The sequence below is a fragment of the Myotis yumanensis genome, unplaced genomic scaffold, assembly GCF_028538775.1.
Source record: "Myotis yumanensis isolate MYYU_CA2020_CCGP unplaced genomic scaffold, mMyoYum1.0.hap1 SCAF_7, whole genome shotgun sequence".
Lineage (NCBI taxonomy): Eukaryota > Metazoa > Chordata > Mammalia > Chiroptera > Vespertilionidae > Myotis > Myotis yumanensis.
The window spans coordinates 5,148,163-5,219,578 of NW_027223758.1; the positions used below are offsets into that span (position 1 = coordinate 5,148,163).

Here is a 71,416-nt window from a genome sequence, read left to right on the forward strand (position 1 = left end):
ACCAGTGGTTAAGACCCTTACCTGAAGGTACAATAAAATTAATAGCACTTGGGAGAGTAGGGGCCCTGATCTTTAAAGTATGGTTGGCCCTGTTCTGAAATAGATTCATTTTTCCCTTAACTAGTACAGAGCACACATTTGCAGGGTATAAAACTGTAGAAATGACAAATTGAGAATATTGAAATTTTATTTTCAGTAACCCAAACTGGGTTATAGATTATTCATGTTATCCTTAAAGGTATATCCCTAGAATTGAATTCTGCTTTTTAAAAAAAACCATAGGAAACTAAGATTTATAAAAATCAGACACTGTTGGTTGCTTTATAAAAGGACCCTTCACTAACAACAACAACAAAAATCCTTACCTTAGGATGATTTTCAATAGCTAAGTCCTCTAGGGTCATTCAAAATACATTTTTAAGACATTGAAATATAGCTTTGTACAAATTCATGTTGATAAAAGTAAGGTACACTTTACTTTATATCAGCCACCAGCTAAATGACCAGCTGTGACAAGGGGTTTGTCAACCTGCTCACCTTTTTCAGAGAGACACGGGGAGTTAGAGGTGAGCTCCACGTGCTGCCTTATTTAGTCTAGGTTGGGATGCGGCAGCCAAAAGTGGTGGCTTGTAGAGGACAGAGCTCCCGCCACCATGAGTTGCTGACTTGGGTCTGGTCAACTAGCTGACAGCTTGGCAGCCCCCAGGAGCAAAGGATCTGGAAGGTCCTTTTCTCGCCCTGACCAGGCCTCCGGAGACAAGGTAGCCAGTTCAGCCTGCAGACACGCAGTCCCCACTCACACAGTAGGGTTATGGTTTTGCTTTTCATTTCTGAATGATGAACCAATACTGACCAACTAGATGACTGCACCCCCAAATCTGGAACTCTGGGGCAGGGGGAATAGGTGGGGGATCTCTGAGCTCACATTCTTCATGGAAAAAAATGGCGGAAGGTGTTTTGGCTTTGGGTCCTCTCCCAAATAAATATCTTAGGTGCAAGACCCCTCGGCAGGGGGACCCCACCCAACCCACCAAGACCTCCTACGTGAAGATGAGGCAGCCCATGCATCCTCACAGGATCGGAACTTGGAGACACATCAGTTCACCTTGTCCAACTCTCTCACACTCGTTTGGAGAAACTTAGGCACAGGGAGGGTATGTGCCTTCACCAAGATTTCCCAGGTGGTTAAGGGCAAAGTCAGGCCTTTGTTCTTCCTCCCTCAGCACTCAGGCCACTTTTCCAGACAGCCTCGCCCATCAAGGTAGTGCAGATAGCTCAAAGGGTAGGTAATCACCACATCACTTTTGTTTGGTTCAGAAAGCACAGAAGGAAAATACCTAACCTCCTTTTCACCTCCCTCCTCATGTTTTTCTTGGATGGGCTTGACATCACTTGAGTATTTATGAGCTCATATGAGATGACCTCGGACACGTGCTAAGTCACCAGAGGGAGGTGGCCCCCCATTAATGTTTTCTAGCAATCACCCTGAAATTGGAAAATTCACATGAAGTTCCTTGCAATGTGACCATCCTTAGTAACAGGCAAGGCCATGTTAAAGTGTACCGTAGGTGTGTGATGTGCATCACACCATCTGCAGTAGGAGAGGGCATAGGAACATTCTTACATCAAAGTTAAGCCAAAAGAGCTGAGCTATAAATTTCAGATTGTACAAAATCATAAAGTATAAAATGTTACTGAAATGCAGCAGTGTAAGTCTTTTTAAGTTTTTCCTCTCCCATTCAAGGAGGAGAGGAAGGCAGGACTTCCCAGGCTGTGCGCTGAGTCAGCCGAAACAGCCCAGCTATCTTGTTCTGCACTGGGGAGCATTGGCTTGGAATATTAGGCGATTTTTTCTGTGCTGTTCTGACTTGCACAATATAGAGGCTGATTTAATTTGACAGCAAAGTAACACTAAGCCCCCAAAATAAAATTACTGAGATGTACAACAGCGTCAAAACTCCAATTAGTTTTGTATCCTTGAAGCCTCGAGAGGAAACGGAAAGGCTCCGTCACGATGAGCAGGCAGCGGTGAAGCGCAGAGATCACTAAATGTAACCCTCTAATTGAAAGTGCTCAGCGCACAGTATGACACAAATCAGAGGGAAATAGGTGGGTTTTCCCCCTCAGAATAATGACTCATTAGAGAGACGGTTCTATTCACTTTCAATACAACGTTCCTTTACAAGAGTTGGAGAAACCAAGAGTTTCAGAGGTCTCGACAGAAAAGGCACCAGGCACCAGGCAGTACATGCTTGTGTCGCTGACTCATACATAAACATTAGCCACTGAGTGACACGGAGAAATAATCAGCATTTCACCAGATCACGCATTTTGAAGTATATTTACAACTTCCGAGGAGGAGGAGAATTATTCTGACCAAACTTCAGTTTTTTAGTGAATCTGAATTTTGTCTCCAGAATGAACAGAAGTAATTTGGTGCCCAATTCACCCCCTAGTCCACCCCCCCCCCCGCCCTGCTTACCCCCAGTTGCTAATGAGGACATCGTTGGCTTGACTCTGTGGGGTGTACTTGTTGGTAAACGTGGCTTCCGTGGCTAGTGCCATTTCACGGAGGAGGCAGTGAGGACTGAGGCAGAGCGTACCTGGGAGTCCAGCCACAGTCGCGTGTGCCAAGCGGTCACGGCCACCTTTGCCCTTCCTGGCACCTGTGGACACCGGTGGGGTGTGCCCAGGGGGTCTGGAAAGGGTGAGGCTGAGTCAGGGGTTTGGAGTTGGTTGGGGATGACTTGGAAAGAACCCCCAATGGCTTTCCCCATCGTGAGGTGCTTCGTGACAAGGGCCCGGGCGTCCGCCAGCAGATGGCATTCACGGCAGCGTGGCCAGTGTCCGACCACAGATGCCCTCTGCCCGGGAGCGTCAGATCTCTATCACCAGCCGGTCTTCGTCGTCGCTGCTGGTGTCGCTGAACTCCACTCGAGTCTGCTTCCTCATTCCTCCCAAACTCCTCTTCTTGATGGTTTTCGAAGAGGCTTCCCGGGCACCCTCAGGCTGCCCTGGTGCTGAGGGAACCACACCATCCTTCAGAGCCACTAGTCCGGATTCCGGAGTTTCCTCAGTGTCCTTTCCTGCAGGAGGGCCGGGGGCCAGCACTTCCCTGCACTCTAAAGCACACCCCGGTAGGTGAGCTCCTTCTTCCTGCCCCCCGGGGAGGCAGCTCATCTCGGGCCTCCCTTCCTTTTGCTGTGAACTAGCTGATCCTAGCCCTGAGGTTGGCGGGTCAGGATGAGCTTTCCCAGGTGACCTCGATGGGACCGAACCTGAAAGTCTTCGCCCTGGTGAAGGCTTCCCTGGCCAGAGTGACGGAGACAGGCCCTGGGCCAGAGCTTTGCTGTCCGGGGAGCCCTGTGTCTGAGTCTCCCCTGCAGCCCGGCCATGGCCTTGTGGCTCTGCACTGGGAGCTCCCAGGGTGGTGTGACCTCCTCCTGTCCCCAGAGAAGTACCAATGGCAGCCACAGAGGTAGCAGCGTCATGGCGGGGAGAGCTTCCTTTGGACTCAAAGGCTAAAGGCTCCTGAGCATCCGAGAAAGCACGTGGTTTGGGACTTGCCAAGACTGGCTCCTGGGAAGGCGGCCGCTGAGTCTCAGGCAACCCCGGGTCGAGACCTTTGCCACGGGAGGGAAGGCTGTGGTCACCCATGTGCATGCGGGAGTCGGGTGGCAGGGCCAGTCCTGACCCCACTTCGGCGTTCTGAGGACAACGGTCACCACACTCACCGGCAGAGAGAATATCCTGTAACGAAGTGCAAAGGGAAGCAGATGGAGGGGAAAAGGTTAATTGGTACAAGAAACTTGTGGTCAGAAACATGGTCCTCAATGAAACATGGGCTTGAGTCCTTAATGATTCTTTACTGAGCGTGAACTTCAATATCATGTTCTCAATCGGTTTCCATTAATAACTAATTGGGGCATTAAGTTGACACAAAATCGCCTGACGAGACTGCCCTGTGTTTTTGTCTGGCTTCGTGAAAACGCAAACCCTTCCATGACCCCACCAGTCCCGAGCCCACTGAGCACCAACAAGGACAGGAGAGCCATAACCCCAGACAATGGACAGACAGACACGGCCCAAAGTCAGAATTCCCACCTGCGTGGTCCAGGTGTCTCTGTCCCTCACAGCCCTTGGCTTTGTGCTGGGAGAGCTGCCTCCTGAGGTTGGTCTCCAGGCCTTCTCCTCCTTCTCTCTGTTCCCACAACCAAGAGGTGATGCTGAGGCAGCACGAGATGACTCCCCTTGCAGACTTAGCCCTAAAGTGGGAGGCACATGTACATACACCTGAAATTATTAAATCAGCAAGTAGTAATTTCCTAGGTTACCTGTGCTCTCAAGACCAGCTCTGAGCTCATAAGCCCTCATCTCACACGGGAAAGCGAAGTCCCTTGAACCAATTCCCGCCGTCAAATAAAGTGTCTCCGATTCTGCTAAGATGAGGGGAAAGGGGGCAAAACCAGTTCCCAAAGGTGGGAAAATCCCTAAACCTTCCATGTGGCTCTTTTGCATCAGAGTCCTCTTCCATTTGTGAATCTCAGATTGAGTTCTCTGGCCCTAGAGCCAGCGACGGAGAGTAGAAAATCCCCCCGTGTCACGCATGAGTCCTCGGAGCACTGGACAGCCGGGGGAGGCTGGTCTTGTGTTGCTGTTGTTCTGTGATGGTGATGGTTTGATTTGGGGGCGAGGAGGGGAGACAAAGGTGTGACCTTCACAACATCCACAAGACAGCCTCCCCTGGAATACAGGTCTGGGCACCACACATCTCAGGGAAGGTAGATCCCATCTTGAGTTAAGATGAGAAGAACATTCTAGAATCGCTGTGTCACAGAGAAAGCATTAGGCCCCATTTAAAAGTTGCTTTTATCTTGATGAAAGCTACAAACGCACAGACTTTTAAAAACCAAACTTTTCTACTTATTAAGAAAAACAGCAGCACCTGTCCACCCACTCCTCTTCGCCTACTGGATCCTGGCAGCGGTTCTCAACCTGTGGGTCGAGAACAGTGAAAATACATCCTGCGTATCAGATATTTATATGACGATTCATAACAGTAGCAACATTACAGTTATGAAGCAGCAATGAAAATAATTTTATGGTTGGGGGTCACCACAACATGAGGAACTGTATTAAAGGGTCGCGGCATTAGGAAGGTTGAGAACCACTGTGTCTCCTGTCCTCCACAAACACGCTCAGAGCACCATTTCTTGGTTTGTTTTTGGTTGTTGCTTTTATTTCCAGTTTGGAGGATAGTCTGTGACTTCTATGAGGGATTAGGATGAGCACACCTTCTCCACAACCCTCATCACCCCACAGGTATGCACAGTCCCCACCCCCCTCTCTTCTCAGCAGTGAAGTCACTGCTGTGGCCATCTGGCTAGAATGTTGACAGTTTCCACTGCTGTGCTCAGGAGTGCGCTGTCCGAGCCAGAGCCTCGGGTGTGCTAGGAGGAACTGCCTTAATTACCAACACGGTGTTCCCTGGAGTCAGTTTTTCTTTTGCTGAGTTTTCTATGGACTTATGACTAAAATCACCCTCTAACCTCCTTCCCAATGATCTAAGGTTTCGTTTTCTTAGAAGGATCTCTCATGAGACTTTTCTCCTTTTTTTTTTAAAGTTTTTTTTTAAAAAAAATTGTATTGAATGCATTGGGATGACCCTGGTTAATAAGATTATATATTTCAAGTGTTTAATTCCCTAATACATTATCTGTGTATTGTGTGTTCAGCACCCAAAGTCACGTGTCCTTCCATCACCATTTGTCCCCTTTACCCTCTTCCACCTCCACCGCCTCCCTTTCCCTCTGGTCATCACCGTGCAGGTAGAAAGGGTCACGGGCGGTGTTCCCCAGGTTGATACGGACAAACGCCGCTCATGAAACCTTCCGACCTGCTCCCTGGACTGCAGCTCCAGGCCCACGCGAGGCTGTGCCCCAGACCTCCCTCCAGCCCCGTCCTTGGACCCCAGGCCCCGGCAGGCCTTTCGGTTTGCTTTCTTGCTTCCCTAACCCAAAGCTCCTGGTAGCTGCATGAGGAAGGGTGAGTGAGAGGAAGTGTTGAGACCTTCCCCGGCTGCTTGTCTGGGGAGAACATTCGAACCGGTGCATTCCCCTTCCAAGCGGGCGCCGGGCTGGCTCCGTCCCGGGCTGAGGCGTCTGCAGCCGCAGGGCACGCGGTTCGGGACCCTGGGGTGAAGATGTTTGTTGTTCTCTCTCTGAGAAGTCCTGCTTCTTCTCTGGGTGTCGCCTCCGTCCTGGTCTATTTTCCTTCACCGTCCGGACACTCGCTGCAGCCTTTGGATCTGAATCGTGTCCTTCAGTCTCAGAAAAATACATTGTCTTTGACGTTTCCCTTATGTTTTCTTTTCACTCTCCGTGTGGAGTTATTGGCCCTCTTGGTCTCTTCCTCGATTTTTCTTATCTTTCCTATTTTCTATTCTTTGTTTTCTTTCATTTTACTTTTGGGAGAATTCCTTCGATTTTCTATTCCAACTCATACTATTTCTGCTATCATGTTTTTCATTCCTAAGAGCCCACTATTAATATTAATTCCTGCTTTGTAGCATTCTGCTATTATTTCATGGCTCCAGCATCTTCTCTTACTGGCTCTGTTAATATCAATAATGGTTGGTTGGTGTTGGTGAAGTTTGTCTCTCCTTACATCCGCTCCCTTCCTTCCAAACTCCTTGTTCCTGTTGCTTTTATCTTTTTTTTTTTTCATAGTAAAGACTTTCCTGAGAGATCCAGCGATCTTCACCACCATGTTCACCAAATAGGCACATGGAGGTTGGTTGGGCGCTCCTTACAGTGCAATCTGTCCCTGTGGGCCTCTCTGCACGGTGACTGGCCGCCCGTGTAAGTGGCAAAGCCTGGCGTCATCCTCTTTGGGTCTCCACGGGGCCTGGTCGGCACACCAGGACTCAGCCTCCTGCCGGGAAACGCAGTCAGGCTGCCCGCACTGGAGCTGAAACTGGGACTGAGAATCGGGGGACCGGCAGGCGGTGTCAACCCTTTGGTTGAACCCTCTGTTTTCAATGTGGTCCCCTCACTCCCAGCTCAACTGACTGTGCCCGGTGGCCCCGGCATTTTGGACCCGCTCCAGGACTGAGCCCCCAGCATTCTGCCGGGGAGAGAGTGAGGGCTGACCGTGCTGTGGGAGGGAGGAGTGGTGGAGACTTGGGGGTCTGCTGGGCTGTGGATTTCGGACTTTTGAGGTGTGCCTGGCTCCCTCGGGACCAAGCTGTCCCTGCCGAGTCCGTGGCCCTGGCCCCGCACTGGGACCTGCTTCCTCTGTCACTTTGTCCTTGAAAGCAGTGCCTCACAGACACATTTCCTTCCTGACTCCCGGGTTGTTAGAGGAAAGTGGAACCAAATGAAGGAAGTGTCCTCCATCTTGTACCAACAGGACAGACCTACTTCTTCCATCTCAGGGGCTTATTGCCAGGTCCCTGGTGCCTAACCCCGAGCAAAGCAGCTTGGAAGATCTGCGAAAAGGGCATCGGTTTGGGGACAGACGCCGTGGCCTTTCCTGGAACACAGCCTTCACTTGGGCTCCTGTGCACGGGGTTGTCCGATGGCACAGACCAGGCCCGTGGCATGCCACCCATTTTCTCAACACGCCTCCCCCAGTCCCTGCTGTTACACTCCATCCTGGGGAGTCGGAGAGCCAGCCCAGGGGCCCTGGCCTTTGAGCTTCTGACCTAACAGAGGAGAAACCAAGGGAGCAAACTGGAGGATGAGATCGCTTCTGGTCGACCGGGTCATGAAGGACATAAACACCTGAGCCTCATGATGAGAAGGAGGCAGGATGGAGCTGCTGAGCATGAACAGGGAGGCTATGGCGGGCAGAAGGGAGCGCCTCCCGTACCTAAAGCTGTGGAAAGGTGGTGCCTCCCATGGAAATGAGGGTGAGAGGGACCCCCAGAGGGGCAGACCAGGGCCTGATGGGCAGCCAGGTGGAAGGAGGATGCTGAGTGGGGCAGGGGCTTCGGGGAAGGGGGGAAGCCCAGGGGCACAGATCTGTGGGTGCGGGCAGGTGCTGGGAAGGGGGCTGGGTCTGTCACGGTGAAGAAGCCAGCATGGCAGCAGGATGCCACAACATTTAAGATGCAGGCAGCTCCTGTCTGGAGACTACATTTCCGGGAGAGGGGAGCAGAGCGGGAAAGCCACTTTCAAGGTCACCAGTGTGGTGGGGTCAGATGGGAAGGCTTGGCTAGGGCAGAAGTCAAATAGATGAACGTGGATGATGGAGGACAGTTTCATTGCCACCCATGAAAAATCACCAAAAGATAATAATGATGATAAATGTTTCACTAGCCCCACAGTTTACCAAGCGCCTCCTCTCCTTCTAAGTGGATTAAGCCGTGTCTCCACATTGACAAAACAACCAGACAATTCATTCAATTCAATGAAGTAAAACCAATTAGTAAGAGGAAATAATCAGATTGGTCAAATGTCTCCTAGGCAGCTCGTGTGGGTTTTTCAGTCGAACGGAAAGGCCATGTGCGCATTTGACCAATAATTTCTGACTCACCTGAGAGCGAGGGGGGCAAATCCATTGATTTAATTTGCTTCTGACCTACAGTCTACAGAGAAAAGTGAGTTATCTTTAATAATTGTGGGGGGGAAATGCCCAAATAATGTCACCGAAGTGTGTTAAACGAATTTGGGTTCTCAGAGCAGGACGCTAACTTGCTTTGAAAGGAATGGCCCTTTTTAGGAAGTAAAGTGCTCTGGTCACACGTTAAGGCATGTGGGTTTCCGCATCACATAGGAACCTCTCCTTCCATCCTGAGAAATTTCGGATTCTTTCATCACCGTGCAGTCTTCAGAAACTCCAGCACTCACACAATTATGCAAATCTTATTAGAAATCCCATCTCTCATCACAGCTCCTCTGCCTTCCTGCCCTCCCCCTGATTAAAGCTGCGTTTTTAATAATTTTCCTCAGAAATAATTGCCCAACCATGTTTAGAGAGGCAGAGGCCACTTAAAACATCATAGCACACTTAAATTTAGCATCTTGAAAAGGCTTATAAGAAACTGTACAACAATTAGAAAGAAAACGGAGTAAAGCAACAACAAGGCAAAGCTTCCAACATGGCATAGACATCTCTCACGGCCAATCTGCTCCCAGCTGTCCAATCCTTAGGCCTGATTAAAATGCTAATAGACACATTACTCGAACATCATTATCTGAAAACTAGAGACCCGGTGCACAAAATTTGTGCACTTGGGGGGGAGTCCCTCAGCCTGGCCTGTGCCCTCTTGCAGTCTGGGACCCCTTGCTCCTTACCACCCACCTGCTCGCTGCTCCTTAGCACTACCATGGAAGCAGGAGAAGCTCCCACCACCACCGTCACTGCACTCACCAGCCATGAGCTTGGCTTCTGGCTGAGCGGCACTCCCCTGTGAGAGCACACTGACCACCAGGGGGCAGCTTCTGCATTGAACGTCTGCCCCCTGGTGGTCAGTGTGCATCATAGCAACCTATCGTTCTCGTCATTCCACCTTAACGGACACTTAGGCTTTTATTATATAGACTAGAGGCCCGGTGCACAAATTCATGCACTGGTGGGGTCCCTCGGCCTGGCCAGCGATCAGAACCAATCAGATGGGCTAGAGGGGAAGGGAGAGATTGGGGGAGCTTGGCTGTGGGAGTGCACTGACCACCAGGGGGCAGCTCCTGAGTTGAGCATCTGCCCCCTGGTGGTCAATGCGCATCACAGCGACCAGTCAACTGTCATTTGGTTGCTTACGCTTTTATATATCATGATGGAAGTAATTGGATACAGTTCTTTCGGTTGCCCCAATACACCAAGAACTCCATTGACTGGGAGTCCAAAAGACTGCATTATAAGGAAGGGATAAAAATGAGCCTACCACGTCGGCCTTCAAAGCAAGCTCTAAGCATAAACAAGAATGCAATGTAATCTCCTATTAACTGATCTCAGATGAAATGGTTTCGCAGTGTCCCTGACATTGGATGCACAGGCTGCTGGCAAATACAATTTGCAATTATTTAAGGAAAGCTAAGCAGAACTCTCAAAGTCACCATTGCATGGGCAGTGACTTCCTCATTTACTCAAAAGTTTGTTAGGCCCATTTTTTTGAATCCATATTTTTGGAGCCCATATTATTGTACCTAAGTATATCTTGAGTCCATGTTTATGGAGTATTGAGCACAGCCAATATTCTGTGCTAAAAATGGTGCTGAGGGCAGGCGATGGATGTGTCCAGGGGCAAATGGGACAGACACCCTCATGGAAATTATAGTCAAATGGGGGAGAAATCCAGTCCTCACATAATTACACAAAAATGTCACCAAGCGTGCCTGGCCGTGTGTCTCAGTGAGTGGAGTGTAGTCCTGTGCACTGAGAGGTTGATTCCCAGTGGGGGGCATGCAGGATGCTGCCAATCAATTGTTCTGCTCTCACATCTCTCTCTCTCTCTCTCCCTCTCTCTCTCAATAAAAATCTATTTTTAAATTTTTTTTCCCACCAAGCAAATGCAATAAATGCTATGAAAAAGCAAAGTGTGCTATGAGATGGTGACACAAGGCCCTGGCCCCACCTATATGGTGGACATGCGTAAAATCACACATTCTGACATTGTCCCTGTTTGGGCTGGTTTTCTCTCTAATAAGTTAATATAATTAATTCATGTAATTATTCAAGCAATATATATTCTTAAGTCTCTGTTGCATCTAGATATTGCACTAAACTGTTTTGGAAGTAAATTTGTTTCTTCAATCCTATTACAATTTTTGTTCACAAAGTTCCTATGTGGGGAAATATTTGGCCGAAAAGGATGGAGGAGAGTCTTCATTCCTCTCTGGCAGGGGCCGGGGGTCCTCCATTCCAACCAGAGAATGAGCTGAAGTCAGTGGGTGCCTCGGCAGAGGGGACTGGAGAAAGGACCAGGAAACCAGTGTACCCAGCGCAGCTCAGGTTCTCGGCCCTGCCCTACTGCAATCTTTTGAAAGTTTGCCTCCAAGCTATCACAAACACACAGATCTTTTATTTCAGAAACTGCTTTTCTTAGTGGTTTTCATCTCTTTTCTATTTCTTTGAGGAAAGACAGCCGGACAAGAACCCTTCCCACACAGGAGTACTCCACTAACCACAGGGAGGGTGAATTGGAGCTTCAAACCTTGCTTTAAGTTAAAGCCGTTATTGTGTTCAGACAACACGAGTGTGACTTTAGCGCACGGAGCAGAAACAGGACGATGGGATCTTGGGAGGAAACAAGAAGAGAACAAAGGGAACACCGTGGGAGGGGACAAGGCCGAGGCTGCGCCCAGCCCGCCTGCCTCCCGCACCGTTATCTGAAGTTTCCGTTGCTAAATGAAACCTGTCTGTGGGCTCTTCCTGGGGAGTAACTGATATACTCGCAACAGTGTCTCATCTTTCCTCACGGTTTACACCTGAAAATGAAGGAGAAATTATTCTGTTTCGGCAATTTCAGCTCACGATGACTCAACTAATAGCTTTAGGGAAAGAATTAATACTTCTCTATTAATTCTAATGAGCGCAGATGTCGGGGAGCCATGAGCTCCCGTCAGAGGAGAGAGAAGGCCGAGGGGGAGAAGCCGGAGAGACCCCTCCGCACCCCCGACCCAGGAGTCGGTGAGAACAGGGGGGCAGAGCTGAGCTCCCCGAAGCCCGGACGAAACACAAAGAAAAGGCCTGGAGGAAACGGTGGGCGAGGCAGCGCCCACCTTTATTCGGGCTCCACTCCTGCCGCCTGGAGAGCCTGGGCCTGGAAGCCGCCTGGAGCCTCTCCACTGCCTGTTCCCAAGGTGAGAGGGTTTTGATCACTCTCCTCCCAGGGCTTTCCTCGCACTCAGTGACTGACCACCTGTCTATTTATACTCGGGCCTGGCTACATACAAGGTCTATGAGGGAGAAAGAGTTGTAGGTTACCACAGATGGCATGACCTATTTGTGTAAAAAAATAAAATAAGAAAGTGTCTGTTCACACCTGTCTGCCCACGTGGACAGCTGTGAGACGCAGCAGCCTCCCCTGGCGGCCTGGGCCCGGGGCTGGGGTTGCCGCGTGGCCTGGATAGGCCGCCGTTGCAGCAAGCACGGCTGCCATAATGGTTGGAGAGAGAAATGAGAGATAAACAATGACATGGGATCTGACAGGACGAAGCAGAGCTCCAGGCGCCGGGGCAGCTGCGCAGCGGGGCCGTCCGGCGAGAACGCGCTCCTGGGAGGGCAGTCATTTCTGTGACAAAAGTTTAGTTTCTCAGGAAGAGAAAAGTTGACTCACAAAAGCAAGAGGAAAATGTATTTTTCCATCTTTCACCAAAGCTAAAGTATTTCTGCACCATCCTAATTTTTTTCTTGAGATTTTGCCTCTTCCGAGTAATCATGTCCCATCTCTTTTCTCAGAAACCACTTTTCTCCGTGGTTCGAGCTCCTCCATTTCCCTAATGAAAGGCAATCAGTTCGAGAACACTCCACTTACCATTTTCCCCAAAAAACACACTGAGTGGGAGAGCATGCTTAAAACCTTTTGGTAAGTTGAAACTCTAATCATGCTCTGACAATAAGAGCATGCCCCAAAAAAGGAGGAAAAATTGTGGGGAAGCAAGAAAACTACAGGAAAAAAAACACACACACACAAAAAAACAAAAACGGCTCATGTTATTTGAATTATTTAGTGCCAAGATTGAATCAAGAAAACTTACTTTATGGATCATTACTTTCAAACTTTCTCAACTCTAAATGAAAATTATAGAGAGAAGAAGTTCAGGTTTTGGAATATAATTGATGTGTTTAAGCAATTGCCTCATCATTTCTCAAGATTTACATCCTAGAGAAGGAGGTGTTATCCTGTTCCAGCGATTCTGTAAGCAATATTACTTAACTAATGGCTTTAGGAGAAGCAGCTCTCCCATTAATTCTGACAGGAAAACTGCGAGCAGAGCCATTACCGCGAGGCAGAGGCGTGGAGGGCGTTGGTGGCGGAGGGGACCCTGGAGTTCAGGCTGCCGCTCCGGTTTCTGTGCGGAAGGCATCACGGTGATTTGTGACAGAGCAGAGGGCGGGAGAAACACCCAGCCCACCTGTCCCAGTTCACGTGTGACAGACGAACAGTTTAAAGGCTCAAAAGAAAGGAAAAAACTCCCATCAGAGAATCACATCAACACCCTCACGTGGTATTTACCTCGTCAACATGATGGGGTTAACCTTTTGTCTCAGAAAGTACCTGTCAGAAGTTCTGCTCAACTTGCCACCTCTTCACTGACTGCTTCCAACGCGTGATCCCCAGGGGTCTTCCCTGAGCTATGTTGGGGGGCGGGGGGAGGGGGGCTCCAGGTAACATATTTCAGTCACTTGAAAGTTGAGTTATGTACAGAACTTAAAAGGAGAGGCGCCGGAGAGAAAGGAAGTAAATGAGACCAGGAGGGAGAAGAGAGGGGGCCGCCCTCGCCCTGGAATTAAACGTGGGCTTATTGGTGACGAGCAGCTCAGTTCTACCTCGCTGATGGTGTGTACATGGCGCTGAAGAGACAGAAATTAGGACATAATTGCACAGTGATTAGCATTGTGGTAAATGCCACCGTGGAGAGGAGCTGTGACTCACGCCTCAGGTAAGCTGGCTCGAGAGTCGGATGTGACCTGCCTGAGCAATCCCTAAATGTCACCTCCCGAGCCAGCGGAGGAGGATGACTCAGAAGCCCCGCCTGCTCTTCGGAGAAAAGGTAGCTGAACGAGCCCTCAGAGGGACAGCAAACGGCGCTGATGAGAGTCTAACTACATAACAGAGCATTGCTCCCTCCTGGCGCAATTTCTGGAAGTTTGTCTCTTCTGAGTAATCATGGTTTATGTCAAAAATGACTTTCTTCCTGGTACCTCCTGTCTTTTCTACGTCTTTGATGAAAGGCAATCAATCTGAGATTTTTCCTCCCAGAGATTTCTTTTTCCCTGAAAGACATTTCGTGGAAAGCCGTGTTTAAAAATCAATCCTGCGCTTAAGTCTTCGCCCAGACCATGTACCTAAAGTTTAGAGGGCAGGGCAGGCATGAGGTAAAGGGGAAAGAAATGCAGTTATTGAAAATGCCATTTCAAACCCACAGTGCCAGGGTGGGCACCAAGAGTCTCTGCTCTTCCAATGATCGTTTTCCATGGTCCTCGTTAGGAAATGAGTCTGGAAAAGACAGTCCACTTCCCGAAACACAATGGAGGCCTTGGGGAGGGCTCCCTTTCCCTCCAGATCTGCAGCCTTCAAAAGAAGGAACTGATCCATTTCCATGACACTGGCTGGGAAGAAAGAGCTTCCCTCCTCTCCTTCATTAATCCTGAGAAGGGGAAATAGACTCATTTCAGACCAGAGACAGAGGAAGACAGCAAAGGTGGAGGTGCCTCATCGGTTCTGACTCCCCGGGACGGACACCTGGGTCCTGGTCTTCCCTCAGACCCCAGTGACAGGCGGCCCAACCTGATTGGACAAGACGACCAGGACAAGAGGCTGAGAGCACACTATTCTGACTTCGTAGCACATCTAGTCTGTCGTGTGGTGCTTGGGCTCGGGTTTTCTTACTCCTCTTTGCTTTTTTTTTTTTTTTTGAGGGAAGGCAAGTGTTTGGCGAGCTGAATGCTCTCTCCCACTCAGATATTTCTTCTAAACAACATTGGAAGGCCAGTTCTAAATATTTTGTGAGCAGGTACAACATCCAATAGCGTTTCTTAAAAACTATTCAAGAGCCAGAGACTGATAAAAAAAGGGGAAGAATAAAAGCAGCTTCAAATTGGCTATAGAAACTTTTTATGCCCAAATTTACTCAGGAATGTATGCTTTCGGGCTTGTTTTATAAACGTGGTTCTTAGTAATGAGAGAAACTGGTCAGGCAGGCCATGCTGAAATTGAAACACTTTCAACTTGGTTCATCTCAGCTGAAGGTTTCCATCTCCAAAGAGCGAGAGAGTACTTTGCGCCTACACCTGGGGCAACAAGACTCAGGAGTGCTTTTGAGCAAAAGCCTCTCTCTGGTTTCTATGGATCCTGACAGGAAATAAAGGGGGCCGTTCATGACTGAGGGACGGGAGGGCTGCACTCCACGATCAAGGCTTGCACCTGGGGCTGCTGAGCTGAGAGGGGGAACAAAGGGGAAAGAGTAACAACAGCAGGAGGAGATGGGCCCAACCTTTGTCCTCAGCCCAGCTTTAGAGATTCCACCTCTTATGATGCGGGACTTCAATGCCCAGACTTTCTGACCTCCAGAAACCACCTTCTAGCCTCAGAGTAGCATGCTTAACTTCTTCCAAATTTAATCAGATTGGTTATTGCCCCGGAAGTCGTTTTTAATCTTCCCACACTAATTAAGAAATCTTATTTCTAAAAACAACCCCCCCCCCCCCCCCCCCCCCGGAAAAAAAAGCAGTAATGGAGATATTAGGATCCTTCAGAAAGTCCATGCTTTGTGGCACTTCACAAATCTCCCATCACCCCTGAAGATTTCTAGTTCGCTCCCACAAATGGAGCCTGCTTTGCAATTCTAAAGCTATGGGGAAAAGGAAACTATGGCCTGGCAGAAAAGGGGAAGGTGCCCCTCAGGTCTTGTCTGGAAAGGATTGTAATCAATGTCAGGCACTCAGAGAATCCCCCCGGGGGTGGGGCGGAGGTGCACGGGGGTGAGTCTGGAGGTAGCCACACAATTCGCGTGGCCATCCCACCTGGCCATTTTCTTAAATGAAAGACAGCGAGGAGGTCGATACAATTACCTCTTCGGAATATTTTCCTGTCTGTCCTCAGTGCCAGCAGAAACAATGCCTTCGGGAATTCTTCTTGACTTCTGTTTAAAAATACGTTATTACCAAATTCAAATCAGGAAGAGAGGACACAGCTCAGATGACCATGCAGTCAACTAGCATAATGGTCTTAAAAGAAAGTCGCTCACTCTGTTCCTGAGGGTGCTGGCACAGAAGTAGTGAGAAAGCTGCAAGAGCATCCATCAGAGGGTGAGGCCTGCACTCAGGGAAGTGGGTTCTGGGAGGTTTCCCCACGCGGAGCTTCCAGAACATCCAAAGAAAGTCAGTGGAAAGCAGGAGGGAAGCGTGGAGCGGACTTGAGCCCCAGGGGACGCCACGGCGGACACACCGCTGCGGCCCGCCAGGGAGACAAACAACTCTGATCGCAATGTCAGGCTTTCTCTCTCCTCAGGGGGGTTTCAGCTCCCTCTATGCAAAGGTAACCTTCAAAACTTGTTTTTTGAGAGTGATTAGTCTATTTTCCGTCCAACATTTCTCTCAGACAGAAAAGCCAGGCTCTCCATTTTTCTTGCCAAATTCCCCCGCCCTGTACCCCCCTGAGCGAGGACGGAGCTTCTTCGCCAACATCATTCGGGGAAGGCGTCAGCCCCGCCTCTGATGGAGGGCGAGGGGCAGTAATGAGACCTGAGCCAGGCCTCAGCCTGGAGGCGGCCTGGCTGTGGGATGCTCGCCTCCAGGCCCGGCTGCTGATAGTATTTTCTGAGCCAGAATGGAGGGCTCTGCGCTCTCCCCTCCCCGTTTCAGAGGATTAACCCCTGTCCTCCCAGGGCTCAGCCCTGACCAGAGAGTGAAGGTGACCTCACTGATGAAGGAATGGGTGATGGAGGACCTATGCACTCCTGGCTCTCCTCTGGTCAGAGATACAGGGGTTCAGCTAAGCAGCCTCCGGTCCTGAGAAGCAAGCACCCCGTTGAGCCAAGCAGCCCAAAGGGAAGAGACTGGGAGAGACACAAAGTGGAGAGAGAGAGATCCAATGGACTGCTCAGGGGGATCAGGAGGGTCAGGCACCCCAGTGACTGCAGCCGCCTCCCACCCTCTTAAGAGGTGACCCACGAACAGTGCGAATACAATGCCAGTGTCTAATGAAAACGTGTAGAGAGGCACGCAGCCAGTGTGTACATGTATGAATCTGTAGCACTACTATATGAGTGTGTTATGTAAATAACAACATTTGCACAAAACAGGTATCTTTAAAAGATTAAATACAAATACTAGTATACATTTTTTAAAAAAGAGTTTAAATAACAAACATCCCAGAATCAACCAAGCCAAAGAAGGGTGCAGGCCGACTGGGCAGGGGTGAGTGAGGATCTCAACTGGATCAGGATTCGGAAGAGAAATCAGATTGGAAAGCCTGTTCAGAGAGGTTGACGCCAGCAAGGGGGTCTGAGGGCAGGGCTCCAGGGGAAATGTGGGCTCCCTGTTAAATGGGACTTTGAATCATTGTTCCCATCAGTGTGTCCGATGCAGTTTTGGGGCATAGTCATGCTGAAAAAAATATACTCCCTGCTGATCTGAAAATCAAGTTTAACCGGGTATTCTGCACTTTCATTTGCAACTCAGGCCACCTGCCTGGGAGCGTAGAAATTGGGGAGCAGGCCGGGGCTGGCTGGCCCTGCTCAGGAGAGTCTGGCTGAAGCCTTGGGCTGGGCAGCCACCTCTTCCCCATGCTCCAGGCTCTGTCCCCTGTGGATCCGGGGAGGGCTGTGGGGTCTGGATTGATTGAGATGAGCAGTTATTATCAACAAAGATGTCTGTGGGAGGAGGGCACCTCAAAAACACCCTGGGTGTGGAAGTGTTCCCAACAGACCTCAATGGAGAAATAACTTGGGGGGGGGTCTCCCCAAAGCCCGAGGAGCCCAGCCCAGGCCAAAGCAAAGCAGGGAGACGCAGCAGCCCAAAGCCCTCCCACCATTAAAAAAAAATTGAACACCACCGTGAAAACACAGCCTTCAGAAAGTCGATTTTGAAAGCATATGAATGTTCATGATCTCCCCGTATTTCTCTCCCTGCCGTGTATACGAGGACCCAAGGCTATCTACCCACTTTCCTCCCCAGTGGCCCTCCCCCATCCCCACTGGGTACAGGTGGTTATTCTGAGGGCTCTTTCTGGGGGAGAAAACTTAGCTAGCCCCAGAGAGATGCCGGCGAGGAGGGCTGCGGGGAGGGGGGGGGGGGGAGCCTGGCGCCCTGAGGATGCTGGAAAGGGCGTTACTTGGAATCACAGCCCAGAGCTAGGCCAAGGCCGCCGCACACCAGCCATTGCAGGTCCCGACGTTTTCTAGATGAGAGTTGGGTCTGCTCATGCTCCTCCCTCAAGAATCTCACAGCAGCAGGGAGGGGGAGGAAAGGGATAAACTTTCCTTCTTCTTTTTGAGCCGAGTTGGGGAAAGAGATGCAGATTTTGGCTTTTATCGGTAAACCTGCCAATGAACCACAGAGGAGGACAAGAGCACACCAGAGGCACCTCTTTGCTGACGACGGGGGGCTCATGAGACAATGACCCACCCTGAGGGCTGTGACTGGGAGGACGCGGCGGGGTCCTCTCCCCTCGCACCTGGAGGGCACAGCGGGAGTCTGGTCCATGCGGCCAGGGCCGGGCTGAGGACAGATGGACATCTGTACGTGCTCACTCTGTGGTCGTGGCCTGGCTGCATACAGGCACAACACGTCTTGTTTGGGGGATCTCAGACAGGCATGGGAGCTGAAGCCACAGGGGGCTGTGAGGCCCGGAGGCCACGGGACAGGGCCAGAGTGTGAGGGCCGACAGGCAGGCTGAGGACCCATGGCCGATAGCCTTCCTGTTCGTTCCAGACAGCTTTAGCCTCACTGTGCAGAAACAGTCTTTAAAATCTCTATTTAAGAGAGTATTAGTCTATTTATCTGAGAACTATTTCTCCCCTGTATGAGGGCCCCACCCCTGCACTGGCGGGAAGAGAAAAGACAGGCACTGTCCAGAGGGCTGTCCAGGGAGAAGTAACACAATCGTGTGGTAAGTGATAAAATGTAAGCACATTTCCATGTAGCCATGCACCCTATGGGCCTCTATGTTTCGATAGGTAACGTCTCTCCTCCGATGATAGGTTCTGGGCATGTTTTCTCAGTGAGGATTCTAATGCAGCTCCTATCAAATATTTTCAAGGAAGACAAAAGGAATTTACTTTCCCAATAGTGTTTTGATGCAGTAAATACGATGGTGAACTCGGTGTCATGGAGCAGGTCCGGGTTATCTTTGGTCCAGAAATGCTCATTACACCAGGCATCACGGAGGACAGACAAGGGTGGGCGGGCGGCACAGGGCAGAGGGTAGAGGCCGCACGGACGGAGACCGGGGAGGGCAGGGGAATGGAGGCAGGGGCTGGAGACTTCTGGTAGGGGGAGCAGAACTCCTGTGGGTGGGAGGGGGTGGTGTCACTTTACAGTGGAGAACGTGACACACATGACCTCACCCAGTGGCCAAGGTCAACATCCAAAGCGTTGAGTCGCGATGACACTATGGACCTTTGACATGTGATGAGAGGACACTTCCCCTCAAGGGTCTTGCTCCCTAACCCATCACCCCAGTCTAACCATGAGGAAAACATCGGACAAACGCCAGCAGAAGAACATTCTGCAAAATACCAGAGGAGGACCCCTTTAAATGGTTAAGTCATCAAAAACAAGGTAAATCTGAGAGACAGCCACAGCCAAGAGGAGCCTAGGGAGAGATGTGGCCAAATGTCACGTGGTGTCGTGGGCAGGGTCCTGGACCAGAGAGGGACACTGAGAAAAAGCAAGGGGACCCTGAATCCACTGCAGGTTGTTAGCAACTCCATGTCCATAGCGGGTGTGGCCGATTGTAACAAATGCACCACACAAACGTGCGATGTTGACAGGAACCTGTACTACCTCATGACTTTTCTGTAAATCTAAAACTGTTTTCAAATAAAAAGTTTGTTTAAACCAGGGTATGGAACCCTTTTTCTGCCAAGGGCCATTTGGATATTTATAACATCACTAGAGGTCCGGTGTACGAAATTTGTGCACTGGGCGGGGGGTGTCCCTCAGCCCAGCCTGCACCCTCTCCAATCTGGGACCCCTCAGGGGATGTCTGACTATGGGATTGGGCCTAAACCAGCAGTCAGACATCCCACTCACAATCCGGGACTGCTGGCTCCCCAACCGTTCGCCTGCCTGCCTGCCTGCCTGCCTGATTGCCCCTAACCGCTTCTGCCTGCCAGCCCAATCACCCCCTAACCACTCCCCTGCCAGCCTGATCAACACCTAACTTCTCCCCTGCTGGCCCGGTCACCCCCAACTGCCCTCCCCTGCTGGCCTGGTCGCCCCCAACTGCCCTCCCCTACTGTCCATCTTGTGGCTGTGGGCACCGCCATCTTTGAGGGTGGGGCAGTCAATTAGCATATTCCCTCCTTATTGGCTGTTGGCACTGCCATCTTTGAGGGCAGGGCAGTCAATTAGTATATTCTCTCCTTATTGGCTGTAGCATGTGGGTCAATTAGCATATTCCCTCTTTATTAGATAGGATTCGTGGGCCATACAAAATTATCAACTTGAAAATTAGCCTGCTGTATTTGGTCAAACATTTAATGAACTCACCCCTAATGCCTTGGCAGGGCCAAACTGAATGATTCCTCAGCCCTATCCAGCCTGGGCAGATGTTCCCCACCCCTGGTAAATGAAGAGAAGCCATGTGCGAGGTGCACTTTGAAAGGCTGTGCAAACTTCTGCCTCCTGGGCAGAGCTCTGTGGGAAAGGAGGTGGTCTTTCACTTCCATTGCTGCAAGTGTCTCTAAAACTACACAAAATCTAAAAACCTTCTGACGCCCACACTCTCTCCCTTATGCCCTTATTGTGCAGCTCTTCTCAGGCATGACTGTGAGCCTGTCTTCCCTGGTTTGGTGAGTTCTGCGCCTCAGAGTTTAAAGAAAATCATCAAGTCTCAGCTCCGTGCAGAGGCCGTGTGCCCTGCAGCAGGTCCCCCTCCCCGGGCCTCAGTGTCCTCATCTGTGCCATGGGAGGAATCTGTTAGTGCTGCCTTATCATCATCATGACATGCTCTTGTCTTCGTCACTTATATGTGAGTTGTGCCCGTCTCCCCTCAACTAGAACAGCAGCTCCATAAGGGAGGAGACTGGCTCAGTCTTGAGCATCATAATTTTTCCGGCACCTAAAACACTCTAAATAGCACATAATAGGTGCTCAGGAAAGACCTGCTGTATGAACTTACTGACTGAAACTATTCTGACTCCAAAATTCATACCATCTGCTGCTTGCCCACTTCATTTCTCAAAATCGTAACTAGGACCCTCCACAGAGATGTTCCACTGACATGGTTGCAGGTCTTGGCTCGTCAAAGAGTTAACTAAGTGTCTGGCAGGTCCAGGTCCCAGGGTGGAGTGGGCCCAGGGAGGGTTCTGGACAGGCTGTGCAGAAAATCTCCTTTTCTGATTAATTCACAGCAGTGACTCCCTCCCACCCCAACGAGGGAGATCAATAATGATTTGACTCTGATCTGCTATTCTCACTGATTATAATCATATTCAAAACCCTGATCATTTTTTTTAAACTCCATTTAATGTCAATTTGCATTCATCAAGGTTTGTGGGGTTTTTTTCTTTAAAGGGGTAGTTCTCTTTAAACGCTAACTATGAGTTTTGAAAGGCATAGGCCCTGTATCTGAAGAAGACTGGAAGACGATGGAAGGTGTCCATCATTGTCAGCCCAGTTCCTGCCGCGAGCCTGACCCTGAGGGCAGTCACCAGCCAGCGCGTGTTTGCATGTTCCATAGACTTGGTCTGCTCTCCGTGACATGTGATACTAATTTTCTGTTACGGGGTCATATATAGGTACATCCAGGAGCTCTCCCTGGGTGAGTACCGGTAAGGAATGATGCGATACCCATATATCAGTTATGACAGTTCATGCCTTGCTCCATGTAAATAATAGCAGGGTACTGTTACTACTGCATTGCCATAGCTCACCATATAATCTGACATCCTCCAAGTGGGCAATGACTGAAAGGAAGTGGCCAGGATGACACCAAACACAGCAGGGGCAGTACCTGGAATGGTGTGAACAAAGCAGGAGACCTCATTCTTCATTTTAAAATTGGGCAGGGGGCGGGAGGGCGGGGGCAGCAAGCCACAGCGGTTTGTTCCAGGCAGAGCATTTGGAAGAGGAGGGACTTGGAGAGAAGTGCACAACCCCAGCCAGGAAGCAACCACTGCGTGTTAGCGACCAGGTTCCACATAGCTCTCTAAATACCAACAAACAAAAACATTTTTCTCTAACTAGAACTTCAAAGTTCTATCTATAATTTATTGGTGGTAACAACTTTTTACTGCGATGGGGAGTTCAATAAGGAATAAGAATGTGGCCCTGGCTGGGTAGCTCAGTTGGTTAGAGTGTCGTCCAGATATGCCAAGGTTGTGGGTTTGATTCCCGGTCAGGGCACATACAAGAAACAACCAATGAATGTGTAAAAAGTGGAGTAACAAATCGATGTTTCTCTCTCTCTCTAAAATCAATAAATAAAATTTTAAAAAGAAATATGATTTTAGTACCACTTATAGAGCCTGATGGTCCAGGCACAGAGGGACATCTTAGCATGTGAATAGTCCCTGAAAAACGACATTGATGGTATGACCGTGAGCAGACAGTTTTCTATTTAAGGGGGGAAATGGCGGACTTCACCCTGTCTCTACCTCCAGCCCGTGTGCAGACATGTCAATTGTTTCCCTAGTTCTGATCCTCTTTCTTCATGATGAGAACCGACTCTCCAGCTGGGCATATTGCTGTGCCACTGAGAGCTTTATCTCCCAGTGTTTCTGCAACCAAAGAGAAGTCATTTTCCCACCGTGAATCTGGACAGGTCCCGGACTCTCCTGGGCCCATGGGATGGCAACAGAAGTGATGGCATCCTGGGTCCCTACCTAGGTCTCAAGAGTGCTGTGTGATCTGCGTGCTCTCTCTCTCTCTCTCTCTCTCTCTCTCTCTCTCAATCCAGGGGAGGCTGGGAGACATCTACTTCATCACCACCACCACCACCACCCCCCACTGGCAGCCAACCCTCATGTGGGTGAGGCCATTTTAGACCAGCCAGACCCACCAACCTGCCAGCTGACCCCCAGACACAAAAGCAAACCAGCAAACCAGCAACTGGCAAAATGCCTAACTGACCCAGACTCATGGGCAATAAGAAATCCTTATTGTTATAAAACACTGAGTTTGCAGGTGTTTTGTTACACAGCAGTAGCTGACTTATATCACAGGTAAACATATGTTTGATATCCTATATAATAAAAGCCCAATATGCTAAGTGTCTAGTCGACCAGTCGTCTGTTCAACCAATCAAAGCGTAATGTGCTAATGATATGCTAAGGCTGCTCAACGGCTTGCTATGACATGCACTGACCATCAGGGGGCAGACAGTCAACTGGTTGACCAGTCGCTATGTTGTGCACTGACCACCAGGGGGCAGACGCTCCAACTGGTAGGTTAGCTTGCTGCTGGGTCTGGCCAATAGGGACTGAGTGAGATGGGCCAGACACGCCCTGGAGCCCTTCCACAGTCCCTCCCCAGCTGGCCAACCTCCCACATTCCTCCCTGGCCCTGATAGTGCACCAGTGGGGTCTCTCAGCCTGACCTCCACCCTCGAGCAATCTGGGACCCCTCAGGGGATGTTGGAGAGCCAGTTTTGGCCCAATTCCGCAGGCTAGGCCGAGGGACCACACTGGTGCACGAATTCGTGCACTGGGCCTATAGTAAGTTAGATAATGCTGTATAGTAAGTACATATATAGTTACCCTTGATATAAGACATATGAATATATAGGTATGCATTTATGATGATTAATATATATATATTGTAATTTAAAAATTTCAGATTATTTGTTCACAAATCACAGAGGTAATCATCCTATACTTTGGAGCTTCCAATTATAACTAGCGAGGTCTGGAATGAGAATCATGACCTGTGATAACCTGGGTTTGGGGTTAGACAGCCTAGATGCGTAGCACTTGCTTGTGCGCAGCCTCCAATCACCACTCTGCCCTTCCATGCATCTACAAGTCGAGCATAATGATAGCACTTGTACTGCTGTCAAAGTCTCAAGGAGATGATAAAAGGGCTCAGATAGTGACTAGTCCGTAGTAAGTGCCCATTGATGTTAGCTAAGATTATTCCTACTATTATTCTTATTAGATACTATAAGATATTACACACAAATTATAATATGGCTGAGCAACTGACAGAACTGATGTTTGAGAGCAAAAATGTCCATAATAAAGAAGGTTAGAGTGAATGACTAGTTAAAATAATGCATGAAAAAATATAGTGGCTCTCAAATAGCTCCCTCTGATTGGATCATCTTTTAGATTTTCTTCTTCTGTTTATACTAACGTGAAGAAAACATTCCTTCTCCATGTCCTCCAAAATTTTATTTTACTTTTGAAATCAAGCAAGGCCAGTTGGTCCCCCTCAGCTCCTTTTCTGATCAGTTGGAAAAGATGTTATGCTAAGGACCACATATGCCTAAATATGAGAGAGGTTTTACCCTCAACATGGATGCTTCAGAGAAGAAGCAGTTATCTTATAATAAAATCCTTATAAACTCTCATTCTGTCGGAAGCTCTCCCAATTACTTCATTGCAGATTACAAAGTACTGTTTAGAAAGACTCATTAGCCTGAAATGCCAATCAATGCCCGTTTGGGTCAGTCCTTGCTATCACCTGACAAAATTGATTTTTAAAAGATGATGGGAAGGAGACCTTTGAAACAAATTTAGTCATTCTTCCTGGGCATTTGGGACACAATTATAAGCACTGAATGTTGTAAACAAGTCTCTTGAAGTCTGCTTTTAAAAGCAAAATAGGACATGTTTATTTGGTGGAAATTGCGAACAGGCATCTACCAAAGAAATAAAAGCGACTGTCCTGACGTTATCTAAATGGGTCCTCGTGGCTGTGGGTAGATTTCTATGATGGCATTGTACTCAGCTTTTTAAAGTCCTAGCTCTCAAAGCACAGGGAACGAAGTGAAGATGCAGTGTTCTGAAAGCCCTATTAGATGACTCAACCAGTGGCTCAGGCGATGACAAAGGCCACATCAAAGACACATGCTACAAGTTCACCTAGAATGGCTTCATGAAATGTGAGCAGAAAATGCAGCATCACCACACTAACAGTTTATGTAATGTGTGATTTAAAGGGGTAGATGCACCTCGATGAATCGATTAAATGTTGTGAATAGAAACTTGCCTATCCCATCTATATCTTTGTATGTTATATTTCAGGTTGGCTCCCAAATCCCTTTCAATCTTTGAGTTGAGAAAATAGGAATAGTCTTATATTGGGGTATATGTGATAAGTAGCTGCACTTCATGATCTACAGATAATTGGTAACTGGAGGGGAGGAGGTTGAGGGGGATGCTCCTGGAAGAAGCCTAAAGATGGTGAGAGAAACAGGAGTAAGATAGACAAACATGATTTACAGAGAGCCTTCAGGGAGCTCTGGAGTAGGAATTGCATCACAAAATTTACCCCACCTAGAGGGACTGAGTGGGCTCACCCCATCAATGGCCCAGTGGCTGTGGCCACCACCCCTTCTCTTCGCCGTCTGTGTGTATGTCAGGAGCAAGTTGGTTCCCTTTCAGGAAATCTTTTTAGAGAGGGGAAGATATAAGCATAAGCACCTATCACCCTTGACAGTTAGGGCGTGGGCACAGGTGGGTCCCCAGCCTGAGCAGGGACCCAGGCGGGGCACAGCAGCATCTAGCCGGGTACTGAATGCTCCTGGCTGGGTGCACCACCTCTGTGACCTGTGCCTGGGAAGCAGAGGAGACTGGGATGGGCACCTGTGGTTCTGTCACCTCAGCACCTGATCCTCCTCCGGGACCAGCCAGCTCAATGCAAGTTGGCTAGCTTATCCTAGCCACCTCCACCTCCGGGGGTGGGGGGGGGTACATTCTACACACCAGGCCAAACAGAAGGCTCAAGGCTAGGCATGTGAGCCAAACCTCACTAAATTACAGTCAGTGCTGGGACTTTCTACCACCAACACTAAGTGGGTGGGCCCCCGGGACCACCACACACCTAGGGGTGCAGGCCACAGGGGAAAGCCAGCTCAGAGAGGAAGTCAGGTAAACAGGACCCTGGTGACATCATCGAGTCCACAGATCCGGCCTTGGCTTCTCATTACAAATTCCCTATTGTGCTTAAACCTTTTTGAGTTGGATTCTGGTTCCTTGCTACCAAGAATTGTGACTCATACCCACACATTCTCCTGACTCTTACAGACATTACTCATCCTCCTTGTGCCCCGGAGAATAAGATGGCTGGGCACCATGGATACCTACTGACCCCCACCACCCTCCTAACCATATCAAAGGTGGGATTAAGGACTTATCTCACTTCGCCTAAAGATACATTTAAAATTCAAACCTTGATTGTCTGCTCCAAGGCCCTAGAAAATCAGCTCCTGCGTTTGCCTATGAGACACAATCATGACTGGGATGAAAGAAGCCAGTCTTTTCTATAAAGACGCATTTCCAAAAGACATTGATTAATCTAGCTGCCCATTCTTCTAAGCAAAACACTGGAGAACTCATCATTTTCCTCCTTATCTAACTACCCAGATGACTGCTTCGTGACTCCTCAAATTTATTGAGTGGCAAAACCGGAAGCAGAGGAGAAATAGGACTGTGTCCTCAGAAGCACCGAGAGCTCAGGCTGCCAGGACCGAAGCAAGGCCTGCTCAACCAGCTGTGCAAAATCCACGGAGAGATGGGGAGAAGTAAACACAAAGCCAAACAAATTAAAAAGAACCTCTTCCTCTTGAGGGAGACTTCTAGAACAGGACAGGTTAAGTGGGGTTTCTCAGCATGAAAAAAGAATTACTAAAATCTCATTAAAATTGTTCCCCATTTCTTAATTTAAAAAAATAACATGTATGCCTTGAATCTATAATGAAATGCTACTTTAATGAACCCTAATTAATTGAAATTAAACACGACAGAACACAACACAGGATTTAAAGGGTAAAGCAGTTAAGGATTCATAAGTCAGAAATGGCGTTACCCCCCTCCCCAGAAGGGAGGGAGAGCCTGCAGACCCAGAAACAGATTTACAAGGAAAATAATTGCTTTCATATTAAAACATTCAAACCCAATTTCTTTTGAACCACTAATGTGTGGATCTTTAAAAATCAATAGCATATTGTGTTTAATGCACGCGAATGAAGATGGATGACGCTGCACTTCCTCGGAGCTCGGCAGTCTCCACTGTAATGCCTTTTGGAATCGCTGTAGCATGTAATTTCTGTTCTTGTTTTCTCTGAACTCCGAGAAGCTTTAAAGGTTTGAGGAGACAGTGGGAGCTCATGAAACGTGCTTGATTTGCCCTTCAAAGGGCAACGTTGACCTGCACAGTAGGTGCTCAGCAAGCAGCCCTGGAGGGCGGGGCTGACCACCTGGGTGAGCACCGGATGAAGCCCCGGCCCCCCACAGCCCGCAGCCTGCCAAGAGCGGTCAGATTTATCAAAGCAACGGGCAGGGAGGGGGTCTCACCTGACTCTATCTGGGTCCAGACTAGTGTGTGTGTGTGTGTGTGTGTCCATGTGCCTTAATTACTCTCATGTAAAAATTGAGAGATTTTTCTTAATGGAAAATTCTGGCTCTCTGGCTCCTCTGTAGAGATGAATAACAATGAGCTGTGAGGCTCACTATGCAGTAGGATGCTAAGCCTGCTTCAAACTTTATATAAAATGAAAATGAATACTGTTATTACCACCCTCCCGTCACAGAGGGGGAAACTGAGGCACAGAGGAGCTAAGACTCGACTCAGGACTCCAGGTGGTGGCATGACGCCCCCCCTCCCTGTGCTGGACCCCTGGGGGCTGCCACAGCCTCTCCCTCTGGCATCTCCCTTTTACAGTTGCCTTTTAAGATTTCTGCGTGTGCCTTTTAACAACATGGGCAGGTCTGAAGGACAACCGGCATGTTCCAAGCCGGGGAGCATGGCAACAGCCCCAGCCTGGGCACAGAAGGGTCTACAAGTCCAGCGCCCTGTGCAGAGGCTGGGGGCCCCATGGGCATGGAACCCGGGACCCTGCCTCACCTGCCGCGAGCCTGGGAGCCCGGAAGGCCCTTGCAGCCCACTTGGTCCTTTCTTTCTCCCCTTCCTCCTGTTACCAGCTGGGGCCCCTGCCCTCTCTCTCAGCATCATTTCATCCCTGCACATCTGGGAGGCATTCATGAGAGGTCAATGAAACGACATGACAAGCCGGTCACCTGGGGGCTGGGGCGGTGGAGGGGCTTTGTCAGTGGGGGTCGTCCTATTAGAAAAAGGCCCGGGGCTGAGGTCAGAGCCCTGCTCTCCCTCCTCTAGCTGCAGCCTGGCATCTTAGTCCAGCCGCCTGAGCTCCTAGGGACATCGACAAAACCCGTGCCCAGGGGTCCCCTGGTACTCAGAGCGGGTATTCCGAGTGCACAGGTGCCCCCCCGCATGGAAGCCAGGTCCAGGCCGTGCCCAGGCACCCCTGGGCGGCCGCAGGACCCCGGGCAGGACCGGGGAGAGCGCAGGGCTGGCTGCGGCGCGGCTGCTCGCAGATCGGCGCTAGGGGGAGCCCTTGAAGTGTGGAAGCGATTTCTCTGCAAAATAAAAGACGTGCTTCGTTTCTCTCGGTAATAAATTCACAAGGCTTGTTTTTTAACCCCCACCAGAGGTTAGATGAGTTTCAGAAAAAGTTTTGATAAATTCATGGCTAACTTTTGAGGTTATGTGAGGCTGTTGTTAAAAAAAATAAAAAGAGAAGAAGAAAGGCAAAGAAAAAAACAGCCTTTTTCTCGGCTGCAGAGTCACGGAGCCGTGAGGGCGGAGGGGAGGGGGGCTTTGGGCTTTGTGTTCTTTCCAGAAGGGTCCACGCAGAGAGGGGCTTGTCAAGACCCCCTCATGTCCCTGGCGGGGGCGGGGGCGGGGGCGGGGGGATGAGGGAGCTCATTCTGCACCAGGGCTCAGACTGCCGCCCAGACTCTGCCCCCTCCTCCCCCCGCAGGCTGCTCTGCGGCTGGTGGATTTTTCCATTGCTCTCCCTGCAGTCCCGGGCGCTGCGGGCAGGGGCTTCCGCACTCACCTCTTCCTGGCAGGTAGTCAGGAAGAAAGCAAAAGTTCTAGCCCCCGAGTAGGGGTTAAAAAGCACCAGAACTTTGTCGGATTGATAAGCAGAGGAGATGGAGGAAGCAGAAGCAAAACAGAGCAGTTAAGGGAGGGGGGCGTCGCGCATTAACTATGATTCAGAGACTCAAATGCGCTGAGTTCATTTTTCAATCTGCCTTTAGCTAGGGGAAAAAAATAAGGAAATTATAGAAAATTGAGAAACAAACATCTCCGAGAGTGCTTTGCACCCGGGGTGCTTAATGAACACTTAATAATTTCAAATGCTAGTACTTAGAAAAATGGCTTTTGTCCATTCCCGGAACACCAGGTGCCTCGCAGCAACAGCGGAACACTGAAAATAATCATTAACGTCCATGTGGAGGGGCACAGAATTACTTTGTCATGTCTCCGGAAGTTAAGAAAATAAGCAAGCTGAAATTTTAAGAGGTTTAGCAAAGGAGAAACCTTAGAATTAAACTTGCATTTCTCCCCCTCAATGTCTGAACTTGGACAAGACTGATTAAGGTGGAGAGTGGCCCCCACACCCCTCCTGACCCTGCAGGGCCATAATGAGAATTAGAGGAGGAAAAGCATTCGGAGGAAACGGTCCAAAAGCTCATGCAGGAAGCAATGCTGTCAGAGCAGATTCTCCAGGGTCCCGCCAGCACCCAGTGGTGGGGTCAAGGCCAATGTGAATGACTTGATGGAGGGGAAGGCAGCGTCCAGAAGCAGAGCCACCATTGCCAGGAGGCCGAGGTGCGGTGAGGCAGGAGCACGGAGGACTATTCCGGTCCCTGGTCCTCTCTCCCTTCCCCTCGGCAGGGAAAGCAACATAAGCATTCATGTGGCAGAAGTTCGAGTGCCCCCAAATACCCTCCCAGATGCCCGCTAGCTCCCCTTCTGAAATTCACCATCCATTACTCCTTCCTTTGGCTTGCCGAGGTCTTCTCCAGACCTGGGCTGGGCTCTTAGCCAACAGTCCCCTGCTGTGAGCCATGCTAGCCACCCTACCTAAATCTCATGTTGCTAGGCTCTTCCCACGGTCATGAGCACGTGTTCAGGCTTCATGGGGTTTTCAAGGGCCAGGTTAAAGGTCAGTGTAGGTCAATGCTTCTGGAACCTATGGACTTAGAAACTATACCCTCACTTTACAGGTGAGGCTCTGAGGCAGAGAAGGGATGGCCTTGACCAAGGAAGTAGTTTGCAGCGGTTCTCAACCTGTGGGTCTCCACCCCTTTGGTGGTCAAACGACCCTTTCACAGGGGTCGCTTAAGACCATCCTGCATATCAGAAATTTACATTACGATTCATAACAGTAGCAACATTACAGTTATGAAGTAGCAACGAAAATAATTTTATGGTTGGGTCACAACATGAGGAACTGTCTCTAAAGGGCCAGAAGGTTGAGAACCACTGAGTTAGAGGAAAAGTCAGGACTCACAGGAGTTCTTCTGAATCCAAAACCAAACTTCCTTCCCCTGCATCACTCCTGACCCTACAGGAGGCCGAAAAGCGGGGGCGGGGGGGGGGGGTTGACTTTGCAGTCTATTGTGAGAGGCAGCTGGAAGATGAGGTCTCTGGCATTAGAAGGTTCCTGAAAAAATAAATGCAATGAAAATAGAACTCTGTTCTCAAACCCTAGCTAGATGCTGAAACCTAACCTCTCTTCATTTAAAGGGAGATTAGTAAAGAGCTCGTTGAGCAGATGTTAAAGACGCATTAGCACCGAAACAAGACTCTCTCCATGATGCAGGCAAGAGGCTTAACAGAGACCTGAGAAGAGAACTACTTTCTCATCATGATTCCATGCATCTCCGTTTGTCTATATGTCACTTAGAGTTATTTCTTCTCTAGGCTCACCATCGGCCCTCTATGCTGCCGCACCTCCCCACTAACACCTTAGTTAGAATTAGTCCTAAAGGCTCACCTGTCTCCAAAACCAAATAGGCCTTGCCCCTCCTGAAGGCCAGGTGCCAGGGGAATGGCCCAGGGAGATGAGCCCTGAACCTTTCATCACTTTGTGCCCCATCTGGAGGTCTGTGGACCAAGCCTGAGATTATGGTGTGACATCCCACCCCATCCTTTGATTCAATTTGGCTCCTGGCTCCAGCACTTCACTTAGAAGGTTCTAGAACAGTCTCCTTTTCAGGACCTCCAATGCAGGTCCCCCTGAACTTCCCAAGATTGAACCCAAACCTGAAAAGGAGGCTTGTTTTGGTAACGTTGACCATAACCATGCATTTCTCTTTCTAATACCCGTTTTTCAACTTCTCTTTAATTATGGTCCTGCCCTCCCACATCCCCACCTGGACCAGCCCCTAGTGCCTGGCCAGGAGGCCTTCCCACCCTCTGTCTGCCCAGAAGTCAGAACTCAGAGCATATCATTCCATTTCAACAGGAATCTATTAGTGATCACGAAGGGAGACACTTAGCATTTTAGATAAATAAATAAATAAATAAATAAATAGTAGTTAAGTGCTGTGTGCCTCAATTTCCAGCATTTCAGTGTGTATGCAAAAAACTAGGATCCAAGGAAGGAAAGGAAAGGTATGATAAAGAAGGACAGCCACAGCCCACATCACTCCCCCTGCGGAGGGCCGGATGGAGGGGCCTTGAGGATGGAGGTGGCGGGGCCTTGGAGATGGCCCCTCCCCGCGTTGCTGCTTATGCGAGCCCACCCTCCCTCTGCCGCGGCCTTGTCAGGAGCCCTCATTTGGGAGCTTAATCACATCAGCAAGCTCACCGCATTGCATTTGTAATGACTTGTTTACCAGTCTGTGCCGGCTCCTCTGCCAGACTGGGCTCTCCCTAAGGACAAGGGCCATGTCATGTTCTTATTTGCCTCGCTTCCTGCTCCCACACACTGCCTGGCACAGCACGGCCTCCGGTAATTGCGTGGGCACCTCGGGCTGTGAGACTCTAATCTGTTTCGCAAAGGTGTCTCAGTTCACCACCCTGTCCAAGCTCTGTGAGAAGAGGCTCAGACCACCTCCTACTTCTCCCCTCTCTGGGGCCTGAGGGGCTCTGCTGCTCACAGATGCACAGAACGTCATTAAAGCATGAGTCAGAGGCATCTGCCTGTTTACCTGCGCTGCCCCTACTTCCTGTGGGAGCAATCCCTCCCTCCCTCCCGGGCTGGAGCAGAGAGACCCCAGCCCCTCCCTGCCAGATGCCTGGTCCAGTCGGAGCCACTCAAATCCCCCGGGTGGGTCCAGGAGAGACCCAGGCCCACCCTGGTCAATGAGAAACCAGCATGAATGTGGGCAGCTAGGCAGGTACCAGAGGAGCCGGAGATGATGACCCAGAAGAAAGCCCACGAAGAGATGGAGAAACTGAGTCCCAGTGACATCACTGGTCCCTCCTGGGTCCAACCAGCCTGAAGCTTGTCTGTCACAGGAGATAATGAATATTTTGTTGTTGTTGTTCAGGCCAATTAGAATCGAGTTTCTTTTCCTCACAGCCCAAAAGTCCTTCCCAAGGCAGGGTGCAGAGTTGAAATCCCACCTCCAGCAGCACCATTTCGGGGTGTCTGTCTGGGGATGATGAAAGCTTACAAAGAGAGACATTGCTCGCATATTGTGGCTTCAGCCTGTGAGCCTCTCATTTTATCCCGGGAGTCTGGGCTATGGCCACAAACCCCCCACTGAGCAGGAAGGGCCGAGGAGTCCAGCTCTGGCCCCTGTGTATAATGAGGGGTGAGGACACTGCTCACCCTTTGACCGGAGCCTCCCCTGTTAGTGGCTGCTCCCCCGAGCTCCCGGGCGGCCGGAGCCTTCTGGGATTTAGCCGAGTAACACTTTGGGCTCCGAAGCCTGCAAATCAATTAATCTCTCCTGCAAGTCGCTAAGCGGGCCTAATGAATTGGCCAGGCACAGAGGAAGCCCTGCGTGGCTCTGTGTCCTTCGCAGTGGCGGGCTCTCTGGGAGCAGCCTGAGACATCGTGCCTCTGCTGAGGAACAAATCTATTAATATTTGGCGAGAACATCAAATGTACCCAGTGGGCTTAAAGTTTGGTCAAGAGAAACTCACTTCTCTGTGATTAAAAAATATAGTCTTATCCTCCCTCTGCGTTTTTATCTACAGTGGCCCCAGGGAGGGCGGGTGCAAGGTCCGGTAGAAAGCCCCTCCTGCCCAAGGGCATTAGAAGTGCCACTTCTCAGGAAGGAAGTCCTCTAGTGTGCTGCTGATGGGACAGTAAACCGGGAGGCATTCTGGAAGTAAGCATTTTAAAGTGAACAGCCTAAGACTCAAAGACCCAGCAATTCCTCCCCCTGGATCTTCCCTAGAGAAACCCACAGCTCGGACTGTGGAGTTAGGGACAGTGGTCCAAGGAGCAAGATGCAGCAGTGACATATGGAGATGACCCACTACCCTTGTCAGGAGAAAGGCCACATACATCAGAGCATCTTCCCCCAGAGAGACCCTGTTAGAAGGGTGAGATAGGTCAGATGCATCCACCGTGAAAAACTATGCGGAGTTGTTGAGTAAAAAAAGTGGTACAGTGAGATGTGCAGTGCGGTCCATTCGTGTTAGACACATGCACACGCACACACGTGTAGAGATAATGATCTGGCAGATGCCCTCCAAACTCCAGCTGTCCTTTTATCTGCCGAGGGCATCGGGGGTGAACAGATTTATCTGGGAGTATGGGGGCGGGTGGTGGTCAGAGCAAACATGCGCCTTATTTACCTGTTCCATGTGCTAAGGGGAGCATCACATGGTTACAGTGTATGACTCAGCCTCTTTGTTCCTCTAGGTGGAGCCTCACTTTTCCCAAGTCCTTTTTAAACACAGAGGTGCTGGGCCTGTCTCCGATGCTTTCTAATCAGTCTCCCGGCGTCCACTCTGCACCCGCCCTATCCACCGCAATCCTTGCTCACCCTGCTCCTGGAGGGGCCTTTCTGAAGCCTACATTGCATGGTCACTCCTGCCCTCCACCCCTGCACCCAAATCCTGCAATGCCTCCCCATTGTTCTCAGGAGAAAGATGAGCCTGCCCCCCCCTTCCCCCGAACCACCAAGGTCTGCAAAGCCTGCAGATATCCAGTACGCAGTCCCCCCCCCTTCCCCCGCCAGCCTTCCCCCACAGCAGACTCGGGCTCAGTCAACCTCTCAGAATCGTAGAAATGCAGAGTTTGGCTCTGGCCAGTTTTGCTCAGTGGTTAGAGTGTCAGCTGGAACACTGAAGGGCTGTGGGTTCAATTCCCGGTCAAGGGCACGAACCTCAGTTGCGGGATCGACCCCCACCCCAGGTCAGGGCATGTGCAGGAGGCAACCAGTTAATGTGTCTCTCTCACATCGATGTTTCGCTCTCTTTCTCCTCCTCCCTCCTCCCTTTTTCTCTCTCTCTAAAAGTCAATGGGGGAAAATATCCTCATGTGAGGATTAAAAAAACAAAAGAACAAAAAGAAAGGCAGAGTTTGAAGCTGCCTGAGAGCCCCATTTGGCACCCCCAGTGAGGTAGAGAAGGCAGGGTCTGGGGGCGGATCTTTGCAGAATGTCATCCCACGGCCTCACCCCCACCTGCTGGATGTAGAGTCTAAATCTATGCAGGTCTAGATTAGACAATACAAGCCAGCGGGGGTCCTACTGACAGAGAGGTTTTCCCCGGGGAGGGGCTCAGCCCGGTGGGGATGATTCTCAAGCCTAGTGCTAAATAGCACTGAGTGACACAGTGAGAAAGCTGTTCCTGTAACCTCTCTCATTAAGGAAAAACAAAAGTCTCACCTGGGAGCTGATGTCCCTCTAACACCTCCCTCACACTCCAGTCTCCTTCTGTGAAGGGAGTAGACTTAGGGCCATGCCTTTTGCCCAGGGCAGAATCTAGCTAGACTTACTTACCGAAAAACACTATCTGTTCCCAGTGTTTTTTATTCTGTAACGTGTTCTTAATGGCTCACGATATTGGTTTTCTGTTCTCAATGGCAATGAACAGTTTCTCTTTAAAAAATAGATGTACTTATGTTTGTTGTGAAAAAATTTTAAATGAAGTAAAATGAACAACATTTACATTTTCTGTAAGTGAGCCTAAAGGATAGCATAAGCCAATAATCGTGTAGGTGACGGCAGAGGCAGCATTGCTGAAGGTGCCAGTGACTGACCTGAGTTTGGGAAGCCCATCGACCACCATGTGTGGCCCCGAGCAAGTAGCGCTGAGTCTCGGTTCCTCTGTGAGCAAATGGGAATAAGGTCCTCGTCACAAGTCTGTTGGAGGAACTCAGGGGGGAAGAACTTCCTAAGTGTAAGGTACCCTCTGCGTTTAGTTATTGAGAATTTTCTAGAATCTCACTGTGAGATGTAGCCCCGAACTTCACCGTGTTTACTGCTCTAAGCCCTGCCAGCTGCAGGAAATCACAAAACCATAACCTTGGTGTCATTCTTATCATTCAACAAAACATCTCCCTCAATCAATACGACTTCAGATGTGTCATCCGGGCACAGGGCCACTCTCTCCTCTTCAGTGTTCCAATTTTAGTCTGTGTTCCAGCAGACGCAGCGCGTCCCAATGTGCCCAGCAAAAGCCAAATAATTAACCTCAACCACATCAATGTTCCCCATTCAGATCGGCAAGTGCGTTTCTAAGGAAATAGAGGAGGAAACACATGACGGAATGTTTCAGTGCATCCCAGCCCTGGAGTAGATAGAACAAATCTCAGTTAATGGAGCGGGTCCTTTTAACACAAAGTATTTCAATAATAAAAAATAAATAAAGGCTGATATATCATCGGCTAGAGAGAAAGAAATGTGCCTATAAACACAAGAACAGAACAAATCTAATTAGGAAGTTCTTTTTTGCAGCCCAGGGTCAATAACTGTGATATTAGGAGACCAGCAATAGGGCTGTATGCTGATGAGTTTTAAGCTCCCAGAGTCCAGAGAGTCCCACTTGAAACGCAAGCAGAATTCAATGAGATGGTGCTCATCGCCCACGGTGCCCCACACTGAAAAGAAAAGTACATATTCATTTCGGTGCCGTGACCTCATCAGAGAAGTTCATTAGGAATTGTGTAATCACAACGAAGGGGAGTCGGTAGAGGCTTCCGTTGGTGTATGGATGTACCACCCACTTCGTATGGGTGTGTGGGTTTTTCGATTGCTTTTTCTAATGGAAAAATAACACCTGAATGCAAACACGTGTGCAATGGGCATGCACACATACCTGCAAATCTTCTCTTCTTAAGTGAGACACTGACTTGGGAAGTAAACATCACAGAGATCATTTTCATGACCAGACTCCTTGAACTTCCCCTTAAGCTGGAAAACGTGGTCTTTGGCTGACCCACACTAGCTGGCTCACGTTGGCGTGGAGTGGTTGCCAAGTGGAGACCTGCCCCCCAGTTACTCAGTGAGCGCCAGAAAGACAGGTGTTCATGTGAGATGAGAAGCCACCCCAGCAGGGTCCCTTCACACATTTAACCTAAATCCTGACTTTTGAAACATGTTGTCCCCAATGCCACCTGGAAGACACACTTCAATATCTTGGTTAATCCCCAAGGCAACAAACCAATCCATTAAGACACCACACAAGTTTTAGAGGTTTAGCGCTAAAAACACTGTGTGGGAAGTCGGGGCACGTGAGAATTCCTCACTCCCCTGCTCTGTAGGAGGACTTGCTGTTTATCTTCAAAGCAGTTCCAGGGATGGTCTCTTTTCCTCTTTTACCACAGTGGTCCTTAAACATATTGTGCATGAAAATTTCCACTCAGTTGTAGACACCAACTATACTCTTAGGATTGCATTTGTAGATTTTTCAAAGATAATTTTGACTGCAAGTGGTTTTGACTAAAAGGCTAGTTTTAGAAATGAATCCCGCTAGAGGATAAGAGAGGATCCAGATTAAAAGGCATCAAAGTGCACATCTTCAGGTTCAGAGTCACTGTCTTCAACTATCTTTACAGAACTTTCACCTGTAACACTGAGGTGGCACCTCACATGCCATGTGCCTGCCTCCACAACCTCACCTGCATTTGGTGTTGTCACTGTTCTGATGTTTGCCATCTGAGAGGTGTGGGCATACCTCACTGTGGTTTAATTTGCACTTTTCTGGTGGCTGATGACATTGAGCATCTGTCCACATACTTGCATGTCTTCTTGGGGCTGGTTTTGTTGTCCTTTCAATTGAGCCTGACCTTCAAAGAAGCTCAAGGTAAGAGGCTTACTTCTGCTTATTTGGCTGTTCAAAAAAAAAACCCCACTTACTAAGGACCTGCTATGGTGCCAGGACCTGGTACAAAGGTGGAGATGCCTGTCATCTGGGTAAACAGGGTCCTTATTAACTGAAATCTTTGCCACTTGGAAAAGCCACCCAGAATGAATTCATTCACAATGGGGACCAAAAATGTTATGGTAAATAGTGAAGAATTGAGGACTTTGAGAATTTATCTTAAAAAACAAAGAAATCAAAAGCTATTCTCATCAGTTTTCTCTAGTTCATTTGTCACCTGGTCTGATTCTGCCAATAATTATGACTCAACGCAGTGGTCACTTCCATCAACTACATGAAATTCTGTGTTTTGAGCATGATTTGTCGCTTGGCAGTCAATGTACATTATATGTGAAAACTAGAGGCCTGGTGCACCAAATTAATGCATGGGGGGGGGGGGGGGGGAGGCGGGCGGTCCCCTTAGCCCAGTCTGCACCCTCTCCAATCCGGGACCCCTCGGGGGATGTCTGACTGCCAGTTTAGACCTGATCTCGGCAGTCGGACATCCCTCTCACAATCCTGGACCACTGGCTCCTAATCGCTCACCTGCCTGCCTGCCTGGTCATCCCTAACTTCCCCCCTGCCAGCCTGATTGTCCCTCACTGCCCCCCCCCCCCCCGATGGCCTGGTCACCCCAACTGCCCCCCCTGCCAGCCTGATTGCCCCTCACGGCCCCCCTGCCAGCCTGGTCACCCCATGCAGCCTGCTGTTCAGTTGTTTGGTCGTCCCTCACTAAACACCCGGCCGGCCTGGTCATCCCATGTAGCCTGCTTGTTCAGTCGTTTGGTCGTCCCTCACTAACCCCCCTGCCAGCCCGGTTGTAGGCAGCCATCTTGTGATGGCATGAGGGTTAATTTGCATATCACCTCTTTATTATATAGGATTACCCTGAAGGGCAGGAATGGATGCTAATAGGGGAGGGAGGGTGGGAGAGAAAGGGGGAGAGGGGAGGAGGGGAGAGAGAGAGATGGAGAGAGATACTAAATTTATCAATTTATCAGCAATTTATTCAGGAAGGTCTTTATCCCATGACAATCATTGTGTCCCCAGCCAACCTCTGACTGGGGTGCCCCATAAAGAATGCTTGGATTATAAGGTTTTTCCTCAAGTAGGTGTTTGCTGTCCTTGGAACATTCAGTATTTGATATCTAAGAACATTCTCTCACTAATTCCTTCAATGAGGCAGCTTGAGCTCCTGGGATTAAATCCACCTAACTCCATACCTCAGCCCTGATCCTGAAGTGAGCATGGGAGAGGAAAGATGTTCTCTGAAATATTGATACTCCTGCCTATCCTGGGGTGTCTGGTAAGTCAACTCTATTTGATATCTGAAAAGAAACTTCCAGTTTCCCCCACCCCCTTGCTGGAAACTTGGATGAGATAGACAACTGAATTTAGATTTTAAAAAAGACAGTTCTCAGGAGAATCTCAAAGACTCCAACCACTATAAAATATTATACATTAGGTCTTTATCCTTCATAGCTCCTATGGCCTTCTGCTTACTTATAACTTCACTGCCAAGCCATCTGTTGTTCGAATGATTAGTACCAAGCTATCAGAGTAGTTTAAAAGAGAGGGAAATTAAGCATCCCTTTAAAAAATATTTTTATCCTCCTAAATTATTGACAGGAAGGTTCTCCAAAAATAAAGAGGACAAAGAATCAGTTATAACATCTTCTTGCAGCCCCTGGACACAAGTATTCCTGACTACTTATTTTTTCAATGTTTTACTGATTCTAGTTGGCCTATGAGGACCAGGGCCAAAGGTTTTTCCTGCTTTTTGATTAGAAAATCCTCCCCCCACCCCACAGATCACTCTCAATTTCTTTTTTTTATTTCATTACATTCCCCCAAGTTACAGCCTCTCAGGTCACCCCAAACAGATCACCTATCACTGTCCTGCCAAAAAAATATACACACTTGCATGCACTTGAAAGCACACTCATGGGTGCAAGCGCGAGCGCACACACACGCACACACACGCACACACACACACACACTGAGAAGCCAGCTCTGGTTTCTCCACCCACTACCTGCTCGGTCAAAGGAGATGAGAACGTTGTTTGTAAATGGTGGGCAACCAAGGCCCACCGTTCAATGCCTTTGAAGTTACAGCACTTTGTCTTGGAATAACAACACTCTCAGAGTGCCTGTTCCTCCGCTGTGAAATACTGGCATTGCATGGTGTTGGCAAAAAAGTCCCCAAACCCCTTTGATTTCTAGGCGGTATTGATTTTAAGGTACTCTGCCACCCTCCAAAGTGATGGTGTCCATTCATGACCTGTCCACAGGGCTTGCTGGTTTACCAACCAGCCATCCCTGTTACCCTGACAATAAGCAACAGGATTGATTAATATTCCCTGAGCCAATGCTTGGGCCACATCCCGTAGGCCCACACCTGCCGTAATGTTTTCCCAAGCTGTGGCCAAGGGAGCCTTTTGAAAATGGTCACTGGTGACCCAACCCTCTGCTCGAATAAGCAACATGAAAGTACCGGTAGAGACATCTGTCACCACTCCAGCTGTTGCTGCGACATTGTCACCTACACTGGGACTACGTTCCCAGGGAGAATTTGAACTACTGAGGGCCTCTCGTTTCTTAGTTCCACATTCAGACTTTGTTTCTGATTTTTTTTTTCTGTTTGGGTCCAGTTTGCGCTTAGGTTTTGGGTATGGCAGCCAATGTTGGGCTAGAAGTGTACAAAAGTGGAGTTTCTCACAGTGTATAAGGAGTCTCCAGATCTCCACTGGTGGTCCATGGGGGCGGGGCAAGGCAGTCCCAGAGGTTGACAAGAGCTTTTAAAGAGAAGAAGGGGTGAAAAGGACAATAAAATTCAGAGGATTTCTCAGTAGTCTCCCTGGGTCTCCTTGAGCACACAGGGTACATTGGGAAGAGGTCGCCACTTTCACTGGAGGACGTGTGAAAGAGTGCCCCCTGAGGGAGGAGGGCAGAGGAGCTGGTGTCCTCACCTTGGGCTGACATAGCCCCATACCCAAAGCACAAGGACAGATGAACTGGGTGGTGACTGGACTTGAGCCCCTACGGACACAATCCACAGAGCCACACAGAGCCCCGCCCACCCCTATGCAGCCTGTCTCCGGGCCTTCTTCCAGAAAGGCAGCCAATGCATCCCACAGTCCAACACACCCACTTTAGGATGGACACTACCTATACCACTTGGACAACTCTTCTTGAGTGGTTCTGTTTCTATGATGACATCTTGATTTAGGTTTAAAAACACAACTTTCCTAACCAAACTGAATACATAAGAGCACAGACGAGGTACATCATTGTCCACTGAATGTACATATGTGCCGTGGCCTTTCTCACTTAGAAACACATGTTGGGGTGACTTCTGTTAGATTGCAGATGGGGGAAAGTTATAAAAACGCTATAGTGGTTGAGTTGAAGCCCCCGCAAAAACATATGTCCAGGATAAAAGATATAACTCATGGAACGTGTGACTATGGCCTTGGAAAAGGGGTCTTAGCAAGTGGAATTAAATGAAGAATCTCAAGATAAGATGATCCTGGATTTAGGGTGGGCCCTAAATCCCATGACAAGTGTCCTTAGAAAGACAGAGAGAGGAGGCCATGTGAAGACAGAAGTAGAGACTGGAGTGATGCTACCACAAGCCAAGGATGCCTGGAGCCACCCGAAGCTGGGAGAGGCAGGAAGGTTCCTTTCCTAGCATCTTCAGAGAGAGTATAAGATTCCCACCTGCAGAACTATAAGAGAATAGATTTTTGTTGTTCTAAGCCACCAAGTTTCCAGAAATTTCTTTAGCAACCCTAGGTACAGTGGCTTCAATGGCTCCCTAGGTCTTCCATGGACATCAGCGCACACCAGCCTGCCTGAACTCAATCTGCCCTCCCCAGATTCCCTGTTCTCACCCCTGAGCCTTTACTCGCCACTCCCCAGTTCAGAAAACCTCTGTCCTATGCTCCCCGGATCTGAACTTCCAGAAGAAACCCTGTCTCTCCCAAGAAAATTCCCCCTTTGGGTTCCTCCCTTAACACTGCCCTTGTCCTTCACTAGACAACAGAGACCATTATTACCACGTGTCCCCCATTAATCTGGCACTCATCTGGCATATGCCAGGCTTTACGCCTGCATGCTCATTATGCTCAGGAGATAGTAACAGCCAACACCCTTCTGCTTAGAGTCTGCAAAGCACTCACCACACATAGGAGCTTACTTGGCCCTGACACTGAGCCATTGGGTAGGTAAGACCTACATCGACAGCCTAGCCCAATGGTTGGCAAACTGCGGCTCGCGAGCCACATGCAGCTCTTTGGCCCCTTGAGTGTGGCTCTTCCACAAAATACCAACTTCTGCGCATGGGCCACGAAGTTTCAATCGCACTGTACATGCACGCCCGCACGTGGTATTTTGTGGAAGAGCCACACTCAAGGGGCCAAAGAGCTGCATGTGGCTCGCGAGCCACAGTTTGCCAACCACTGGCCTAGCCTAATAGACAGATCCTTCTGAGGAGGAAGCTGATCGCCAACGTCATTCCCAAAGAGATTTGTGCAAAGGGTGGCTGTCTTCATCCTGTACATTTATCGAGAGCACGGCGTTCCTTTTTCTCCCCTTTGGTACATCGTGTGGACCTTAAGAATGTAAATAGGGAGGCTGAGGCGAGTTTGCAGGGGCAGATTGACTTGGTCCTATTGAGGTACTTGGAAGAGAGCTAGTGGGAAAGCTCTGACATTTGGGACAACTGTTGGGTTGGTTGGGGGCTGGATTCACCCAAGCACACCCCCATGGGCAATTCCATTGGCCGTATCTATTTGAGAAGGAGGAAAGGAATGGAGTTAAGGATGAGGGACTCAGGCATTCCCTGATGATATTTTCCCCAGCCCCACCTCATCCCAGCCTCTCTCACATGATCTTAACCCTCCACATGCCACAAACACAGTGCTTTCCCATCCACAATTGGCCATCCAGTTGAGCAAATACCTATCTTGATTTCAGTTCTCACTGAGAAACCAATCTTTGTCCTTGCCTACCAGAACAGGCTTTGGGGTTTGGGGGTTGGGGTTTGGGGGTTAGTGGTTGGGAGTGGAGGGGGAGCAGGAAAGTAGCTCTAGTGCCTGTAGGGGGCACTGGAGCTACACAAAGGTGGAGGAGGATATGTCCCCAGGGAGCAAAACTTCAGCCACCAGACAGAGCCCATGGTCAGCCCTTGAGCCAAACAGACAACAATCAGGCACAAAAGGATGGTAATTCAGTCACTGCTGGCCAGACGGGACCCTGCAGCCTTTTCACAGATGGTCTTCATTTTCCCAGTCAACACCCAGCAAGCAAGGCTAAGACGGGCTCATTACTGCTGGGAAGAGGGGAGAAAGGGAGGGAAAATTGAGGTCCAGAGAAGTTAAGTAATTTGTGCTGGTTGCCCAGTGAGTGCAACTTAAAATAGCCCATGTTCCAGGAAGCAGTCTCCATTAGTTCATCCTTTATTTATTTCCGAGCATGAAGAGTGGACCTCTTACCGCTTCACATGTAAGCAGTGTTCCCTGCAGCTCTTAACACATAATAACTACTTACTCTTCTATTTCACGTGGACAGGCAGGTCCATCCGCTGACCTATTTCAGCCTCACAATGGTCCGGTGGAAAGAACCGAGTCAACTTTTTTAAAAACGTGGGAAGGTAGACACACCAAGAGTTCTAACTCCCTTTTCCTAGGTCCTGCAGGACACCTGTGTTGAGTACACATGCCCAGTGCTCAAGGGTGTCTGTCAGCTTCTCAGTATTGGATTCTCAATCAATCTCACTGGACATTCTCACTGGCATCCTGTCCACTAGTTTAGGGTCATGTTGACTGTCCCACAGATGTCACACCTTTGTGACATCACCTGTACCTCCCTGGACTTTGGGCTCCTGAGGGCAAGGGTGGCTGTCTCCTGCTCACCCTGCATCCCCAGCAGCTTGGTGCCTTTTCACGCCCAACATGATTCACCTCCAAGGAGTGCATTACCTGTCATTTCGGAAGAAGCCTGCCCTAGCGTCCTGTGTGGGTCCAGCCCCTCGAGTCGGGGAGGGTGGCAGTCTCTTCTCAGCACCCAGAGAGGCTTGCGTAGTCTACTCGCTCTGAGTCGAACTCGACCCTGCAAGAAACTCCCTCTGTACCTGTGGACAGAGAAGCACACGTGCAGTGACCAGCCTTGGGAGCATGTGTCCAGAAGCTCATACACACAACATCCCAAACAGTGATGCTCAGACAATAAAACCCAAGTCCCTGGGAGAACAGAGGGCTGACCTCTGCTTGTCAGCTCTTAGAAACTCCTCCTCCCTCCTCACCTCATTTTCACTCCATGCTCATGAGGTTGTTTCAGGGACTAAATGAGACAGTGTTTATGAAATGCCCTCTGTGCTGTGTGGCACAGAACATGTGCTGTAATTAAAGACTGGGACAAATAGTCTTGAATATTTAATAAAAATGGCTGTCAAGTAGAAATTTCTGCAATGATGGAAATGTTCTGTAATCTGCATTGACCCAGGCAGTAGTAGCCACTGACCACGAAACTGCTGAGTGTTTAAAATATAGTTAGTGTCTGAGACACTGAGTTTTACATTTTATTTCATTTGAATGAATTTATATAGCCACACATGGCTCATGGCTACCATATTGGACGGTGTGAGTCTAAAACAGCGGTTCTCAACCTGTGGGTCGCGACCCCTTTGGGGGTTGAACGACCCTTTCACAGGGGTGGCCTAAGACCATAGGAAAACACATATATAATTACATGTTGTTTTGTGATTAATCACTATGCTTTAATTATGTTCAATTTGTAACAATGAGATTGAGGGTCATCACAACATGAGGAGCTGTATTAAAGGGTCGAGGCATTAGGAAGGTTGAGAACCACTGACCTAGACATTCTTATGTCTATTGTTGCACGTCCTTTGTAATGTGCATAACACATGTTCTGCTCTGCCTGTGCTGGGAGAATGCGCCTGAGCTAGCCGCCTGGAGGATGAGAAACCCATGGAGCCAAGACAGGCCTTCACGGGGGCTGGCCCTCCCACCGATCCAGTCCCCGGCAGACCCGGCTGCTGCCCACAGACACATATGCAAGCCCAGCCAAGATCAGAAAAACCACTCAGCTGAGCCCAGCCTGAAACACCTCCCCATAGAATTGCAAGCTAAATAAATGGCATCATTTTAATCCTCTGTTTTGGGTTGTTAGAGAGCAAGAGCTAACTGAACAAACAGTACGACTTCAGCACGGTGCCTAACTAAACAATTTTAAGGGTAATTTTGATCAGTGGTGATTTTTGCCCTGCCACATATGTAGCATTTGTAAATGAACAGTTATGCATTTATTAGGGTACAGGCTCACAACTTGTTACTAATAGAAACGTGCAAGTAAAAGCAGACCAGCAAGTTAGTCTAGTGCCCCCATGTTGCAGGGGGAAGAACTGAGATGCAGAGCAGCTGCCAGGTGCCTTGAGACTCACAGACCAAGTGGCCACTTGATCCAGGGCTCCAGACCACTTTGCAAAGGTCCCCATCAGTGGTGAGCTCATTAAAGGGTCTCTACCCAACTTCTAGCTGCCTGGTTGAGCCACAAGGACTCGTTCCACTATAAATCCTCAGATCACAAGAATCCTACTCCCACGACACTCCTCAGAACCACCTGGCTTGGGGGCGAGGGAGGGGAAGGCGAGGCAACCTGCTCGGCCATTTTGCTTTCTCATTTGTCTGAGCCTCTGCCGACATCCAGCCGCAGTCCCATGAGTGCCAGGGCGCTGGCAGAATTTTAAATCAGGTCTGCAGAATGCAGTGTCCTCGGGCACTGATTTGACTGCAGCAACAATGAGAAAGGGACTTTCTGTTCTTCGTTTCTGGCGTCTGTGTTTAGGAGAGGTGCCACTTATGGGGCACAGTTGCCTTCCTGGCCTTGGGCAGGAGCCATCACTCCTAGGGGTCCCTGCTTGTCAAGACCACGGGTTCCTGAAACCGCTATCTGAGCCAGGTGGGAAGCAACAGGGCTGCAGTTTCCATCATCACAAAGCCTGCACCAGTCGGGGCTCCTGCTGGCGGGGGGGGGCCTGGAGTGATCTCAAAGTGCAGAGACAAAGGAAGGAAGGAAGGTGCGGGGTCACACGGAGAATTCTTCGTGCTGCCGTCACCTCTGCCCCCACATCAGTGGGTGGCTGCCAGGCGTTTGCAGGTGTTAAGAATGCACAGCTTGAGCTGCAGGGAGGTTTTGCTGTTGGAAAATGTAGGATCGAGGCACTCCACTCAATGAAATATCCTAGTGGATAGCTAGGAGCCTGCTCTGCTGGAAGAGGCCAGCGCTGAACTCAGATTTTGTTAGGGTGGAACTTGGACCCTTTGCCCTTAGGGGGAGCCCAAGTAGGTCTTGGCATTGTCTTCAAGGCACTCTTTTGCTTAGTCAAGCGCAGGGTCTGTCTCCTTCTTACTGGCTTCTCCCAGAACCTTCTAGTGCAGCCCCTCCTGGAGCAGCATGGCCCTGGGAAGAGCAGCCAGGGTGAGGCAGGGGCTGCAAGCTGGCCATCACCAGCCACACAGCCTCTTACAGCCTCGCCTCCACCAGGCTGCACACCCAGGCCCGGCTGCTGGAGTGTTGGCTACTAGTGATTCCCTCCCTCCCTCCTTCCCTCCCTCCCTAGGGAATTGCCCTTGGCAGATGGGCGCAGTCTTGCCTGGGGAGGCCTGAGGGAGTTTGCACATACCCCCAGGAAAGGCCGCCGCTCAGTCCCGGCTTCCAGCAGGGCAGTCTCTACTGTGCATTTCCCACTCCAGAGCTCCCCATGCGTCAGGCAGGACTGCACACCCAGCAGCACATCCTCCCCTTGCCCTGGTCTGCTGCTCTCACTCACCAGTCTCCGAGAGCCCTCCCTCCATCAACCATTCGTACAAGAATCCCCTCTCAGGCTCTGCTTCTAGGGAGCCCAACCTCAGACACCATGCAAGTGTTTTCCCCTCTTCCCTCCTGATCCCCACCCCTGGGGGGTGTTGGACAAGCACCTTCAATAGGCGCACAGCCTTCTAAATGTGCGCGGCGCTTGTGCGGGACGCTGGGCCACAGAGACTTCTTTTTCTCACTTTGTTTTCACTCAAGGCCGTGTTTCTGAGATCAATCTCGATTTCTGTATTTGTGTCTAATTTGCTACTGTGAGCTGGCCTGATGGTGGTTTACTTAAAAGCAACAAAAACACATAAGCTGCCACGTAAGATCCAGGTTTTAAAGATGACTCCTCCGCTAGGCACAGCTTCCACTGTCTTTGTCCCTCTCTGTAGGTCTTCCAAGAAGAGCCTGTGTCGCGGACTCTGATGTAAGACCAGCAAGGAACCTCTGTTTATAGACCTCATTGTGGGGAGCTCCACACCTTTGGGAACCCCTGGACCCGCTGGGGCTGGACCCCAGCACCTCATGGGAGAACGTCCAGGAAAAAAGCCTTCTTCCCCCACAGCAGCTTCAGCAGGGACCCCGACGGCTCGCTGGCCAAGGCCACGAGCTCAGGGAGCACCATGTTAACCGGAGTCCAGTGGGAAGCTCACAGAAGGAGCAGGCCGAGGCTTGTCATGTACCTTGACGCCTGCTGAAAGCCACTGACCAACCTGCCTCCTCAGGCCCGCCCTGCCCTCCTCCAAGGAGAGGTGCGCAGGCGTACACCCCTGCTTCTCACATGCTCCTCCGGGGAAAGAATATGTTTGCAGGATCCCTCTCACTCTCCTCTCTTGACCCCACAGGGAATAACGAGGCAAAGAGAAGTGGAGTGGATGGCCGGCGGGCCCTCGGCTCCCACTGAGCAGGGCCGGGACTGTGGTGGAAGCTTCCGGTGCCTGTACTAGTGGCCGTCACAACTCCAGGTGTGCGTCTCCATCTCACTTCGGAACGGGGCTCTGGTTACTAAGAGGGCCACCCCGTCAAACAAGAAAGTGCATCATGGCCAAGTGAGCAGACCCGCGCCCCCCCCCCAGCCTCATGCTGTAACGCAGACACCAGCAATTAGGGGAATGGTGTGCACGGCGCCCAGGGTTCTCTCCTCTGCTCTCCTCTTCAGGGATGAGGGCATGTTTCAGGGCTCAGGGAGAGCCTCCTCCCCATCACCTCCCAGCACCTCCGTGCTCCTGGGACTTCACCATTCATTGTTCCCTTTGCCGGGAGCTTCCCAGATCAAGGCTCAGGTGTTTCATGCTCCATAGGGCACAGCCCACTGTTACAGATTAATCAATGAAATCCCATTCCACGGTCCAGCGCTTCTCCGGGCCAGGGCGGTGCATTCGTGAGCTCTCAGCAATTCTGTGCCTCTAGTTAGCGTCGGGAGAGGAGGCATGGAGTCTGAACCTCCCCGCTTCCCCAGTTCCACTCGGAGGATGGAGCCTGCGCTCTACTCCCGTCCTTCGGCTCATGTACTTTCATGATGGAAACAGCCATTTTCATAAGTGTGGTATTTGGAGTTGACAACAAAGAGATGGATGAGACAGAATGGAGGCCCCCTCACCCCCCAAAAAAACCTCCAGGTACAAGTCGGGAGTTAAAATATAGCAAATAAGTGAGAAAAAAGTGATGAATCCAGGAGTCTGCAGGCTTTTTGTATAAAGGTCCAGATAATGAATGTAATAAATATTTTAGCCCTGACCGGTGTGGCTCAGCGGACAGAGCGTCGGCCTGCGGACTGAAGGGTCCCAGGTTCAATTCCGGCCAAGGGCATGTACCTTGGTTGCGGGCACATCCCCAGTGGGAGGTGTGCAGGAGGCAGCTGATCGATGTTTCTCTCTCATCGATGTTTCTCTCTCATCGATGTTTCTAACTCTCTATCCCTCTCCCTTCCTCTCTGTGAAAAATCAATAAAATATATTAAAAAAATATTTTAGACTTTGCAGGTGACACACAATCTCTGACACATATTCTTTATGTACACATGAGTGTGTGTGTATTTATATGTATCCTTTCAAAAAATGTAGAAGCCATGCCTCACTCACAAAGGCATACAAAAACTGGTCAAGAGCCCAATTTGACCCCTGCATAGTTTTTTATATGGACCAAAGTAAGTTTTTCCTTACATTACACAGAGAGAGCACAAGAGAAGGCATTTTCATATTTATGATTGAGAGTAAGAGAAGATTTCTCAGACAAGACCAAAAAGTTATCATTATAAAGGAAAAGGTAGCTCCACTTGCCTACAGCAAAATTACCACTTCTTGATGACAAGAGGATCGTAAACACGGTTAGAAAATAAGAACCGTTTCCCACAGCAGCTCCCCGATTGACGGCGGCCACACCCACCCTCGCATTGAGCACGACTCAGATGCGTTAAACAGAAAAATGTTTAGCACAATGAAATGTATTGGTGTTCTGATTAGAAGGTAAGATACACTTAAAAGTCAAAATCCCAGAGGAAACAGAAAGCTGGAAAGGTAAGCGAGCTTTGTCAATCTGAGGGCACTTGAGGTGAGTTTGGTCCTTCATTGGCTTGGCCTGCTGGGGTGAAGGGTGCAGGATTGAAACCCAGACTCTATCCCAGGTGAGAGTCCACTCCTACACAAGGCAGAAACCTCAGAGGGTCATACCCTCAACATGTGGGTGAATCAGAAATAACACACCCGACCCCCACCACCTGCTCCGGGGTCATAAAAACTCCAACCTTCTCACAGAACGGAGGGGGCAAAGTCTCTTCCGTTGATTTCATAACAAGAAGACAGTCTTCTCACGGGCTTGCAATTTGAATTCACTGCCCAGTGGCATGAAGGAACCTAAAACCAAGATTTTTCTATAAAGTAAGTGACCAGAGGCACCCAGCAGAGGTGAAGTGTGTCACCACTGAAGACACCCACCTCCAAGCCAAGTCTCAAAGTTCCAAAAATCTCAGCTCACCACCAAAACTCTGAGAACAAACCAGGAAACCAGGTGGCATTAGTGCGAGCTAGCACAGGAAACAGTGAGATAGGCCGAGACGTCCTATGTGGGCACTGTCAGGCGCAAACTAGCAAAAAACTAGTGTTTTCTGAAAAGATTGAAAATACGAGTAAAGACGAAGAAGAATGGCCACACTGAGTGTTGGTAAGGATGGGGAGAAGCTGGCACTCCCCACACTGCTGGTAGGAATGAAAACGATGCAATCACCTTGGAAAATAGTTTGGCAGCTTCTTAAGTAATCAATTATGCATCTACCATATGTTCCATCCATTCTACTTCTAGGTACGTACCCAAGGGAACTGGGAGCATAACCCACACAAAGATATCTAGAAGAATAGTCATTCTGTTTTAACAGCCCCAAACTGAAACAAACCAAAGTCTACCAACAAGTGAATATATAACTAAATTCTGACATATCTACCCTATCTATTTATATAAAAACCCTGGGTGTAACACCCATCACGACCGAGGCTCGACCAACTGGAAGGAAGTCAGTCCTGCAGGGGTTGACTTGGCAATGGCTGCACCCTCACCAAGCTGTTTCCCGCAAGGGCGAGGTTTGAGGCAGGAAACAGCCCTCAGAGCCTGGAGGCATATCTTTATAAAGTTTTAATACATTATATTAGAGGTTGTGGTGGTACTGTCTTACCCACAGCGTCCACAGGAATTGCTGCAAATTTACTTCTTGGTGGAAGAACCTTTCATTCTCAATATAAATGACCAATTCCACTAAATGAAACTTCAATTTCTAGACTCAATATAAACAGTGAAGTTGCTAAAACTATTAAAAAAGGCCCAATTTCTCATTATTGATGAATGCATCATGGCATCCAGTCATGCTATAAACGCCATAGACAGATTACTAAGAGAAATTATGAATTTGAATGTTGTATTTGGTGGGAAAGTTCTCCTTCTTGGAGGGGATTTTTGACAATGTCTCAGTATTGTACCACATGCTGTGCAATCAGCCATAGTACAAACAAGTTTAAAGTACTGTAATGTTTGGTGATGTTTCAGAAAGTTGTCTCTTAAAACAAATATGAGATCAGAGGATTCTGCTTATAGTGAATGGTTAGTAAAACTTGGAGATGGCAAACTTGATAGCAGTTTTCATTTAGGAATGGATATTATTGAAATCCCTTGTGAAATGATTTGTAACAGATCTATTATTGAAGCTACCTTTGGAAATAGTATTATCTATAGATAATATTAAAAATATATCTAAACATGCAATTCTTTGTCCAAAAAATGAGCACGTTCAAAAATTAAATGAAGAAATTTTGGATATACTCAATGGAGATTTTCACACATATTTGAGTGATGATTCCATTGATTCCACAGATGATACTGAAAAGGAAAATTTTGCAATGGAATTTCTTAATAGTATTACTTCTTTGGGAATGCCGTGTCATAAATTAAAATTGCAAGTGGGTGCAATCATCATGCTATTGAGAAATCTTAATAGTAGATGAGGTCTTTGTAATGGTACCAGATTTATTATCAAAAGATTACGACCTAACATTATCAAAGCTGAAGTATTAACAGGATCTGCAGAGGGAGAGGTTGTTCTGATTCCAAGCATTAATTTGTCCCCATCTGACATTGGCTTCCCATTTAAATTGATTCAACGATGGTTTCCCGTGATGCCAGCATTTGTGATGACTATTAATAAATCACAAAGACAAACTCTAGACAGAGTAGGAATATTCCTACCTGAACCTGTTTTCGCACATGGTCAGTTATATGTTGCTTTCTCTCGAGTTCGAAGATCATGTGACGTTAAAGTTAAAGTTCTAAATACTTCAACACAAGGGAAATTAGTCAAGCACTCTGAAAGTGTTTTCACTCTTAATGTGGTGTACAGGAGATATTAGAATAAGTTTAATCATTTTATCAGTCATTGTTTGCATCACTGTTGCTTTTATATCATGTTTTTGTTCCTTTTATATCATGTTTTTGTTGTTTTCATATCATGTTTTTGTTGTTTTTATATCATGCCTCTATTGTTGTTATATCCTTTTGTTACTGTTTATTTATTAATAAATTTATATATTATTTTCATATACATTTTACTAATTTCCTTTCATCTCTCACACTTCTATTATAGAGAAACAGCAAATAGCAATATTAAAATATTTCTTTTAATTAATTCCCTTTTAATGTGCATGAATTTTGTGCTCTGGGCCACTAGTTTAGCAATAAAAGGAATGAATTATTCATACACACAAACAACATGAATGGACCTGAAAAGCCAGTGCCCCCTCCCCCAAGAAACAGAGCACATATTGTACGACTTTATTTCTATAAGATTCTAGAAGTGAACTAAGCTACAGTGACAGCGGGCACATCAGTGGTTACCTGGGGATGGGCGGGTGTCAGGTGGGCCAGAGGCAGGAATCACAAAGGGACACGTGGAAACTTTGGGGATATGGGCACATTCATTATCCTGATGGTGTTATTGGTTTCACAGGTGTGCACACGGGTCAAAACTTATTAAATTGCATATTTTAATTATGCATAATATTGAAATTCAATATATTTCAGCAGAAATTTTCAAAAATAAGTCAGTGGATTAAGAAAATTAGTAAAATTTTAATGATAGATCTGAACAAAGCATGGAGATGATAGCACAGAGAGACAAAGTTATTGAAAATAGAGGTTAAGAGGCATGGAAGCCCTAGTCGGTGTGGCTCAGTGGATAGAGCACTGGCCTGTGGACCAAAGGGTCCTGAGCTCGGTTCTGATCAAAGGCACAGACCTTGGTTGCAGACTCCTCCCCAGCCTGGACCCTGGTCAGGGCGGGTACAGGAGGCAACCATTTGATGTGTTTCTGTCATATTGATATTTCTCTCTTTCTTGGCCTTTCTCTTCCACTCTCTAAAAATCAATGGAATGATATCCTTGGGTGAGGATTTAAAAAAAAAAAAAAAAAGAGGTGTGGAAGATTGAGGACACCTACGATACATTATTTTAGAGTTTCAGAAAGCGAGGAGAGAGAATGGGGCAAGGGCAGTGTTTGAGCAATGAGGCCTGAGAATTTTCTAGGTAGACATCAATCCATAAATCATAAAAGCCCAATGGATTCCTAATAGAATAAATAAAAGTAACACATACTTCTCTACATCAAAATAAAAGTGTGGCACACCAAAGATTAAAAGGAGATCTGTAATGTAGCCAGAGATGGAAGACCTTCAGAGGACAGAGAAGTAGACCGAGAGCTGACTGCCCTACCACACGGCACAGCCTTAGGACAGCTTTGCATGCTAAAGACAAGGCCAACCTAGGACTGCATACCCAGCAGAAATATTTCTCAACAACAAGGATATTTTGGAAATAAACAATGAAATAAATGTACTTTCAGACTGATAAAGTAAATGTGGTTTTTATCCTCTAAAGGGGATTCTTAAAAACATGCCTTAGACAGAAGAAAGCAACCCCAGAAGGAAGGTCTGCTACGTAAAAAGAATGAAGACTCAGGACATCTGCAGTGAGGTGGGAAAATACAAATGAATGAGCTCAAACAGACAAATAACAGACTTGGAAAAAATATTTGCAATATATGTATATAACAGGCAAATAATATAGACAGAATTAAAATAGGTGCAGAATCCTACAGATTCTGGATGGGCAAAACATTTAAACATCTGCTAATAACAGACCTCAGTAAGAAAGTGGGCGCAGGGCTGCCGCTCGCTCCCAGAGGAGGAAAATGGTGCTGCCATTGTGAAAGGACTTGGTAATAACATGTAAAGTTGAAAATAATGTGATTACTTTATCATCTAGCAATTCCACTTTTAAGTATGTTTCTTAGACCACCTCTTGCACTGTGCCTAAGGAGGCATGCGTACTCATGCTCATTGCAAAATAAGTCAAAAATTTTGGAAATAAATGAAATGTTGTACTCATGAGATGAGCACTCTACAGCAATGAAGGGAATGAATCTGAGCTGTATGTAGCAGCATGGCTGTCTCTTCAGAAACACAATACTGAGTTTAAAGTCGGGCAGAACAATAAATATAGCATGATATTTATATACATATTTAAAGACAGAAATCAACATTATTATGTGCAAGTAGTGGATACCTCAATTTTTCAAGTATGAGAAGATGGATTGAAACAATTAGTGCCAAATACATAAAACTGCATCATTATCTTCTGTGTTTTATTTATTTTATTTTTCACAACATATAATGTATAGAGTAACCATTTATGTGATTTTTTAAAGGCTCAGAAGCAAATATAACAAAATGTTAGCATTTGTTCACACTGGATCATTATCCAGGTGTCTGTCATATATTTTCTGAGCTTTCCTGTATTTTTTTTATGTTTTATTTTCCAAAACAAGAAAAAAGAGAACAGATACTCTGATACAGAAAGCTCACCATTCTCTGTGAGCAAAGGCCTGGAGGGGGGTATCGAGTACAGTATTTCGTTTTCTATAGAACATTAAGACAACTGAAGTAAAATGGGAAAGAGAATTAAAAATATAGGCTTCTTTCTTGAGGAGAGAACACACAGGTTGATAGATGATAGAGATGGATATATAAGTTGAGACATACAGGGCGTCCCTACAAAATGTATATGCACTTTGAATGATTATAAAGTCAGTGTTTATAAACATACAATTCATTTTCAAGATTTAAAAGAATCTTACAGAAATGATTTTTTTTTTATCATTTCCGTGTTTTTGAACTGATGACCATTCTGGTCCAGGCACTGCTGATAATGTGAAGCAATGGAGGGGGATCAAGAATCTTTTCGTTTGGTATTTATATGCCCTCAATTCATTGACTGTTGACAGTTTTGTGCTGTGAACTTTATCTTTTATGTATCTCCCATAAAAAATAGTCTAGTGGCACTTTACGATAAATTTTCTTTGTTCAAAGCTTAGTCTGGCTTCATCCATTATTTCAAATCAGTTAAACCTGAAAAGAAGTGAAAATTAAGTGAGCTATCAGCTGTCAAAGTGTTAACATTTTGGGGACACGCTATCTATATGCATACATACAGTCATGTGTGTGCGGGTGGATGGACGGACAGATGGATGGATAGGGTGGCAGGCAGAAGAATGGTGCCCAGCCCTTCATCCCCAGATCCTGTCAGTGTGTTACCTTCCATGGCAAAAAGGACTTTGAGGAGTAATTGTGGGTACAGTAAGATGATGAGATTAGTGGGGTGAGCCCCATTTACCACCCAAGTCTTTCAAAAGGAGAAAGCGGCGGGAGATTGGGTCAGAGAGAGGGCGGGCGCTGGGAAGGACAGGATGTGGTGTGGGCAGAAGCGTGGCTCCCCAGGACGCTCCCAGTCAGCAACCCAGCTTCACCAGGGATGTCAGGAAAGCAGACCCTCAGCCCCCACCCCCAGATCCACTGAGTTCCACCCAGCATCACAGGAAACTCCAGAAAACTGCAGGCAACTTTGGTGCCCCTTGGGGAGGGGGGGGCGGGGGCTGGGGTAGGCCGCTGTCTGGCATACAGGCCCCTGGGAGGTCACCTGACTTCTGTGTGTCTCAGATTCCCCTTGAGAAAAGTGGGGCATCGCGGTGCAGTGCCCTGTACAGAACAGTCCTCAGCGATGGCCACTCTGGACGCCTGATCCTGGCAGACACTCAGAGCAGGGGCCGGGGCCTCGGGAGGGGGTGCCTGCAGCCACGGAGGGCGGAGCCGCTGCAGGGCCGAGTCAGGATTTCTCGTTGCCTCTGGATCAATTACTGACAGTCATGGGGTGCAGAGGCTGAGCATGCCTGGAAGGGGAGCTGCTGGGGGCCGGAAGGTCTTAGGGACGTGGGGTCAGAGTCCTATTAGAGAATGGGAGAGGGCCAGCGACACTGCACCGAGTCACCGAGTGGGAGAGGAGGAGACTGTGCGGAAAGGAGACTGAAAGCTTCGTGGGGGGCTAGAGAGGGCAGGGGCTGGATAAAGAGCTGGCTTTCTAACTCATACGCCACGGGCAGCACGAAGGGTTATGAGCAAAGGAGCAAGACGAGCAAAGAATGGTATTAAAACCCACACCCCGCCACGTGCTGCCTGTGTATTATGCGCAAGCTCATGGTAGAGAACAGTCTGGAAGGGCATCTAATGCTGACGCTGACTGTCTCTGGTGGAGAGATTACCAGGAGTTTTATTGTCTTCTCTTTGTTCATCTGTATCTTCTAATTTTTCTGCAAAAGACCTGCATCGCTTGCATAATTAAAAAAGCAGTAAATGCTGTAATAATTAACACACTTTCTCTTGAGGACTTAACTTGGATGGGTGTGGTTCAGGTCAGTTATTTCCAATAGTCGCTGGGGTCCTGGCCATGGAAAGGTGCCATTGAAGACCACGCAGCCAGAGGGCTGTGGGGACCAGCCGGGTCCTGTCCCCTGGAAAGCCCAGACCCTGGCTCTTGGCAGGAACCCTTTCCCCGGAGCACAGAGGCGCCTTTTGAATCCCATGGGACGTTTTTCCTGGGGTTTAGTGAGGCCAAGGTCTGTAGTTACCAACACGACAGGCGCCTGCGGAAAGGACGGCGGTGGCCAAACACCTACCTTCTCAGTGCTTTCTGCTTGCTGCTCCCCCGGCACATCCTGGCCCTCCTCCGAGGCGGTCCCTTCGTCCAGCCTGGCTCAGACCCCGGGTCCCCGGATGTCATCCCTGGGGCTGTTGGGCAGGAGAGCTGAAAATACCAGGCACGTTGGCATCATATTGCTCAAAGCCCTCGGGTGGGGACAATCCCAGGACGCCTATCTGGGGAAGTCAAGGCACGGAAGTGCTGCCTAGCCAGACAGTGTAAGCGTTCCTGGGAGCGACCTAGGACTGCCTGGGTGGGTCCACAGAGGAAAGCCCGGACGTGTGGTGTTCACTGGAGGCCTGGGGAACGGCACGGTTCTTCTCCATTCCCCAGTCTCCCTCCCCAGGAATCCCTAGGCCCAATACTTCATGTCTCTCAGAGAAGGAAGGCTAACCCAGGCCTTGCAGGCCCCCCATCTCGGGCCCAGCGCCTTCTTTATCAGCGAGGCCCCTCCCTCTGGCTCTGCCGCCAGCTGGGAGAACAGCCTGCCAGGCTCTGGGCCCCTCTGTCATTGTTCCCACCGTGACAATAGCACTGAGGTCCCCGCACCCTCATCTGGTGCCCTGTCTGAGACTTCCCGAATGGGACAACACCCCCATTATAAAATCCAGAGATGTGGGATCCCTCCCAAAGGGACTGTGGACTGTGGACTAACTGTTCAGTCGCCAGGTGGGGACTCACCCCCACTCCCCTTGCCTGGAGTCCGTCTCACAATAAGAGATTCTGGCTGATCATCTTAGATGACCCAGAGAGCTCTCTTAGGCAGCGTTCATTTCACATGTTGCCTCTGTTACTGGGAAGCTCAGAGTTCGATTTATGTCTAGTTAGGAAAACTATCTCACCCAGAGTCTTGGGTACAATTAATTCTTCCTTTGAAACTGTTTTTCATGATTTTCTTTTGTTTGGCATTTGGGGCCTGTGTTCTCTCCTGTCCCCACCCCGGGTGTGGCAGCCACTTCCCTGGAGGACAGGCGGGGAAGACATTCTAAGGGAGGCAGATGCCAGGGGACTGTGTCACCCTTCTTCTCCATCGTGGCACGTCCTACCTGCTGGGTAGTGCCCTCGACCCCGGGCCCTGGGGCAAAGCTGTTACCTTCCATGGCTGCGTCTCCCCTCCTCCTGCAGCGCTGGTCCCAGTCCGTCGTCCCGACTCTGCCTTGCTCACTGGCCGGACATCGGCAGCCTGGGCCGGGGCACTGCTCCCAGGGCAGTGCAGCGCCCAGTACGCGGACGTGGCCTTCTCCTTCTGCTCCGCGGGCAGAGGCAGGCTGCCGCTCAAGCAGCACCAGGTGAGCCGGGGCTCGGCCCGCAATGAGGGGAAGGGGCCTGGGGGCCCGCAGAGGCCCGAGCTCTCGGAGGTCCTGCTCCAGGCCAGCTCAGGGCAGCCCGAGGGCGGGGGGGCCGAGAGGACGGAGCTGGGCTTGAGGGGGCAGCAGGGACTGTGCCCCGCCAGGGGCCCTGGAGGCCCCGCCACTTCCCTGCTGAGTGTCCAGGGACTCAGGACACCCCCAGAGGGCCTGGCCCTTGCCCACATGCTGCCCACACAGAGCTGTCCAGCGTCTTGGGTCTCACTCCTCCCGGGGTCGCAAGGGGGGGTGGGCAGGGCAGAGGCTGTCTCCCTGGGGGCCCCAACACTCCAGCCCGGAGACTCCCCGGCCGCGGGGGTGCTGGTGTCCAAACCTCCTTTCTCTTCTCCTGGTACCCCCTTTCTTCTGCCCCACAGCCTGGGCCAGCTGGAGTCCTCCCCGAAGCTGTCGGCTCTACCTGGGGCCAGAAGGGGGGCTGGGCAGGTCCCCAGTCCTGGCCCAGCAGAGGAGGCCGGGTCCTGGGGCAGCCCGCTCCTGCAGAGAGGGTCCTGGCTGAGCTCCAGCCCCGGGGCACCAGCTGGTGGCTGCGGGGTCTCTCCCTGCGGTAACCTGAGCAGGTACTTGGGGGGGAAGGTGGTGTCTGACGGCTGGGCAGGCAGGGAGGTGGTCCCCCCGGGGGCTCCAGCTGCAGGACCACACATAGGCGCCTCGTGCCCAGGCCCCACCGGTTGCAGGGCCACCGAGGGCGCAGAGAAAGATGTACCAGAGGCCCCCCTGCCGTCGGCACTGTCCCCAGAGTCACTGTCCTGGTTCAAGGAGGGTGGGGAGCTGTCCTGTGCTGGGCCCCCGGGGGCCTGGTCTCTCACTCCCAGAGACCCCAGCTGCTCTGGGCAGCTCAGCTGCTCCACCCGCAGCTTCTTCCTCTCCGAGGGCAGCTTGTCCCCTGCAGGCTGGGGCTCCCCAGAGCTCCCGCTGGGCCGTGTCGGGACCACAAGGGCCTGCTGCCAGGGCCCCTGGGTGTCCCCGCCACTCCGGGGGCCTCCTTCCAGCTTGGGGTCTGGCAAAACCAGCCTGGGAGCCTCCAGGTCCCCACCTTTGAGGGGACCAGGGACGGGGGGCAGCTGACACCCCAGCTCCGGCCTCCCATTTGGAGGAAGCACAAGGCTGGTGCTGCCCGCACACCGGGGTTCCCGGCTGCTGAGGGCGGGAGGTGACGGGGCCCTGCCCGCCCCGGGCTCTTCACCGCCTCTTGCTCTGGCCACTGGCTCCCTCTGCTTGGGGGCCTTGGTCACCAAGAAGCCTCCTGCGGCTGGTGGACTTTCCCCAGGCCCTGGCCTGGCCCCCACAGAAGTGTCCCTACAAGCAGAGGTCCTCCTGTCCTGAGAAGGGGCTGCGCCCTCGCCCCCCACCGCCTCCTCCAGCACAGGCAGGTCCGGCTCTGCGCCCCAGCCCGCGCCCGCCTCCCTGGGCCTCCTGCCTCGCGGGCGGCCGGCGCTCTTCTGGTAGATCCTCTGGAACGTCTCGCAGCCATACACCTGCCACTTCTCCTGGGAGAACGGCCTGGGCTTCCTCTGGCTGGGCTTCCTCGCGGCCGCCTTGCCCTTGCCCGCCGGCCCCTCCCCGGCTGCAGCTCGCTTTCCATCCCGGTCCTCTGTGGGGGCCTCGGCGTCCCCAGTGACAGGACACGGCAGGTCCTCCACCGCAGCCTGTCTGACCAGGGCCCGGGGGTGACTGCCGGGGGCCTCCCCCAGTCGGGCGGGGACAGACCTGGGGCTCAGAGGCCTCCGCCTCCCGGGACAGGTGTCCTGGGGGTCCAGCAGCTCCTGCCACCTCCTGGTGCCCTCGACGAAGGGCAGCGAGTGGCTCCTGGTGACGGGCACGCATTCCACGGTGGTGGAGAGCTGAGTGGGGACAGAGTGGAAGAGGAGGGGCCGCGCCCTGTCAGAGGCCACGCAGGTGGAGCGGGCGGGGCAGAGGGGCCCGTGCCTCCTGCGTCCCGGCCCCAGTGCCCGGATCTCGAAGTGGAAGGAGTCCTTGTAGGTGTAGGGCACGGGCAGGTCGATGCTGCCCTGCTTGGACAGGACGGTCTTGCGGGGCCGCACGTGGTCCAGCTGGGGATCGTCCACCACGGCCTGGTTGTGGGAGATGAGCCGGGCAATGCGTTCCTCCAGCTGCCGCTTCTCCAGCTCCAGGCTGGGCTCCTGCCCTCCCGGCTCAGCCCTGGCCCCCCCAGGCCGTGGGGCGCCTTCCCTCTCGGACTCCACACTGTGATCCGACAGGCTGTGTGGGGGGCTGCCTGGGGCCGGCGGCTGCTCCGAGCTGTCTGAGCGGGACAGGTAGCCCGAGTCGGTGCTCTCACACTTCCTCAGCCGGCTCTCCCAGGCCCGGGTGTCCTGCAGGGAGCACGCCCTGCCCGCTGTCGGAGACTTCTGCTCCTGCAGCTTGCGCCCGCGCTGAGAGCTGGCCAGGGGGATCCCAACGGGAGCCGCGTGCGTAGCGTCCAGAGGGGCCTCTCTGTCAGCCAGTGTGGACGCTGGACAGAAAGGAGCTTCCGCCTTCAGATCTAGGTTCTTGGCAATTGGGGGCAGATGCATGGGGGGCACCAGGCAGTGCCCGGAACCCTGGACACCTAGAGAAAGGGGTCTCTCTGATCGAGCCCCATCACCCCCACCGACGCTCCCGCCGTCCCCCCTGCCGGCTGCTCCGGGGGTCTCCGCAGCCTTGTCACCCTCCTCCAGGAGGCTGCCCCCTGCACCGTCGGAGCCCACAGACAGCCGGGAGTTGTTGAGGTGGGTCTGGGTGCGCCTGTGCTTGTACAGGTTGCTCTGGGTCTTGAAGGCGATGCCGCAAGTGGCGCACGGGAAGGGCCTCTCTCCGGTGTGGGACCGAACGTGCTTCTCCAGCACACTGGGTTTCAGGCAGTCCCGGCCGCAGTGTGGGCACAGGTACTTGCCCGCTTTACGCGCCTTCCCCGGACTGCCCAGCGTGGGCCCCGGGGACAGGACAGGGAGCGTGCCCACGATGTTCACGGTGACCGTTGGGGTCACTGGCTTCCCGACCTGGGCAGGGCCAGGGCCTTCAGGCTGCAGCAGGGGGCTGAGGATGAAGGGTACGCTGCCCCCGTCCACACCGCCCGTCACCAGGGGGGCACGTGGCTGGAGACCCCCGGGAGGCACTGTGTGGTACAGTGGGATGGGCAGCGCCTTCAGGAACACCGTGGGTGCCAGGCTCTGCTCTGGCGGCAGAATGATGGGGCCCAGAGTCAGGTGTGGCGAGGCCTGCTGACCCGGGGCCCCTGGAGTCCCAGGGGCAAGAGCTGGCTGCTCCCTGGCAGGTGAGGCGGGGCAGTTGAGTTCTGGCACCTCCATCCCACATCGTCTGTGTGGCCCAGGATGCTAGGTAACCTGCAGGCAAAACCAGACTTTACCATGGGCACCTGTCTTTCATCACACGCACACTCTCCCCTGCCGCCCACCGGGCATTCATCACCCACTGGAACCTGACAACAATCCCCCAAGGAAAGTACTCGTATCCCCACAGCAGGAAAGGGGAAACTGAGGCTCAGAGAATGGAGGTGACTTGCCACGCAGCTTACATGGCAAAGGCAGTGGCACGTTGGAGCCAGCTCAGACCGGTTCACACTGGCTCGTGAGAGCTGATGGTTATGTTTTCAGGAATTTTGCAAGCCAGTTGTTAAACATGGTCATAATTAAAAGTTATATTATATAAACTTACAATTAAATAACATATTTAAAAGGTACTACAACTGGATGTCACATGCAGAAGAATGAAGTTAAACCTCTACCTCACACAAAAATGAACTCAAACTGTATCACAGACCTAAATGTAAGAGCTAAAACTATAAAACTCTTAGAAGGAAACAAAGGAGTAAATGTTCATGAATTTGGGTTTTGCAATGAATTCTTTTTTTTTTAAAATATATTTTATTGATTTTTTACAGAGAGGAAGGGAGAGAGATAGAGAGTTAGAAACATTGATGAGAGAGAAACATCGATCAGCTGCCTCCTGCACATCTCCTACTAGGGATGTGCCTGCAACCCAGGTACATGCCCTTGACCGGAATCGAACCTGGGACCTTTCAGTCCGCAGGCCGACCCTCTATCCACTGAGCCAAACCGGTTTCGGCTGCAATGAATTCTTAGATATGACACCAAAAGAATGAGTAATTCAAAAACAAAAGAAAGGTAAATTGGACTTCATCAAAATTAAAAGCTTTTGAGCATAAAAGGACACATCAAGGAAATGAAAAGACAAAGGACTCTTACAACTCAACAACAACAAAATAAACAACTCGATTTAAAACTGAGCAAAGGACTTGAATAGACATTTCTCCAAGGAAGATACACAAATGGCCCAAGTACATGTAAAGATGCTCAATATCATGAGTCATTAGAAAAATGTGAGTCAAAAATGCCATGAGATATGACTCTACACCAGCTAGTATGGCTATGGTAATAATAATAATAACCTGGAAATAACAAGTGCTGATGAGGATGTGGAGAAATTGGAACCCTCTGCACGCTAGCGGGAATGGTGCAGCCACATGGAGAACAATTTGGCAGCTCCCTAAGAAGTTAAATATAGAACTACTACCTGACCCAGCAATCCCACTACTGGGGATATACCCAAAAGAATTGAAAATAGGTATTCAAATACAAACCTGCATACTAGCATAACTGGAAATAGCCAAAAGTTGAAATCAACCCAGATATCCATCCACTGATGGATAAATAAACAAAATACATTATATCCATATAGTGGGATATTATTCAGCTATAAAAAGAAAATAAACCTTAAAAACATGCTAAACTATGGATGAACCTTAAAAACATTATGCTGAGTTCAAAAAGCCAGACTCCAAAGGTCACATATGTATAATTCCATTTCTCTGCAAAACCCAGAATATATAGACACACACCAAAAAAAACAGGTTATGGCGATTGCCAGGGGTGGAAGGAGAATGAGGAATGGCTGTGTGCTGAGCCAGCGCTTCCTTGTGGAGTGATGAAATGCTCTGGAGCCAGATCGAGGGGGTGGTGGCAGGCTGTGAATGCACTGCCCTGATTGTACACTTTACAGAGTTAAAATGCCAAATTTAATGTTATGTAAATTTTACCTCAGCAATAGGTTACTAAACACTCAAAGCTCATCACTTACTAATTATTTTATTACATCTTGCCATTCTCAATGCTCTTGAGGTTACTTACATTGATTGTATCATTATAATGGAAATGCCATCTAATGGTGTGGTACCTCTCGCCAACTTTGGATTCTGTAATGTTATGTTCATAGCCTGGAACTGGCCGTGGGGGGAGCATTTACACCACAGTAATGGGCAGGTGCCACGTGAATCTTCTTTTTCTTTTATCCTGAGACCAGCTCTCCCATTCTCTGTTCCTCACAAACTCATCTAACATTATAGATCTCACAGTAACATGCCACCTGCCTCGGAGAGAGAGAGAGAGAGAGAGAGAGAGAGAGAGAGAGAGAGAGGCCTTATACTTTTTAAAAGAAAGATTTGAAGGCACATCTTTAGAGATTAGTAGGTGGCTACTAGAATTCTTCAGCGCTGACAGAGTGGAAGACTATGTCTGACCTCACGGTGCTGCCTCCTTGCTATGAGCTGAGGAATTTTACGATGCTCCCCAAGACCACCGACCTGAGTTCTGACCCTCATTGCCCCCCTGCTGGGGATCCCCTGGGCCCAGGTCCCTTGGCTCTGAGAGCAGGTCACTCGGCAGAGCTGGAAGACCAGGTGAAATGATGCCTGTGACAACACCGAGCGCAGTGCCAGGCATGGAGCAAGAGCTTGACTCACTTGAGTTTTCAAAGATCCTCCATAATCTTTTGAACTATTAATGCGCGATTGCTCCCCCACCCAATCATGCCTCCGACCCCCTTGCTCTTCCCCCAGAAGTCAGTGCAGCAGGCTCCCTTAGGGCTCCGGGAAGGGGTGCAGTCTCAGATTGGGTTCCCAAGTAAAGGGTGTCATTACCAGGACCTTATTTGGGAGGTGACCCCAGGAAACAGCTGCAGGGGGTGGGAAAGTGGGGTGACGGAGCTGTGAAGCAAGTCCCACCGTGGCAGCTAGAGCTTCATGGGGGTTCACGCCGAGATCGTGCAGACACACATCTCAGTTACCCCACCCGTGGTGGGGGGAGCGGCACGCTTTGAGAGCCACAGCTCGCAGGTCCAGCTGGCCGAGTGGACACGCCACGCCAGCCTGGTGGCCCCAGAAAGCCGCATGCTGCTCGCAGCGGGCTCCAGATGGTTCGTGCAGAGAGAGATCGGCGGCCAGGGCTTCTGCTGAGCTGCTGTGGCAGAAACAGGGTAGAGCCTTCTGGACCCCAGAGCCTAAACCCCTGGAGGAGATCGGAGGGCGAGCAGTTCTCCAGTCCTCGGGAGCAGGGGGGAGGCGGACGGTCAGGACGGGAGGGAGGGGACCCTCAACTTCTGCTTCAGTGGGGAGTTGGGTACAGGGGTGACCTGGACCCTGTTCCTGGGGCAACTGGGGAGGCCCCCGGCCACAGAGCAGCCACAGCCACAGCACGTGTCCCCCTGGGAGGGACGGCCGGTCTCGCACCCGGAGCCGGCAGCCAGCATGACCTCCACAGCTGGGACCAGGGAAAGGGTCGGACAGAGGGCGACCAGCTCGTGGGGGCCTCGCTGCAGGCCTGCGTGGGGTGCTGAGGCCTGAGCCCACGCACCCCGAATGAGCCCAGCCTTAGGGGGCGGGCGGAGAGAAACCCAGACTGACTGCCTCGCGGGGTGGTGGGGGGTGGGGCTTGAAAACAGTCACTGCAGGAGCTGACACACTGTCACGGCTGTGGTTTGTCCACTGCAGCCTGCTCTGTGCTCACAGCAAAAGCCACGTCTCTTCGTCGCAGCTGCTCCCTGGGGCAGGACAACGCGCCCGCTAACACCTCCTCCCGGGAGAGGGCACTTTTCTCAGGAAACTCAATGGGCCGCTGCCCTGTTTTTCTCTCTGAATCAAGGAGGTGGCTGATGGGAGCACCCGCATTGCATGGAGGGGGAAAAGAGGTACAAGGCTGGGAAGGCGGGAGTCAGGGAAGACCACCTGGTCAGCTGGACTCACTGTCCAGTGCTCCCCCTTGCCATCCTCAGGGGCCACAACTCGGGGACTCGATGGGCCCCTCGCTTCCTCCACGTCCCCTCCCCGCCCACCAGCCATCTTCATTGTGCCAGTGCACAGCTGCTCACAGAGAAGCGGGAGAAACCCGAGGGACAGAGCGAGCATTCCCAAGGCCCCCCTTTTAAAAAGCAAATCACGGGCCTGGGCAAAGAAATAGTTTCCAAAATTCACTGTTGGGGTTCTGACACAGGTGGCCGCTGGGAAATGCTATCGATGTATTAAACAGACAGACTTTCTCAGGAAGAACGCGGGGGCTGAAACGCTTCAGGGACAAGTCCCCGGTCTCAGCCCGCCCTGCACGCTAACGCTTCACACCCGGGGGCTGGGGCTGTCTCGCTGACACCCTGTCACTCCAGAAGCCTGTGCACAGCCGTGTGCGTGTGCGTGTGCATGTGCTCAGGGCCGCTCACTGCACACGGCTAAAGTGGCACATCTTACGTTAGGTATATTTCACAACTTTTAAAAAGTGAAAAGATGCCCTGGCCGGTGTTGCTAAGTGGTTAGAATGTCAGCCCACACACCGGAGGGTCCCGGGTTCAATTCCTGGTCAAGGGCATATACCCCGGTTGCAAGTTCACTCCCAGTCCTGGTTGGGGCGCGGGAGGCAACCAATCTATGTGATCTCTATGTGATCTCGGACATCAATGTTTCTCTCTCTCTCCTTCCTTCTCTCCCCCCCCCCCCCTTCACTCTCTAAAAAACCATCTTGTGAGGATTTAAAAAGACAAAAAGATATCATTACCCAATGAGCTGAAAACTTACATTCATAACAAAACCCTGCACACAGATGTTTACGGCAGCTTTGTTCACGATTGCCAAACCCTGAGAGCAACCAGACCTCCTTCCGTAGGTGATGGGTAAACTGTGTTCCATCCAGACAATGGAATATCATTCAGCGCCTAAAAGAAATGAGCTATCACGCCATGAAAAAGCATGGAGGAAACTTAAACGCATGCCGCTAAGTGAAAAAGTCAACCCGAGAGGCTACATACTGTGTGATTCCAACTCTCTGACATTCTGGAAAAGACAAAACTGTGGAGACAGTAGAAAGACCAGTGGTTGCTGAGTGTCAGAGGGGAGGGGGGTGAGCAGGCGGAGCACAGCGATGCTCAGGGAATGAACTGCTGTGTGGGGACCATAACGAAGGGCCCAGAGGATATGCAACACCCAGCGTGAACCCTGGTGTAAACTACGCACCTCAGTTAATACTAATGTGTATTAGTGGCTCATCAATTGCAGTAAAAGTATCACACGAATGCAGCATGCTAATAATAGAGGAAACTGTACGGGGGAGAGGGTGGGTGGTATTTGGGGATGCTACCTTCCCCTCATTCTTCTATAAACCTAAAACGGCTCTAAAAAATTAAGTCTATTAATTTTTAAAAATTTTTAATCAAAACAATTTTTAAAAGACATTTGAAAAGATGTTTATCCTCACTGGCCAAGAAATGCGAGGTACATACCTCAATGTAATAACTGGAGAAGAAAGGGGGAGGATTATGTCATTACCAAAAAGAGAAGATTGTCATTTTTTTCTAAGAACCATTAGAATAAATATATAACTATGAATCTTTTAAAATGTGTATCTGTGGACCCCTCATATGCTCTTGCACAGAGCGGGATGGCTCCATATTTGGGGGACTGCACCTCTAAGTTAAGATCTTGACCTGGGACACCTTCTGGCTAGCCCCTCCAGAGAGAGCTGACCTTCTTCCCTCCTCCTGGGCCCCCGAGCCCAGCCATGGGCTCCCCAGTCCTCTGGTGTCCACTCCGGCCAGTCGGAGCGGGAAGGGAAGACGGTCGGCCAGGCCTGGCTCGTCTACTGAAGGCCACGCTTTTCCCAGGTGGCATCTCCAGGTCCTGCCCCTGGCCTCTGGGGCCGCACTGCCAGTCTTCACCCCTCATTAACCTCCAACTACCTGCTCACCTATGCATCTGGGCCCATCAGGACCCAAAAGAAATGACAACTTAAATGATGTGTGTGGGTGAGTTTCCCCAGAGAGCCAGGGCGTCTCTGAGTTTTGTCAGGTCCTAGGGTGACGAGAAGGGTGACCGGATGGGGCCGCCTCGGTCGGATGGAGCATCCCCTCCCCAAAACCTGGGTCCCTTCCCCAAGCTGCTCTAGACACACAATGGCTCTCGCCATGACTTCACCCAATTTCATTCCTCTGGGTGACAAAGCACATTCTGCTTAAACACAACAAGATAAGTGAGCCAGGAGGGAGTTTATCCTCAAAAACCCTGGGCACGGGGGGCTTGTCTAGGAACGGGTCCCTTCAACTGCCTGCTTTTCATAAACGAATGATGTGGTTTCCCTGCAGATGGCCCAGAGGGTTCAGATGTTTGCAGGGAAAAGGCTGATTTCAGGGAGGCTTTGGCGGGACAGGCTGTCCCTGGCCAGCCGTCCTGGAGACCTGGGGTTGCCTTGAGGGAAGACCCCAGGGTTCCAGCTTTAGTTTGCACTAACCCCACTGAGTGGCTTCTGCAAGTCCCTCTAACGTCTGGACTCTCCTTTGTGAAATGAGGATGAAGGCAGGGGATTAAGCAGATTCCATCTAGCAGCATTTATCGCAGCCTCTGTGCGGAATGGGAGCAATCGCTGAGAGATTAATGAGCTTTTCTCTCTTCCTTTTCCAAGTCAATCACTTACCTTGGGCAGCCCGAGGTGTCAATCTGCCTAAAGGGAGATGAGGACTTTTACAGATTTTAGCAGATGTAGCGGAGCCTTCTACAGGCGCCTGCTCTGTGCTGGCTACTGGTCCAAGCATTTTAACTGTCCCTGGTCACCTGACCCGCATAACAGCCCATCAGGAAGGCGCTGGAGGGTCCCAGGGAGGGGAACGAGGCACAGACAGGTGGAGAGATTTGCCCAAAGTCAAGTGGTTGGGACGTGTAGTCCCTCAAGAAGAAGGAAGACAGACAGAACAAGGTGGGACTTGGCCCCCAGCCTGCAAACGAGGCTTTCTGGTCAGACAATAATCTTAAGAACAGATACTAATATTGAGGGAAAGGTTTTCCAAAATCACCTCGCTTTGTTTTATTGTTTTGAGCTCTAAGGCAGGAGAATTTGTACCTGGAGTCAGGTGGCCCTGATCCAATGACCGGTGTCCTTGTAAGAAGACAGAGGATTCAGAGGTGACCATGGAGGCAGAGACTGTGGCGACGAAGCCACAAGCCACGGAATAGCTGGAGCGACAGAAGCTGGAAGAGGCAGGAGGGCGCCTCCCCTGGGGCCTCCCGAGGGCCACGGCCTGGCCCACACTTGATTTGGGGCTTCTGGCTCCAGGCTTTCGCCCATCAATCTGTAGTCTGAAGACATTCCATTCCCCACGTGCGTGGACCACACTGCTCCTGTCTTTGATGCCTGAGACACCCCCGAAGGCCCACACAGCAGAGTCGCTGCACATATGTGGTGGCTTGAATTCAGCCTCACAGTTCAGGCAAAAAAGAAGCTGATGCCAACCACTTGGCATTGCCCCGGCCGCCAAGTCAACAAGCAAGTGCCCAGCAAACAGGAGAAGACCCGAAGCCCTGGAGGCTGAGCCCCCTCGGCCTCCCCACCATGAGCCTCTCACTGGTGAGCACGTGTCAGTGTCTGGGGTATAAGGTGCACCGAACACACAGCCCCCTCCTGCCTTGTTGATTAAACAAGGCAATATGGCAAGTTTCAGCACCCAAGGGGAGTCTAGCTGAGTTGGAGGTGCTGAGAAGCACGGTTAGAGGCTGCATAAAACGGCCTCGACCCTGTACAGCCCTGTCTCCACAGCCTGTGCAGGGGACTTAGCTGCTCTTTCCGTCAAGAGAGTGAGACTTTGTCTCCATCCCCTTACTCTGGGGAAGAGGGTGCCACTGGTGATGGTCAGCTGGTTCCAAGACTAGGGCTGGAGAACCTGCATGTTCTGCTCTGGCTGTGCCATGAGAATGCGTCCGAGCTAGCTGCCTGGAGGAAGAGACCCGTGGAGCCGAGACAGGCCATCCCAGGGGGGTGGCCCTCCAGCCTGTCCAGTCCCCGGCAGACCCGGCTGCCGCCCACAGACACATATGCAAGCCCAGCCACAATCCGACAAACCACTCAGCTGAGCCCAGCCTGAAACACCTCCCCATAGAATTGCAAGCTAAATAAATGGCATCATTTTAATCCTCTATTTGGGCTGTTAGAGAGCAAGCGTTAACTGAACAAACAGTATGACTTCAGCACGGTGCCTGACTAAACAATTTTAAGGGTAATTTTGACCAGTGGTGATTTTTACCCGACCACATCCCTCAACACTGTGAGTCCACCGATAACCCACTTTTCTCAGGGGACAGACCTGGGACAGATAAATGCCATAGCATTGAAGGGGTCATTATTGATTAGCCCCCCTGTACATGGCATTGGACTTGGCATTTTCTTCAAATAGCACAGGGTCCTGACACGCCTTGGACCCAAGTTTCCTCAGCTTCCCTTCTTCAGCACCGGTCACCCTTCCAGGCCAGCCTGGTGCCGATACGGTACAGCCTCTGTGTCCTCCCACCTTTACCCTCTTTTCTCACCCATTTGTTTAAAGAGCCTGGGTTGCCCATAAATTTGCATTTTAACATGTAACAAGATGATCTTCCTCCACTTCTTGGGGCACTCAGCTCAAGCACTTGCAGGTATTTTGACATTCATTTTAGATCCAAGATATTTCCTGGAATGCAAACTAACTAGCTGGGAGACAGGTGACAGGTCACACGGCAGAGCTGTTACCTTGGCGCCAAAGGCGTGGAATGGCCGCCACTGGCTGGGTACCGGAGAGAAGGACAGGGACGGGCACTCACATTAACACACACTAGGTTTATGGAGTCAAATATTTCAAACAGACAGTGGTGGGACGAATTAGCCTCTCCAGCGCGACATTAAATGGAGCACACGACGACGCCAGGTGAGTGTGCCCTGTTGGAAACTGATCTTTGCACCCATTCAGAGGTCCACGGAGCCCCTCCCCAGGGCCAGGTGCTGTGTTCTGTGTTTGTCTCCTGCAGGTGCACCAGGAAGCAAAGGTTATGGAGCTTATATTCGAGTTAGGAAGACAGATAAGGACGTTTTTTGTAAAAGTCAATTATATAATGTATCAGAGAATGGTGTTGTGGGGGAAAGAGCACGGTAAGGAAGGATAGGAGTGTGGGGAGGGGCAGCAGGAAAGAGGGCTGCCATGGTAAACAGGCAACCCTCACTGCGAAGGGGATGTCTGAACACACACAGGCGGCTGGTGAGGGAGTGGTGCGGGAACAGCAGGAATGTGCCTGGAGTGCTGCGGGCAGGGCACACTCACTGTAGCGGATGCCTTCACAGACCCAGCTGCCCAACAGTGCTTTGTGATTCTTTCTGGGAAAATCTGCATTTCCCTCAGCCTTTCCTTCTTCAACTGCACAAGGGGGGATTGGGGAAGGTCTGGGTACGAAAAGCCCTGAGATTGTAGCTAGGGGGCACAGTTCTCAGTTAAGTGACAAGGATCCCCGCTGTGATGAGCACTCTCCCCCATGGCATACGGAGAAAGCACGGCATCTGGCTTTTTTGTTGGCTGGAAGACAAGGCCAACACAAAGGTGAGAATGATCACCCGGGACCACCCACTTTCTCTGGGGAACACGGCTTTGAAGGTGACCTCTGCTCACCATGATGCATCCCAAGAACAGCTCCTTCCACTGCGGGTCTGACCACACAGGTTTACTGTGACCCCTTGCAGCTCAGAACACATGAAACACAGCGTCACGCAACACCACAACTCCTGGTGGCCCGGCAGGCGCTAAACAGATGCGTTTGTTTATGAAGTGAAATCACATACTTCGGAATATTGTGTTGGTGATGGTTATTGTTTTCTATAATTACATTAATTGGCCAGGAAAATAGCAAACAGATGCCAGGCAGAATTCAAGGGTCCCAAGCACTGATGGGGTTCTGAAGGTTGCAAGAGTAAGCCCTTGCCCTAGCTGGTTTGGCTCAGTGGATAGAGCGTCGACCTGCGGACTCAAAGGTCCCAGGTTCGATTCTGGCCAAGGGCATGTACCTTGGTTGCGGGCACATACCCAGTAGGGAGTGTGCAGGAGGCAGCTGATTGATGTTTCTCTCTCATTGATGTTTCTAACTCTCTATCCCTCTCCCTTCCCCTCTGTAAAAAATCAATAAAATATATTTAAAAAAAGAAAAAAAAGAGTAAGCCCTGCACATTGAACTGTGCACTTGGAAACACAGCACATGGGCAGGCACTGTGCATGCTCACATAGCACACTCACCACACGCATGGCCCAGGTTCACCTTGGAGGGGCCTGCAAGTTTTACCCCTGGGTGTTGTTTTGTTGTTTTTAATATTTTAATTTATTTCTCAATTACCATGGGCACATGGTAACGAGGGCCTGCAAAGATGATCTTTTGACTGCAAATACTTACCAAGAGATCACGCTCCTGGAACTTCTCCAGCGTCAGCAGTACCATCCTGCCTAGAGTTTTGTGTTTTTAATTAAGGAACAGCTTACATACCATACTATTCACCCTTTTAGGGTACAGTTGTAAGAAGTTTGATACGCAGACACAGCTGCCTAACCACCAACAGAATCTAGCTGCAGAAGGACCTCCCTATACTGCCAAGGTGCCCCTTCCCTCTTTTGGTCAGCCCCTTCCTCCAACCAAGCCCCTGGCAATCACAGATCCATTCTGTGCCTATTGCTTCGCCTTTTCCAGAATGCCATGTAAATGGAGCCGTTGCCTGAATTGCTTTTTCAGTCTGGCTTCTTTTGCTTAGCATGATGCCTTTGAGATCCATCCACATCGTTGCGTTTCAGCAGGTCCCTCCTTTTCCTGCTGAGCAGTATTCCAGTGTGTGAGTGAGCCAATAGTGAGCTGCTGGGTAGTATCTGAGGAGGCCTGGCAGGGAGTCAGGGCAGTCACCAGCATGCGCCAGCAGTGAAACCTCTCTTGCCCATGTTGTCAGTGGAAACCACATAGGGAACAATACCAAGTCATCCTGTCTCCAAGGCACTCCCTTCTCCCAGGGAGAGACCAGTGGTGGCCTCAGGGGAGCCAGAACTACCATCCTCACCCAGCAGTAATGAGGAGCTCCCCTGGGGGTCAACAGAGACGAGGTGGGTGACCTGGGCCTCCTCTCTTGCCGAGTAGCATCAAAGAAAGCCAGCTAAAGCAAAAGGTTTAATAATCCGGACTCTCATAACATAGTACCCAAAATGTCCAAATTGTTATCAAAACCCACTTATACCAAGAGCTGGAAAGAGCTCAAACTGAATGAAAAAAGATAATCCATAGATGCCAACACTAAGGTGCAAGAAATGTTGGAGTTATCTAACAAAGATTTTAAAGCAGAGATCATAAAAAT

The 71,416-nt window shown here is 50.1% G+C and overlaps 1 protein-coding gene across 1 annotated transcript; it reads right to left on the reverse strand.

Moving 5' to 3' along the window:
- Positions 1-2,497: 2,497 nt before the first annotated feature.
- Positions 2,498-57,121, reverse strand: ZNF831 (zinc finger protein 831). Its single transcript, XM_070421315.1, has 5 exons — positions 56,681-57,121; positions 55,565-55,692; positions 43,122-43,273; positions 4,105-4,265; positions 2,498-3,750 (listed from the first exon to the last, which is right to left on the reverse strand). Exons 1-5 carry the CDS (start codon positions 57,119-57,121, stop codon positions 2,878-2,880), a joined length of 1,755 nt encoding a protein of 584 aa, XP_070277416.1. The 3' UTR covers positions 2,498-2,877.
- Positions 57,122-71,416: the final 14,295 nt, after the last annotated feature.

Excerpts from the sequence above, each read along its gene's own strand:
- ZNF831 (XM_070421315.1), bottom strand. The coding sequence starts at position 57,121 with ATGTGGGCAAGGGCCAGGCCCTCTGGGGGTGTCCTGAGTCCCTGGACA. Across the intron at positions 55,693-56,680 it reads GGGAGACGCAGCCATGGAAG|CTCTCCTGCCCAACAGCCCC; the intron begins GTAACAGCTTTG and ends TGGTATTTTCAG. Across the intron at positions 43,274-55,564 it reads AAGCAGAAAGCACTGAGAAG|GTACAGAGGGAGTTTCTTGC; the intron begins GTAGGTGTTTGG and ends CTCTGTCCACAG.